Source organism: Somniosus microcephalus, chromosome 3, assembly GCF_052327205.1.
Source record: "Somniosus microcephalus isolate GS21.2 chromosome 3, FLI_Smic_1.0, whole genome shotgun sequence".
NCBI classification, from domain to species: Eukaryota; Metazoa; Chordata; class Chondrichthyes; order Squaliformes; family Somniosidae; genus Somniosus; species Somniosus microcephalus.
The window spans coordinates 215,208,050-215,275,479 of NC_140989.1; the positions used below are offsets into that span (position 1 = coordinate 215,208,050).

General features: G+C 49.3%; 1 protein-coding gene across 4 annotated transcripts; it reads left to right on the plus strand.

The window, feature by feature from the left end:
* Window positions 1-4,748: 4,748 nt before the first annotated feature.
* Window positions 4,749-60,529, plus strand: LOC147121716 (syntaxin-6-like). 4 transcript variants are annotated; one of them, XM_085982161.1, is made up of 7 exons: window positions 4,749-4,898; window positions 7,704-7,798; window positions 9,478-9,540; window positions 18,584-18,706; window positions 19,470-19,576; window positions 28,416-28,510; window positions 54,637-60,529. In XM_085982161.1, exons 3-7 carry the CDS (start codon window positions 9,481-9,483, stop codon window positions 54,711-54,713), a joined length of 462 nt encoding a protein of 153 aa, XP_085838287.1. In that variant the 5' UTR covers window positions 4,749-4,898; window positions 7,704-7,798; window positions 9,478-9,480; the 3' UTR covers window positions 54,714-60,529. The 4 variants fall into 4 exon arrangements, with proteins under 4 accessions (XP_085838287.1, XP_085838288.1, XP_085838289.1 ...); XM_085982162.1 differs by lacking the exon at window positions 54,637-60,529 and adding an exon at window positions 29,371-30,333; XM_085982163.1 differs by lacking the exon at window positions 4,749-4,898 and having other exon boundaries at window positions 28,390-28,510.
* The last annotated feature ends 6,901 nt before the right edge of the window (window positions 60,530-67,430 follow it).

A 67,430-nucleotide genomic window follows, 5' to 3' on the forward strand; every position in this document is an offset into this window, starting at 1 on the left:
GCGAGAGAACCGGGAGGGGGGGGGGGCGAGAGAACGGGAGGGGGGGGGGCGAGAGAACCGGGAGGGGGGGGGGGGCGAGAGAACCGGGAGGGGGGGGGGGGGCGAGAGAACCGGGAGGGGGGGGGGAGGGGGGGGGGGGCGAGAGAACCGGGAGGGGGGGGGAGGGGGTGAGAGAACGGGGATGAAGGTCACGATAGGAAAATTGTTGGCAGAATATAGAACGAATAAACAAAGATATTAAACACTGATAGAAGGGGGAGAGAAAAAAAGAGGGTAGGAGAACGAAATGAGAGTGAGAGATGAATAAATGAGAAAGAAGAGAGTAAAATGGAGAGAGAAGGGGAAAGTATGAGAGCTGGGAGAGTGAAAGTATGAGAGCTGGGAAAGCAAGAGACGGAAAGTATGAGAGCTGGAGAGCAAGAGAGGGAAAGTATGAGAGCTGGGGGAGTGAGAGAGGGAAAGTATGGGAACTGAGAGAGAAAGTATGAGAGCTGGGAAAGAGAGAGAGGGAAAGTATGAGAGCTGAGAAAGAGAGGGAAAGTATGAGAGCTGAGAAAGTGAGAGAGGGAAAGGATGGGAGCTGAGAAAGAGGGAGGCAAAGTATGGGAGCTGAGAAAGAGAGAGAGGGAAATTATGGGAGCTGAGAAAGAGAGGGAAAGTATGAGAGCTGGGAAAGAGGGGGAAAGTATGGGAGCTGAGAAAGAGAGAGGGAAAGTATGAGAGCTGGGAAAGAGGGAAAGTATGAGAGCTGGAAAGAGAGGGAGGGAAAGTATGGGAGCTGGAAAGAGAGAGTTGGAAAGTATGGGAGCTGGGAGAGAGGGAAAGTATGGGAGCTGGGAGAGAGAGAGGGAAAGTTTGGGAGCTGGGAAAGAGAGAAAGAGTAAGTATGAGATCGGGAAAGAGGGAAAGGGTAACTATGAGATTGGAAAGAAAGAAAGGGAAAGCATGAGAGCTGAGAAAGAGAGAGAGGGTAAGTGTGAAAGCTGGGGGAAAAAGAGAGAGGGAAAGTATGAGAGCTGGGAGAGAGGGCCAACTCTAACTGTAACTCATAGCAACCATCCAGCCTCTGACCCGGCAGTAGTTACTGTGGGTAAGGAAGGCAGGAATATGGCGGCGGTGGAAACGGACTGAAGAGACAGAAAAAAATATAGAGGCTGAGAAACAATCCGGGAGTGCCGCGGGGTCGCGCCTGCTGCCAGCGCCGGGCCCTGGTATGAGCGCAGCTTTTTTAAAGTGACCCATTCGCCGTCAACATGTCCGTGGAGGACCCCTTCTTCGTGGTTAAAGGGTAAGGAGCGGAATGGGATGGGAGGCCGGTCCGGTCCGGTCCATGAGGGCGCGGGCCCACAGTCAGCCTAAGGCGGAGGTGCTGCTGTCATTCTGAATAATGGCTTCGTCTCTATTAAGCAGGCCTCGGTATATAAACTTTCTCCCCTCTCACACTACCCTCCCTCTCACCCACCCCCACCCGCGCGCGCTCTCTCCCACCCCCGCGCGCGCTCTCCAATTCCAATTCCAATTAAAATGCTTTATTGGCATGAAAGTTTACAGAGAACCATATTGCCAAAGCTTACATAGCAAAAAGGTACAGTTTTCCACATTCTGTAGGTGTCAATCGATTTGACATTTGTTGGGTACATACAATATTACTTTTAAACAATATTAATTTTAAACAGTCTTTGTACTTCTCTCTCTCTCCCACCCCCATGCGCGCGCTCTCTCTCTCTCCCACCCCCATGCGCGCTCTCTCTCTCCCACCCCCACGCGCGCGCTCTCTCTCACCCCCACCCGCGCGCTCTCTCTCACCCCCACCCGCGCGCGCGCGTTCTCCCACCCCCGCGCGCGCTCTCTCTCTCTCCCACCCCCATGCGCGCGCTCTCTCTCTCCCACCCCACGCGCGCTCTCTCTCTCTCCCACCCCCATGCGCGCGCTCTCTCTCCCACCCCCCACGCGCGCTGCGCGCGCGTCTCTCTCCCACCCCCACGCGCGCTCTGTCTCTCTCCCACCCCCACGCGCGCTCCTCTCTCTCTCCCACCCCCACGCGCGCGCGCTCTCTCCTCCCACCCCCCACGCGCGCGCTCTCTCTCTCCCACCCCCACCCCGCGCGCTCTCTCTCCCACCAGCGCTCTCTCCCACCCCCTGCGCGCGCTCTCTCTCCCACCCCCGCGCGCGCTCTCTCCCACCCCCGCCGCGCGCTCTCTCCTCCCACCCCCTGCGCGCGCGCTCTCTCCCACCCCCATGCGCGCGCGCTCTCTCTCCCACCCCCCACGCGCGCTCTGTCTCTCTCCCACCCCCCACGCGCGCTCTGTCTCTCTCCCACCCCCACGCGCGCTCTCTCTCTCTCCCACCCCCACGCGCGCGCCGCTCTCTCTCTCCCACCCCCACCCGCGCGCTCTCTCTCCCACCAGCGCTCTCTCCACCCCCGCGCGCGCTCTCTCCCACCCCCGCGCGCGCTCTCTCTCCCACCCCCGCGCCGCGCTCTCTCCCACCCCCGCGCGCGCTCTCTCTCTCCTCCCACCCCCACGCGCGCTCTCTCTCTCTCCCACCCCCACGCGCGCGCGCTCTCTCTCCCACCCCCACGCGCGCGCTCTCTCTCCCACCCCCACCCGCGCGCTCTCTCTCCCACCAGCGCTCTCTCCCACCCCCGCGCGCGCTCTCTCCCACCCCCTGCGCGCGCTCTCTCCCACCCCCGCGCGCGCTCTCTCCCACCCCCGCGCGCGCTCTCTCCCACCCCCGCGCGCGCTCTCTCTCCACCCCCACGCGCGCTCTCTCTCTCTCCCACCCCCACGCGCGCTCTCTCTCTCTCCACCCGCACGCGCGCTCTCTCTCTCTCCCACCCCCACGCGCGCGCTCTCTCTCCACCCGCACGCGCGCTCTCTCTCTCTCCCACCCCCACGCGCGCGCTCTCTCTCCCACCCCCACGCGCGCGCTCTCTCTCCCACCCCCACGCGCGCCGCGCTCTCTCTCCCACCCCCCACGCGCGCTCTCTCTCTCCCCACCCCCCACGCGCGCTCTCTCTCTCCCACCCCCACGCGCGCGCTCTCCTCTCTCTCCCACCCCCACGCGCGCTCTCTCTCTCTCCCACCCCCACGCGCGCTCTCTCTCTCTCCCACCCCCACGCGCGCTCTCTCTCTCTCCCACCCCCACGCGCGCGCTCTCTCTCCCACCCCCACGCGCGCGCTCTCTCTCTCTCCCACCCCCACCCGCGCGCTCGCTCTCTCTCCCACCCGCGCGCGCTCTCTTCCCACCCGCGCTCTCTCCCACCCCCGCGCGTGCTCTCCCACCCCCGCGCGCGCTCTCTCTCCCACCCCCACGCGCGCGCTCTCTCTCCCACCCGCACGCGCGCTCTCTCTCTCTCCCACCCCCACGCGCGCGCTCTCTCTCCCACCCCCACGCGCGCGCTCTCTCTCCCACCCCCACGCGCGCGCGCTCTCTCTCCCACCCCCACGCGCGCTCTCTCTCTCCCACCCCCACGCGCGCTCTCTCTCTCCCACCCCCACGCGCGCGCTCTCTCTCTCTCCCACCCCCACGCGCGCTCTCTCTCTCTCCCACCCCCACGCGCTCTCTCTCTCTCCCACCCCCACGCGCGCTCTCTCTCTCTCCCACCCCCACGCGCGCGCTCTCTCTCCCACCCCCCACGCGCGCGCTCTCTCTCTCTCCCACCCCCACCCGCGCGCTCGCTCTCTCTCCCACCCGCGCGCAGCTCTCTCCCACCCGCGCTCTCTCCCACCCCCGCGCGTGCTCTCCCACCCCCGCGCGCGCTCTCTCTCCCACCCCCACGCGCGCTCTCTCTCCCCACCCCCACGTGCGCTCTCTCTCTCCCACCCCCACGCGCGCTCTCTCTCTCCCACCCCCACGCGCGCTCTCTCTCCCACCCCATGCGCGCTCGCTCTCTCTCCCACCCCCACGCGCGCGCGCTCTCCCACCCCCACGCGCGCTCTTTCTCCCACCCCTATGCGCGCGCTCTCTCTCTCTCTCCCCACCCCCACGCGCGCTCTCTCTCTCTCCCACCCCCACGCGCGCTCTCTCTCTCTCCCACCCCCCCACGCGCGCTCGCTCTCGCTCCCACCCCCCCACGCGCACTCGCTCTCTCTCCCACCCCCACGCGCGCTCTCTCTCTCTCCCACCCCACGCGCTCTCTCTCTCTCCCACCCCCACGCGCGCTCTCTCTCTCTCCCACCCCCACGCGCGCTCTCTCTCTCTCCCACCCCCACGCGCGCTCTCTCTCTCTCCCACCCCCACGCGCGCTCTCTCTCTCTCCCACCCCCCACGCGCGCTCTCTCTCTCTCCCACCCCCACGCGCGCTCTCTCTCTCCCACCCGCGCGCTCTCTCTCTCCCACCCCCACCCGCGCTCTCTCTCCCACCCCCACGCGCGCGCTCTCTCTCTCCCACCCCCACACACACTCTCTCTCCCACCCACCCTCTTTACGTCCACCTGATAGAGAAGATGGGGCTTTGGATTAATGTCTCCTCCGAAAGACCGTGCCTCCGACAGTGTATCACTCCCTCGGCGCTGCACTGAAGTGCCGGCCTGGTTAAGTGCTTAGGTATCTGGAGTAGGACTCTGACTCAGGCGAGCATGCTACACACTGAGCCACAGCTGACCCTAAGAAGGTACATGGTAGTGCACTAGTGAGGTTATGGGGGACATTACAGCTGTGTTTCAAGATCCGAACTGTAGCAGGAGCCAACGTGTAGGAGTTTAATGCAGTGTCCTTTCTTCCAGCGAAGTGCAGAAAGCAGTGAATACTTCTCAAGGACTGTAACCAGCGATGGACTGAGCTCCTGGTAGATCCCTCTTCGGCCAGCAAGGAGGAGTGTGACTGGACAACCAATGAGCTGAGGAACAGTCTCCGTAGTATCGAGTGGGATCTGGAGGACCTCGATGAAACTATTAATATCCTTTAATTACAGTTGTTCGAAGTGAAGGCAACACTGCACTGCCATGGTTCCTCCTCTTCCAACAGCATTGTGACGGTTTTGCCTTGTTGACGCTGCACGTGCTAATAACCGGTTGGAGTTTGCAGTCAAACTCGTGTCCAGTTTGGCAGGTACGCCCTAAGAGGTCATTTTGTCCATGAAGCCGGGATGCCACGGCCTGACGAAACCTCTAGAGATTCGAGGGTTACCGATGTAACCTTGTGCAAGGTTGCAAGAGACTTGCTTTGAGATTGACGCATTCACCATGTTGCATCCATTATTTGTAATGCACTTCAGGCCATGTGTTGTCCTGTATCTGAAGCCAGCTGCAGGTGAGATTCAGCATACATTGCTGTATTTGCAAGTTGCTACTTTCAAAGAAACTGAAAAAAATCACAAATATCAGCATTTCCAATGACTAATATTTGGGAGACTAGAACTAGACAACTTTCCCATTAAATTTGTATTGCAACAATACTTGTGCTTTACTAAGCAAAGTAGCAAATTGAGCTTCTCTATAGTACTGGAAAAAGCGAGTTACTATAGTCTACCATAGCTTGGGAGGAGAATGAGACTCTACCATGTTAGCACATGGGAAGATCAGTTGTTGGAACAAACTGTAATTATATATAATGGTGGACATAGGCAGAGGTGAAATTGGATTTGACATCTTTACAGTAAGCGGCTTGCACCAGCCGTGATGGTGGGGTGGCACCAACGGAGGTCATGCATTGCCCACAGGGATGGGAGATGCCAGGACGAGTAACCCTCTCGTGTGCCAACTAAAGGCAGGTCTTAAGAGGAGCAACTTGGGAGGTGGTCATCACTTGTATCCTTGGCTGGGAAGTTGCGTGGTGCGGAGAGAGGGAGGGAAAAAGGTGCAATGTTGAGCGATTCAGTGTTACGATCACATGCTTCCATAGAATAGAATGATCTGGCTGTGAATGAACTGAAAGAGAAAGCAAGAAGGGCTTTCTATGCCATTAAAAAATCAATCCAAATAGAAATCCCAATTAGCATTTGACTCAAAATGTTTTAATCAGTAATTGAACCAATTGCACTCTATGGCAGTGAGGTGTGGGGACCGCTAACACAACAAGAATTTGCAAAATGGGACAAACACCCAATTGAGATCCTACATGCAGAATTCTGTAAAAGTATCCTCTGGACTCAAAGGAAAACAGTAAACAATGCATGCAGGGCAGAACTAGGCCAATATCCATTAATAATCACTATCCAAAAAAGCCACCAAATTTTGGAAACACCTAAAAATGAGCAACCCCGAATGCTATCATTACGAAGCCCTGAAATGCCAAGAGCTGACTATAAAGAAGAATACCCTCAGTCAACTAGTCCTGGGACTCAGTGAAGTAACTATTAACACTACTAACAATAACCAGCCCCAGGACAGTGACAGCGTAACACAAAGAATTCGACCCAACACAATCGTCACTAAGCAAAAGGAAAAATATCTGTCATATTGGGCAGAAACAACAAAAACCCAAAACAAACTCAATTGCTACTTGGCCCTAAACAGACAATACAACATGGCTGATTACCTGACCATGGTAAAGGATAGCAAACTGAGAAAAACCTTGACAATGTACAGACTTAGTGAACATAGCCTGGCGATCGAAAAAGGTAGACACAGGCAGACCCGGCTACCAAGAGAGGACAGGATATGCTCTCACTGCAGTCAGGGAGCGGTGGAGACAGAGATGCACTTCCTCACAGCTTGTAGAAAATATCAAGGCATAAGGGAGAATTTCTACCCAAAATTCACAAAAATATGCCCGGAATTCAGAAATTTGAATGACGACCAAAAACTCCCATACCTACTAGGGGAAGAGAGAAATTGTGTAACCTTAGCGGCACACTATGTTACAGCTTGCCATAAACCGAGGGACAACCACTAAATATAAGAAAAGAGTATATACAAATTATACGAATGTATATTTATACACTCAGGGATATATCTGTTTATACACTGTATGGATATATCTGTGTTTATGTGTTCAGCCATAAATGTTTTTCGATGCTTTGGCAACATAAGATGTACCTTGTCATCATGCCAATAAAGCGATTTGAATTGAATTGAATTGATAGAGCTCTGAAGGAGGCCATTCGGCCCATTATGCCTGTGCTGACTCTTTGAAAAAGCTATCCAATTAGTCCAACACCCCCTGCTCTTGCCCCTGCAAATTTTTCCCCTTCAAGTATTTATCCAATTCTCTTATGAAATTTACTATTGAATCTGCTTCTACCACCCTTTCAAGCAATGCATTCCAGATCATCATAACTTGCTGCATAAAAAAATTCTCCCCATCTCCCCCTCTGGTTCTTTTGCCAATTACCTTAAATCTGTGTCCTCTGGTTAGCAACCCGCCTGCCAGTGGAAACGATTTCTCCTCATTTTACTCTCTCATGATTTTGAATACCCCTATTAAATCCCCCCTTAAACTTCTCTACTCTAAGAAGAACACCCTCAGCTTCTCTAGTGTTTCCATTCGGCTGTGCCAGGGCCATCATTGCAGTAAGTGGCTTGCACCAGCCATGATGGTGGGGTGGCACCAAACAGTGCAGAATCTTTTCTGGATTGTAAAGCTGTAAAACGTGCCGCAGTTATCTGAGTAATTATTTTTCGTTAGGTCTGATTATGCTCCTGTGAAGCGTCTTGGGATGTTTTACTACATTAAAGGCGCTATATCAATGCAAGTTGTTGAGTATAAAACTACCATTCTGCTGTGCACGCATCAGTCAATTTGCCTTAAACGCAGTGTATGTATCGTGGAGACGAACCCGCGGAAGTTTAACCTCGATCCAGCGGAACTGAGCAAAAGGAAGGCATTCATCACCAGTACAAAACAAATCGTAAAGGTAGGTCCTGTCGACATGTTACAGACAGATGAGAAAGTGTGAGCTTTATATGAGTTCTGATAGCAGTGATCCAGAGGGGCTGGGCTGTAGGAAGGTCGGGTTATGGCTCCTCCACTGCTGGGGATGGGGAAATTGGGACCTGGAGGTTTCTGTGGAGCGGCAGAAGACAAAGTGCTATTGTCCTCTCACTTGTACCACCATTACTTTATTATTCAAAACAGAGACATTTGTGCCAGGAGTTTCTTCAGAGTGGTTATTTTGCTAGACTAGTAATTCACAGGCTGGACTAATCCAGTAAAAATGACCATGAAGCTGTTGGATTATCATTAAAAATCCAACTGGTTCACTAATGTCCTTCAGGGAAGGGGACCTGCTGTCCTTACCCAATCCGGCCTACATGTGACTCCAGTCCCACGTCAACATGGTTGACTCTTAACTTCACTCTGGCTTGCTCGGCCATGTCATTCAGTCATCAGGACAACTAGGGATGGGCAATAAATGGGGAGCGGGCAGGGAAGTGGCTTTGAGCCCAAGGTCAGTCATGATCTTATTGAATGGCGGAGCAGGCTCGAGGGGCCAAGTGGCTTATTCCTTATGTTCTAAATACCAGCCATAGCCAAGAATGGATTTTTTGTAAAGTTGAAAGATCTGGTTATCTGAAGCTGTATGGGGGTCTTCATAAACACCATATTCTTAGTCATGATATTGCTGATATGAGAGATGGACACAGCTAGGACAAAAAGCACTGGAGCAGATGCAATATCTGCTGCAGTGGGGTTTTCATGGACCATATATGTTATTTGCTGAGCGCCACATACCGCTAGCGTGTGGTTTTGTAGCCATAATTTAGCCCTACAATGTGAGGGCAGTCATTCAGACAGCAAAGCGATGATCAGAGAGCTGGGAAAATCAGAGGGCGAACCACTAAGGTCCTGGCTCAATGCCGTCTGGGACTTGGCATGGAGAGGTCGAAAGCGCATTGGCATCCTAATAGACATGGGAACCATACCACAAGACGACTGGCGTGGTAAGTGCAAAAATGTCTCACTAATGCAGTAGGGGTATTGTTCTGCAGCACGTTGCTGAAAAAGTGTAGAGGGAGCTTTACTCTGTATCTAACCCGTGCTGTACCTGCCCTGGGAGTGTTTGATGGGACAGTGTAGAGGGAGCTTTATTCTGTATCTAACCCGTGCTGTACCTGCCCTGGGAGTGTTTGATGGGACAGTGTAGAGGGAGCTTTACTCTGTATCTAACCCGTGCTGTACCTGCCCTGGGAGTGTTTGATGGGACAGTGTAGAGGGAGCTTTACTCTGTATCTAACACCATGCTGTATCTGCCCTGGGAGTGTTTGATGGGACAGTGTAGAGGGAGCTTTACTCTGTATCTAACCCGTGCTGTACCTGCCCTGGGAGTGTTTGACGGGACAGTGTTTGATTTCCCCAGCCCTTGATCTGCATGATATTGGAAAAAAAGGAAAGTAAAAAGGGAGAATGATGCATTTTAAAATCGGGGCTGAAGGGTGAGGTGTTTGGTTCGGCTGAACTCAAGACGCTGATGCACCAATGTAAAGCCATGACCCAAGAGAGAGGCTGTCTCACTGCTATGGTTAATGCTCCTTTCTGATGAGTTTTGCAGTTATCTGCTATAGTGAATACCAATCTTTTTGGTTGTGTTTACAGGAAATGAAAGATCACATGTCCAGTTCCTCGGTGCAGGCATTGGTGGAACAGAAGAACAGACAGGTGAGTACCTTGCGTTTGACCCTCGCTTATTACTGACAGCACTGTGTTATGACTCGGCATGCTATGAAACCTCATGAGTAATGATCACCAGAGCTGGGATTTCTTGCTGCTCTTTGGATAACACCCAAATATCCGAGTGCAATGAACAGGCCACAGCCTCCCAGTAGGTTTCCTGGGTAGGATGTTCATGGATAGTGTCAACATTGTATTCAATATTACGCAGATTAGCCAAGAACTCCATTTCCCGAGTTCGGAATCACTTGTCTGGAAAATTAAAGGCATTTCGCAATGAGTTGAAGAGTCTGAAGAAAGGGCAATCCTCCCCATATTGAAACACGGGTAGACAGGCAGACTGCGATTTCATTAAAATAACCCGAACTAATTCTTAGCTCCACTCTGGTTTTGCTTCAAAAGGCACTTTTATTTGAAAAGCTCCACTGATTGTCCAGCATGGGCTGGTGTGGTACCAAGGTGCCCAGGCCAAGGTTGCAGGCTCCATCCCTTGGGCTGAGTCAACCGATTTCAGCTGGGGTGGCTGTTGGGTGCTCCAGTTGACCTCAGTGCCCCCTGGGGAAGAAACCGCGGCAGGTTTTTCTGCTGCCGATCGTTGCCTGGATGGCCCAGCTGAAAATCGCATGTCACAGAAATCTAGTGAGCCTCGACCGTTCAGTCCCTGAATTCTGCTGGTGTGCTGGGCAACATCAAACCAGTACCACCAAAACCAGGTCAGTTGGACATTAAGGTGTCAGCTTGGCTCAGTGGGTAGCACTCTAGCCTCAGAGTCAGAAGGTCATAGGTTCAAGTCTCACTCCAGAGACTTCAGTACATAACCCAGGGCTGACACTCAGTGCAGTTCTGAAGGAGTGCTGCACTGTCAGAGGTGTTGTCTTTCGAATGAGACGTTAAACCAAGGCCCCATCTGCCCCCTTGGGTCGACTTAAAAGATCCCATGGCACTACTTAAAGACGAGCTGGGGAGTTCTCCCCGGTGTCCTGGCCAAAATTTGTCCCTCAGCCAACATCACTGAAACAGATTATCTGGTCATTATCACAATGCTGTTTGTGGGACCTTGCTGCTGCATTTCCTACATTGCAACAGTGATGACACTTCAAGCAACAACAACTTGCATTTGTATAGCACCTTTAACGTAGTAAAGCGCCCCAATCCGTTTCACAGGAACATTATCAAACAAAATTTGACACCAAGCCACATGAGATATTAGGGCAGATGACCAAAAGCTTGGTCAAAGAGGTAGGTTTTAAGGAGTGTCTTAAATGATGTAGTGAGGCAGAGAGGTTTAGGGATGGGACGGTAGCATAGTGGTAATGTCACTGGGCTAGTAATCCAGAGGCCTGGACTCATGATCCAGAGACGTGAATTCAAATCCCACCACGGCAGCTGGAAAATTTAAATTCAGTTCATTAAATAAATCTGGAATAAAAAGCTAGTATCAGTGGTAACTATCGGATTGTCTTAAAACCTATCTGGTTCACAAATGTCCTTTAGGGAAGGAAATCTGCCATCTTTACCTGGTCTGGCCTATATGTGACTCCAGACCCACAGCAACGTGGTTGACTCTTAACTGCCCTCTGAAATGGCCGAGCAAGCCACTCAGTTGTAACAAACCGCTACGAAACACAAGAAGAAGAATGAAACCAGACAAACCACCCGGCATCGACCACGGCACACCCAGCCCAGGCGACCCTGCAAGGTCCTCCTCACCAACATCTGGGGACTTGTGCCAAAATTGGGAGAGCTGTCGCACAGACTAGTCAAGTGACAGTCATACTCACAGAATCATACCTTTCAGCCAATGTCCCAAACTCCTCCATCACAATGTCCTGTCCCACCATCAGGACAGACCCACCACTGCGGGTGGTGGCGCAGTGGTATACAGTCGGGACGGAGTTACCCTGGGAGTCCTCAACATTGACTCCGGCCCCCATGAAGTCTCATGGCTTCAGGTCAAGCATGGGCAAGGAAACCTCCTGCTGATTAACACCTACTGCCCTCCCTCAGCTGGAAGAAACACTGAGAGTAGCAAGGGCACAGAATGTAATCTGGGCGGGGGACTTCAATGTCCATCACTGGCCTAGTCCTGAAGGACCTAGCTGCCAGTCTGGGCCTGCCACAGGTGGTGAGAGAACCAACACGAGGGGAAAAACCTACTTGACCTCGTCCTCACCAATCTACCTGTTGCAGATGCATCTGTCCATGACAGCATTGGTAGCAGTGACCACCGCACAGTCATTGTGGAGACAAAGTCCCAACTTCACACTGAGGACACCCTCCATTGTGTTGTGTGGCACTACCACCATGCTAAATGGGATAGATTCAGAACAGATCTAGCAGCTCAAAACTGGGCATCCATGAGGCGCTATGGGCCAGCAGCAGAATTTTATTTCACCGTAATCTGTAACCTCATGACCTGGCATATCCCTCGCTCTACCATTTCCATTAAGCCAGGGGACCAAACCTGGTTCAATAAGGAATGCAGAAGAGCATGCCAGGAGCAGCACCAGGCATACTTAAAAATGAGGTGCCAACCTGCGGAAGCTGCCACGCAGGACTACATTCATGCTAAAAAGTGGACACAGCATGCTGTAGACAGGGCTAAGCGATTCCCACAATCAACGGATCAGATCAAAGCTCTGCAGTCCTGCCACATCCAGTCATGAATGATGGTGGTCCATTAAACAACTAACAGTAGGAGGAGGCTCCATGAATATCCCCATCCTCAATGATGGTGGAGCCCAGCACGTGAGTGCAAAAGACAAGGCTGAAGCGTTTGCAACCATGTTCAGCCAGAAGTGCCAAGTGGGATGACTCATATCGGCCTACTCCTGAGGTCGCTCCATCCCAGAAGCCGGTCTTCAGCCAATTCGATTCATTTCACGTGATATCAAGAAACGGCTGAGCGCACTGGATACAGCAAAGGCTATGGACCCTGATAACATCCCGGCTATCATGCTGAAGACTTGTGCTCCAGAACTAGCCGTGCCTCTAGCCAAGCTGTTCCAGTACAGCTACAACACGGGCATCTATCCGACAATGTGGAAAACTACCCAGGTATGTCCTTTCCACAAAAAGCAGGACAAATCCAATCCGGCCAATTACCGCCCCATCAGTCTTCTCTGAATCATCAGCAAAGTGATGGAAGGTGTCATCAACAGTGCTATCAAGCAGCACGTACTCACCAATAACCTGCTCACTGATGCCCAGTTTGGGTTCCGCCAAGATCACTCAGCTCCCGACCTCATTACAGCCTTGGTCCAAACATGGACAAGGAGCTGAATTCCAGAGGTGAGGTGAGAGTGACTGCCCTTGACATCCGAGGCGTGGGTAGGTCTCAGAGCGGCAGCGGCGGGAATCCGAGCAGCAGCGACCTATAAAAGGTAAGCCCGAGGCGCGGGTAGGCCTCAGAGCGTACTAATCTCCAATCTCAGGGAGAGAAGTAAAAAGTAATCGAGGTGTGACGTCACCACAAAGCAGGTAAGTGATTGGTTGGGAGTATTTCTCTTTTTTTAAAACTTTAACGCTGTAGTTTATAGTTTTTAAGGTCTCTGTGGTGTAGCGGGGACAGTTTGTAAACCAGGGCCCTTAAATATATCTGTATTGAATGGGGGGTATGGCCACTAGGAGGACAGCCCGGTGCACTGGTACCTGCTCTCTGCGCTCTGGACTGGACACTGCCTGTTGTCAGCACCGTTCCCTCTGCTGCCTGTGCCACCTTTACCTGCGGTGTGACCAACTGATAAACGGTGCTATTCACGACGTCCTCAGCATCGCGAATGGTCCAGTATGTATCCAAGCGCTGCTCCAGCGATTGGATACATACTGGACCATTCGCGATGCTGAGGACGTCGTGAATAGCACGTTTAATCAGTTGGTCACACCGCAGGTAAAGGTGGCACAGGCAGAGAGGGAACGGGTGACCAACAGGCAGAGTAGTAGGCGCAGGCAGGTAGTGCAGGGGTCCTCTGTGGCCATCCCCCCCTCAAACAGATATACCGCTTTGGATACTGATGGGGTGGCTTACCAGGGGAAGGTAGCAGCAGCCAACTTCCTGGCACCAGGGGTGGTTCTGCTGCACAGGATGGGAGGAAAAAGACTGGGAGAGCTATAGTGATAGGGGATTCTATTGTAAGGGGAATAGATAGGCGTTTCTGCGGCCGCAAACAAGACTCCAGGATGGTGTGTTGCCTCCCTGGTGCAAGGGTCAAGGATGTCTCGGAGCGGCTGCAGAACATTTTGGAAGGGGAGGGTGAACAGCCAGTTGTCGTGGTGCATATAGGTACCAACGATATAGGTAAAAACCGGGATGAGGTCCTAAAAGCTGAATATAGGGAGTTAGGAGGTAAATTAAAAAATAGGACCTCAAAGGTAGTAATCTCAGGATTGCTACCAGAGTAGAAATAGAAAGATATTTCAGATGAATACGTGGCTAGAGGAATGGTGCAATTTCTGGGACTTTGGAACCGGTTCTGGGGGAGGTGGGACTAGTACAAAACGGATGGTTTGCACCTGGGCAGGGCCGGGACCGATGTCCTAGGGGGAGTGTTTGCTAATGCTCTGGAGGAGGGTTTAAACTAAAATGGCAGGGGGTTGGGAACCTGAGTGGAGAGACAGGAAAGGGAAACAAGGATAAAAGCAAAAGACAGGAAGGAAAAAAATAAATAAAGTGGCAGGCAGAGAAATCAAGGGTTTAAATCAAACATGGCCACAGTAAATAATAATTCTAAAAGATCTAAGAGCGTTAAAAAAACAAGTCTGAAGGCTTTGTGTCTTAATGCAAGGAGCATTCGTAATAAGGTGGATGAATTAGCTGCGCAAATAGAGGTAAACGAATATGATATGATTGGGATTACGGAAACATGGCTCCAGGGTGGCCAAAGCTGGGAACTCAATATCCCGGGGTATTCAATATTCAGGAAAGATAGGCAAAAAGGAAAAGGACGTGGGGTAGCATTGCTGGTTAAAGAGGGGATTAACACAATTGAAAGGAAGGATATTAGCTCTGATGATGTGGAATCTGTATGGGTAGAACTGAAAAATACCAAGGGGCAGAAAACGTTAGTGGGAGTGGTATATAGACCTCCAAACTGTAATGCGGAGGTTGGGGATGGCATTAAACGGGAAATTAGAGAAGCGTGCAATAAAGGCACCGCAGTTATCATGGGTGACTTTAATCTACATATAGATTGGGCTAACCAAATTAGTAACAATACTGTGGAGGAGGATTTCCTGGAGTGTATACGGGATGGTTTCCTGGACCAATATGTCGAGGAACCAACTAGCGATCAGGCCATCATAGACTGGGTATTATGTAATGAGAAAGGATTAATTAGCAATCTTGTTGTGCGAGGCCCCTTGGGTCAGAGCGATCATAATATGATAGAATTCTTCATTAAGATGGAGAGTGAAATAGTTGACTCAGAGACTAGGGTCCTGAATTTAAATAAAGGAGACTACGATAGTATGAGGTGCGAGTTGGGTAGGATTGATTGGGGAATGACACTCAAAGGGTTGACGGTGGATGGGCAATGGCAAACATTCAAAGATCACATGGATGAACTACAGAATTTGTTCATCCCAATTTGGCATAAAAATAAAACAGAAAAGGTGACTCAACCGTGGCTAACAAGGGAAATTAGGGATAGCATAAGATCCAAGGAGAGGACATATAAATTGGCCAGAAAAAGCAGTAAACCTGAGGACTGGGAGCAGTTTAGGATCCAACAAAGGAGGACAAAGGGATTAATTAAGAGGGGGAAAATAGAGTATGAGAGTAAGCTTGCAGGGAACATAAAAACTGACTAAAAGCTTTTATAGATATGTGAAGAGAAAAAGATTGGTGAAGTCAAGCGTAGGTCCCTTGCAGTCAGAATCAGGGGAATTTATAATGGGGAACAAAGAAATGGCTGACCAATTAAATACATACTTTGGTTCTTTCTTCACAAAGGAGGACACAAATAACCTCCCAAAGATGTCGGGGAACATAGGGTCTAATGACAGGGAGGAACTGAAAGAAATCAGTATTTGTAGAGAAATGGTGTTAGGGAAATTGATGGGATTGAGGGCTGACAAATCCCCAGGGCCTGATAATCTACATCCTAGGGTACTTAAGGAAGTGGCCCGAGAAATAGTAGATGCATTGCGGGTCATCTTCCAAAATTCGATAGACTCTGGAACAGTACCCATGGATTGCCGGGTAGCTAATGTTATCCCACTGTTCAAAAAGGGTGGTAGAGATAAAACGGGGAATTACAGACCAGTAAGCCTGACATCGGTAGTGGGGAAAATGCTAGAGTCCATTATAAAGGATGTAATAGCAGAGCACTTGGGGGAAAAAAGTGATCGGATCGGACAAAGTCAACATGGATTTACAAAAGGTAAATCGTGCTTGACTAATCTACTGGAATTTTTTGAGGCTGTAACTGGTAAAATAGATAAGGGAGAACCAGTGGATGTGGTGTATTTGGATTTTCCAAAGGCTTTCGATAAGGTCCCGCATAAGAGATTAGCGTGTAATATTAAGGCACATGGGATTGGGGGCAAGGTATTGACTTGGATAGAGAACTGGTTGGCAGACAGAAAGCAAAGAGTTGGAATAAACGGCTCTTTTTCCGAGTGGCAGGCAGTGACTAGTGGGGTACCGCAAGGATCGGTCCTTGGACCCCAGCTATTCACAATATATTTTAACGATCTGGATGAGGGAACTAGATGTAATATCTCCAAATTTGCAGACAACATAAAGCTGGGTGGGCGTGTGTGCTGTGAGGAGGATACCGAGAAACTCCAGTATGATTTGGACAGGTTGGGTGATTGGGCAGAAGCATGGCAGATGCAATATAATGTGGATAAATGCGAGGTTATCCACTTTGGTGGCAAAAACAGGAAGGCAGATTATTATCTGAATGGCAATAGATTGGGAGAAGGGGAAGTGCAACGAGACCTGGGCGTCCTTGTGCACCAGTCGCTGAAAGTAAGCATGCAGGTGCAGCAGGCGGTTAAGAAGGCAAATGGCATGTTGGCCTTCGTAGTGAGAGGGTTTGAGTACAGGAACAAGGATGTCTTGCTGCAGTTGTACAGGGCCTTGGTATTGTGTGCAGTTTTGGTCGCCTTATCTGAGGAAGGATGTTCTTGCCATGGAAGGAGTGCAGCGAAGATTCACCAGGCTGATACCTGGGATGGCAGGAATGACGTATGAGGAGAGATTGGGTCGATTGGGCTTGTACTCGCTGGAGTTTAGAAGAATGAGAGGGGATCTCACTGAAACTTATAAAATTCTAACAGGACTAGACAGACTAGATGCTGGAAGGATGTTCCCAATGGTCGGGGAGTCCAGAACCAGGGGTCACAGTCTAAGGATAAGGGGTAAGCCATTTAGGATAGAGATGAGGAGGAATTTCTTCACCCAGAGAGTGGTGAACCTGTGGAATTCTCTTCCAAAGAAGGCAGTAGAGGCCAATTCATTAAATATATTCAAGAAGGAGTTGGATATATTTCTTAAGGCTAGGGGGAATCAAGGGATATGGAGAGAAGGCAGGAACAGGGTACTGAGTTTGGATGATCAGCCATGATCTCATTGAATGGCGGAGCAAGCTCGAGGGGCCGAATGACCTACTCCTGCTCCTATCTTCTATGTTTCTATTTGACCAAGTGTGGCATCAAGGAGCCCTAGTAAAACTGAACTCGATGGGAATCGGGGGGGGGGGGGGAAACTCTACACTGGCTGGAGTCATACCTAGCACAAAGTAAGATGGTTGTGGTGATTGAAGGTCACAGCCCCAGGACATGGCTGCAGGAGTTCCTCAGGGCCGTGTCCCAGGCCCAACCATCTTCAGCTGCTTCATCAATGACCTTCCAACATAAGGTCAGAAATGGGGATGTTCGCTGATGACTGCACAGTGTTCAGCACCATTCGCAACTCCTCAGATAATGAAGCAGTCCATGTCCACATGCAACAAGACCTGGACAACATTCAGGCTTGGGCTGATAAATGGCAGGTAACATTCGTGCCACACAAGTGCCGGGCAATGACTACCTCCAACAGCGAGACTCTAAGCACCGCCCCTTAACATTCAACGGCATTACCATCGCCGAATCCCCCACCATCAACATTCTGGGGGTCACCATTGACCAGAAACTTAACTGGACCAGCCACATAAATACTGTGGCAACAAGAGCAGGTCAGAGGCTAGGTATTCTGCGACGAGTGTCTCACCTCCTGACTCCCAAAGCCTTTCCACCATCTACAAGGCACAAGTCAGGAGTATAATTGAATACTCACCACACAGACTGCAGCAGTTCAAGAAGGCGGATCACCACCACCTTCTGAAGGGCAATTAGGGATGGGCAATAAATGCTGGCTTTGCCAGCGACGCCAAGATCCCATAAACGAATAAAGAAAAAAATTCCAGAGCTTAGGCCTTTGGCAACTGAAGGCACGGCCGCCAATGGTGAAGCGATTTAAATTGGGGATGCGCAAGAGGCCAGAATTAGAGGAGTGCAGAGATCTTGGAGGGCTTGTAAGGCTGGAGGAGATTACAGAGATGCGGGGGGGCGAGGCCATGGAGGGATTTGAAAACAAGGATGAGAATTTTAAAACTGAGGCGTTGCTTAGCCGAGAGCCAGTGTAGGTCAGCAAGCACAGGAGAGATGGGTGAACGGGACATGGTGCGAGTTAGAACACAGGCAACAGAGTTTTGGATGAACTCAAGTTTACAGAGGGTAGAACTGGGGAGGCCAGCCAGGTTTGCATTGGAATAGTCAAGTCTAGAGGTAACAAAGTACCTCATGGGCTGTAAAAGTGCTTTGGGACATCCTGAGGTCGTGAAAGGCACTATATAAATGCAAGTGTTTCTTTTCTGTCTTTGTGGAAAATGACCGCTGCAAGTCACTTCACTCTATAGTGATTCACCGTGTGTGAAGTGCCTTGAGACATTTCTGTGAGACATACAGTGGTTTATTCCTGTCGGTGAAATACAAGACCCATGTTGTCCATTGATTGGCCTTAATTTTTTTTGCTGTCTGTGTGCAGGCACTGCTAAACTCCAGGGGAAGCCAGGGACCGAGCTCCACTTCAGATAAATACAGCCGGCTGGATCAAGAGCTGCAGGCGGTGAATTCACAGTTCATCGAGAGCCAACACGTCCAACAGCAGGTATCCGGGCAGGGAGTGAGCGGTGTGTCTGCAGGCTGAGAGAGTGGGGCAGGAGACGAGAGTGGAGGCTAATATGTCAGGGTATCTTTTAGCATGCTTGATTGGGGGGGATAGGCTTTGGATTGTGGTTTCAGAAGGGCTTGGGGGCAGGGGGGGGTGCGGGACAAGTAGGTAGGCAAAGACACCATCTATCCTACACTGTCTTCACACTTGCAGATTTGATTCCAGAGCTGTGCTGAGCGCACTGATCTCAGCAGTAGGACAGTTAAACTGGCCTCCGCGCCCAGGGGCAGCAGGTGCAGGAGGGGGCTGGGGGTGAAATCAGCCCGGGTTCCTGCTCCTGATAGACCTCCAGTACTGTGTTCTGCTGTGAGCATGTTTATGGACACCGGCTGAGTGCAGAGCCAGGCTGTGATGCCCCTCACGGTCGAAAAGCCTGCTGCCACTCACTGGGCTGGCGGGCAGCCAGTTGCATGAGGTGCTGGCGAGAATGTATAGGCCCACAGAACCATACGCAGCAACAAACAGTCAGCGCTTGGGTGAGGAAGGGAGAAGGACTGGAAAAGGAAAACCTGCCGTTTAAGGCCTGATCACTGCCAGAAAGTAGTTTTGGACCACGGGAAGAGGCCAGCGCAGGTAATTGGAGTGGAGGGGGTGGTGGGGGTGGCGACAGTCTGCTGAGGTGAGGCCCTGTGTAGCTAATGAGGGGTGACCCCTGCTCTTGGATCTTGTCGTTATTTTCTGTGTCTCCCATTCCGTTCAGTTGATCACAGAGCAGCAGGACGATCAGCTGGAGCTGGTGTCGGGCAGTATTGGAGTTTTGAAGAACATGTCGCAGAAGATTGGCAATGAGCTGGACGAGCAAGCAGTGTGAGTGTCATTTCAGTCGCTCAATCACTAAGTTTCATTCTTTCTCCCACCCTCTGTGGCCCAGAAATTCAGGTCGGAGGCTTCCCGCGGGTGCAAGCCTCCGACCTACACTTACCTAGCGCGCCGGCCATTGAGCTGTGGGCCCACGTGGGATTCTGATCCTGGGCCTGCTCCAACTGCCGGCGCGCAGTGCTTGCGTATCCCAGGGACGCAGTTATTTCGATGCGTCCCCTGGGATCACGTGGGCCATGGAGAGCCAATGGTAGCAGGGAATGCTTCATTCATAAAATTGACAAGAAGAGCTGTCAAAACTATAAATACTATAAGCCCCAAAACATCACTAAAACTTCAAATAAATTTTTTTTTAAATCAAATTTTTAAAATAACTATAAATTACATAAAATAACTTTTAAACAATTTAAATTTTTGAAAAAATTAATTATATTTTCTAACAGGGCTAAAAATAAACTTACCTTTCTTTAAAGTAATTAAAAATAATATACCTGTGGAAAAAATGTTTTAATTTGAATGAATTCACCACTTACCTTGTTAAAAGCAGGCCTTGTGCCTGCTTTTTACACGTGTAACTCCTGGAGACTTACCCACCCGGAGAAACCTGCAAAAAAAACGTAAGGTCCATGCGCACGCGCTGTCCCTCCGGCGTACGCGTTCGACCTCTGAACCCCTTCCTTTAAGGGAACGGAAGTTTCGGTTTCCCGTGCATGCACGAAACCGGCACTTCCGTTGGGCCTATGGGTGAGTACCCCGTGCGCACTCACCCGTGGAGACCCGAATTTCTGGGCCAATGTTTAATGCTGACGAAATGGGTTTTGCTCTGAGTGAAAATCGTTCCTCCCCAACCCCCAGTTTCCTCCCCTCTTTGCCTGAAGTCACTGACTGACTTGTGCTGGAGTGTAGTTCCACAACTCCCGGCTGTCTTTTACCAAGTGCCCTCTCTCCATGTTCCAGTCTGGACAGCAAGTGTCGGCAGGTTATTCGACCAGGAAGAGTTCGACAGCCCAGCGTTACCCTATTCTCGCTCGGTACACACAGACACACACACACACAGACACACCACACACAACACACCACAACACACCACAACACACACACACACACACACACACACACACACACACACACACACACACACACACACACACACACACCACACACACACCACACACCACACACACAGACACACAACACACCACAACACACACACAGAGACACACCACACACACCACACCACACCACACACACACACAGACACACCACACACACCACACCACAGACACACCACACACACACACACACACACACACACACAGACACACCACACCACACCACACCACACACACACACACACACACACACACACACACACATTCCAGTGGAGATTTGTGGATGCCACCTTTAATGTAAAGAGATGTCCCAAGGTGCTTTACAGATATGTACAAGGAACTGGCTGGCGAGTTGGGTAGGGAGAGGTTAGGAGGAATGACTGAAAAGTTTTGAGTAGGTTTTTGGAAGTGGAGTGCACAAGTTCCAGGGAGTGGGCCCAAGGCTGGCTGAAGGATCTGCCTCCCGTGATGGCCTGAAGGGACAGCGGGGATATGTAGTACGCCAGAGATGCAGAGCATTTGGGAGAGGATTTAGGGCTGCACGAGATTCCAGAGATGGAGTGGGGCACGGTTATGACTTGTAGATGAGGATTTTACATGTACAAGAAACTTTCTGGTATCCGGCACTGACGGGACCGAGCTGGTGCCGTACCATCAAAACTGCCGTAGAAACCAGCGCTAATGTTAAAACATACGGAGCTTTTGAGCTCCGTGTGAATCAACAAACCCTGTTGCTTAGCAACAGCTTCAAAACAGTCGGCCGCAGCTTAAAAGCATCTCTGTAGCTAAGCAACAGCTTCAGCTAGACCTTGCAGAGCCTGACTTGGGGGGAAAAAAAAGCAATGAGAAGTAAAAAAACTTACAGGAAACAGCTCCTGAATTTTGCCGGTAGATAGAGCTTTCCGGACATTTAACCTCCGGTTAAACGAAAGTTTCCTGTAATACATTAGGAATGGGGAGGCAGTGTAGGTCAGTGAGAATGGGGGTAATGGGCGAGCAGGACCTCATGTGAGACTGGATACGGATGGCGGGGTTTTGGAAATGTTGGTATTTTTATGAGGGTGAAAGTTGTGAGGCCAGCAGGAAGAGCGTTGGTGTAGTCAAATGTGAGGTGATAGAGATATGGATGAGGGTTTCAGTGACAGAAATAGGATGAAGGCAGGCTATATTCTTCACACAGGTGGGAAACACTTCTCCACAGAAAGGGTAGTGGAAATCTGGAACTCTTTCCCCCGCCCCCCAAATGCTGTTGATGCAGGGGGTCAATAGAAAATGTCAAAACTGAGAATGTTAGATTTTTGTTAGGCAAGGGTATTAAGGGTTACGGAACCAAGGCGGGTAGATGGAGTGAAGATACAGATCAGCCATGATCTAATTGAATGGCAGAATAGGCTCGAGGGGCTGATTGGCCTCCTCCTGTTCTTATGACCTTATGAAGGTGGAAGTAAATGCTATTGGTGACAGAGAGGATGTTGGGTTTCAAGTTTGGCTCGGGGTCGTATGCTAAGTTTGCAAACAGTCCTGAGGGAGAGGAGGGGATGGAGTGGAGTTTGTGGTGGGGGCTGAAGACAATGGCTAGAGAAAGTTGTGACACATCCAAACTGGATGTCAGCCTTGATGCATGGAAACGGTGGAAGGGTGGAGCAAGGTGGTGGAGAGGTAGAGCTGAGTATTGTCGGCGTGTGTGGGAAAGCTGAGTCTCATCCTGTGGATGATGTCACAGAAGAGCAGCTTGTGGATAGGAAAGAGGATAGGTCCTTGGGGTCTCCAGAGGTGATGGGTGTGGGGAAGGGAAGAAACTTTGTTGCTGGACAGGTACAGGTTGTGCTCAGATAGGTATGAATGGAACTGTGCAAGGAGGCTTGGCTGGGTTACATCTTCCCCTTGCTGCCTGATGCCCATTGTAGTCCCTTGCTGAGCATAGAAAACAGCGATAGCAAAATACTGCAGATGTTGGAAATCCGAAATAACAACAGAAAATGCTGGAAAAACTCAGCAGGTCAGGCAACATCCGTGGAGAGAAATTTGAGTTGACGTTTCGGGTTTGACCCTTCTTCAAAAACAGCGAGTTGTGTTACTAACTGAGCACAGAGTGCAAATTAAACCTGGGACCTTCTGGTCTCTCGAGCTGACAGTGCCTTTACGCAAGCCATTGGGAGTGAGTGACACTGGGTTGTCTCTGACCTCTCACCTGAATGGCGATGTTCTCCCCTGCTTAACCACTTGCCTTGAGCCAAAACAAATACATTGATTACTAATGCTTATTGGATTCACTGGCCCTCCCAGTGCTCCTATTTTCACCTATTAGGGGGTGATGCCGTCAATCATTTAGGTGACGCAACAAGTAGGAATAGTCATAGAGTCATAACGGCACAGAAGGAGGCCATTCGGTCCATCGAGTCCGTGCCGACTCTCCAGAGCAATCCAGTCAGTCCCATTCCCCCGCTCTATCCCCGTAGCCCTGGAAGTTTATTTCCCTCAAATGCCTATCCAGTCTCCCTTTGAAAACATTGAGTGTCTCTGTTTCCACCACTTCCATCGGCAGCGAGTTCCAAGTCCTCACCACTCGCTGCGTAAAGTTTTTCCTCACATACCCCCTGTATCTCTTGCCCAAAACCTTAAATCTGTGTCCCCTAGTCCTTGTACCATCAACTAGTGGGAACAGCCTTTCTCAGTCTAGCCTATCCAAACCCATCATAATCTTGTACACCTCTTTCAAATCATCCCTCAACCTCCTTTGCTCTAATGAAAACAAATCCAGCTTCTCCATCCTGTCCTTGTAGCTAAGGTCCCCCATCCCTGGAACCATTGTGGTAAATCTCCTCTACATCCTTCCTAAAGTGTGGTGACCAGAACTGGACACAATACTCCAGTTGTGGCCTAACCAGCGCTTTATAAAGGTTCAGCATAACCTCTCTACTTTTGTACTCAAACCTCTATTTATGAAGCCCAAGATCCCATCTGCTTCGTTAACCACTCTCTCAATATGTCCTGCCACCTTCAGGGACCTATGCACATTAACTCCCAGGTCCTTCTGTCCCTGCACACTCTTTAAAACTGTGCCATTAAATGTATATTGCCTCTCCCTGTTCCTTCTGCCAAAATGCATCACCTCACACTTCTCTGTATTAAATTCCATCTGCCCATTCTGCTAGCCTTTCTATGTCCTGCTGCAGTTGATTGGTATCATCCTCATTGTTTACCACACCCCCAAGTTTGGTGTCATTGGCAAATTTAGAAATTCTACTCTGTATTCCAATATCCAGGTCATAAAAAGCAGTGGCCCCAGCACTGACCCTTGAGGAACACCACTGTCTACCATCCTCCAGTCTGAAAAATAGCCATTTACCACAACTCGCTGTTTTCTATCTTTAAGCCAACTCCTTATCCAAGCTGCCACTGACCCACCTATTCCATGAGCCTCAATTTTGTTAACCAGCCTTCTACGTGGTACTTTGTCAAACGCCTTCCTAAAATCCATGTAGACAACATCCATTGCATTCCCTTCATCAATCCTCCCTGTTACTTCATCAAAAAATTCAATTAGATTAGTCAAACAACGATCTGCCTTTTACAAATCCGTGTTGGTTCTTTTTAGTTAGCTTAAACCTCTCCAAGTGCCTGTTAATTTTTTTCCTTGATTATTATTTCTAAAACTTTACCCACCACTGATGATAAACTGACCGGCCTGTGGTTACTAGGATTGTTCTTGCATCCTTTCTTGAACAATGGTGTCACATTTGCCACTTTCCAATCCTCGGGCATCTCCCCCTCATCTAGGGAAGATTGAAAAATTATGGCAAGCGCTTCCACTATCTCCTCTCTCAATTCCCTTAGCAACCTGGGATACAAGCTATCTGGACCAGACGACTTATCCACTCTAAGCATACCCAGCCTTTTTAGTACATCCTGTCTTATCAATTTTCACCCCTTCCATTGCTTCTACCTTTTCCACTTCTTGTGATATTTTGTCAGCATCCACCTCCTTAGTAAACACTGATACAAAGTACTCATTGGGTATTCTAGCCTTGCCCTGCACCTCTAAGCATATATCACCTTCTTTGTCCCTAATAGGCCCCACCCCGTCTCTTACTACCTGCTCACTGTTTACATGCCAGTAGAAAATTTTTGGGTTCCCTTTTATGTTAACTGCCATTCTACTCTCATATTCTCTTTGCCAATCTTATTTTAATCTTCACTTCCCCTCTCAACTTACTGTATTTGGTCTGGTTCTCCCTTGAAGAATTCACCTGACATGCATCATACACCCTCTTTTTTTGTTTCATCATCTTCTCTATCTCCCTCGTCATCCAAGGAGCCCTTGCTTTGGTTCCCTTACCCTTCCCTCTTGTTGGAATGTACCTAGCCTGTACTTGGAACATCTCCTTAAAGATCACCCATTGTTCTGTTACAGTTTTTCTTGTCAGTCTTTGGTTCCATTTTACCTTGGCTAGATCCTTTCGCATCCCATTGAAGTTAGCCCTCTTCCAGTTTAGAAGTTCCACTCTAGATTGTTCCTTGCTCCTCTCCATTGCTAATCTAAATCTTATGATACGATGATCACTCGTACCCAAGTGTTCTCCCACAGACAATTGGTCAATCTGGCCCACCTCATTCCCCAGCACCAGATCCAGCAATGCCTCCTTCCTAGTTGGGCCAAGAACATACTGGTCAAGGAAATTTTCCTGAACACATTTCAGAAATTCCTCCCCTCCTTTCCCTTTACCCTAGCATTATCCCAATTGATATTTGGGTAATTAAAGTCCCCCAATATCACCACTCTATAGCTCTTGCATATCTCTGCGATTTCCCTGCAGATTTGCTCCTCTACCTCCCTCTCACTATTCGGAGGCCTATAGAATACCCCCAATAGCGTGATCATACCCTTTTTGCTCCTCAACTCTAATCAAATGGATTCTGTCCTTGTCCCCTCAAGAACATCTTCCCTTTCGAACACTACAATGTCTTCCTTATAAGCACTGCCACCCGACCTTCCTTTTTTCCTTCCCTACCTTTTCTGAACACCTTGTACCCTTGAATATTAAGTGCCCAGTCCTCACCGTTTTTAAGCCACGTTTCCGTTATTGCCACAACATCATATTGCCACACAGCTGATTGTGCTTGTAGCTCACCAACCTTATTCACCAATATCAGACCTGAGGGAGAACGGCAAATCGGACCTGGGACTCGGGCTTTCATTGTGGCAAAACAGAGGCAAATATAGACAGTAGCATATACATACAGGATTGATGGAGGGGAGTCTTGTATCAGCATCATTCAAAACAGGAACTTCAGAGCATCAGCATGGTGGGTGGGGAAGGGGAGGGTATATGTTTGTGTGTTTAGAGGGAAAGGGGTTCTGTGTGTATGTTTGGAGGGGAATGTGTGTGTGTGTTTGGAGGGCAGGAGGCCGTCGTGTGTGTGTGTTTTGGAGGGGAGGGTGTGTGAGAGTGTGTGTGTGTGTGTGTGTGTGTGTGTGTATTTGGAGGGCAGGAGGCCTTCGTGTGTGTGTGTTTTGGAGGGGAGGGTGTGTGTGAGTGTGTGTGTGTGTGTGTATTTGGAGGGCAGGAGGCCTTCGTGTGTGTGTGTTTTGGAGGGGAGGGTGTGTGAGTGTGTGTGTGTGTGTGTGTGTGTGTGTGTGTATTTGGAGGGCAGGAGGCCTTTGTGTGTGTGTGTTTTGGAGGGGAAGGTTTGTGTGTGTGTGTGTGTATTTGGAGGGGAGGGTGTGTGTGTGTGTGTATTTGGAGGGGAGGGTGTGTGTGTGTGTGTTTTGGAGGGGAAGGTTTGTGTGTGTGTATTTGGAGGGGAGGGTGTGTGTGTGTGTGTATTTGGAGGGGAGGGTGTGTGTGTGTGTGTATTTGGAGGGGAGGGTGTGTGTGTATTTGGAGGGGAGGGTGTGTGTGTGTGTGTGTGTATTTGGAGGGGAGGGTGTGTGTGTGTGTGTGTGTGTGTGTATTTGGAGGGGAGGGTGTGTGTGTGTGTGTGTGTATTTGGAGGGGAGGGTGTGTGTGTGTGTGTGTGTGTATTTGGAGGGGAGGGTGTGTGTGTGTGTGTGTGTATTTGGAGGGGAGGGTGTGTGTGTATTTGGAGGGGAGGGTGTGTGTGTGTGTGTGTGTGTGTGTGTGTGTGTATTTGGAGGGGAGGGTGTGTGTGTGTGTATTTGGAGGGGAGGGTGTGTGTGTGTATGTTTTGGAGGGGAAGGTTTGTGTGTGAGAGTGTGTGTGTGTGTATTTGGAGGGCAGGAGGCCTTTGTGTGTGTGTGTTTTGGAGGGGAAGGTTTGTGTGTGTGTGTGTGTGTATTTGGAGGGCAGGAGGCCTTTGTGTGTGTGTGTTTTGGAGGGGAAGGTTTGTGTGTGTGTGTGTGTGTGTATTTGGAGGGCAGGAGGCCTTTGTGTGTGTGTGTTTTGGAGGGGAAGGTTTGTGTGTGTGTGTGTGTGTGTATTTGGAGGGGAGGGTGTGTGTGTGTGTGTATTTGGAGGGGAGGGTGTGTGTGTGTATGTTTTGGAGGGGAGGGTGTGTGTGTGTGTATTTGGAGGGGAGGGTGTGTGTGTGTGTGTATTTGGAGGGGAGGGTGTGTGTGTGTGTGTATTTGGAGGGGAGGGTGTGTGTGTGTGTGTATTTGGAGGGGAGGGTGTGTGTGTGTGTATTTGGAGGGGAGGGTGTGTGTGTGTATGTTTTGGAGGGGAAGGTTTGTGTGTGAGAGTGTGTGTGTGTGTGTGTATTTGGAGGGCAGGAGGCCTTTGTGTGTGTGTATGTTTTGGAGGGGAAGGTTTGTGTGTGTGTGTGTGTATTTGGAGGGGAGGGTGTGTGTGTGTGTGTATTTGGAGGGGAGGGTGTGTGTGTGTGTATTTGGAGGGGAGGGTGTGTGTGTGTGTGTATTTGGAGGGGAGGGTGTGTGTGTGTGTGTTTTGGAGGGGAAGGTTTGTGTGTGTGTGTATTTGGAGGGGAGGGTGTGTGTGTGTGTGTGTGTGTGTGTATTTGGAGGGGAGGGTGTGTGTGTGTATTTGGAGGGGAGGGTGTGTGTGTGTGTGTGTGTATTTGGAGGGGAGGGTGTGTGTGTGTGTGTGTGTATTTGGAGGGGAGGGTGTGTGTGTGTGTGTGTGTGTGTGTATTTGGAGGGGAGGGTGTGTGTGTGTATGTTTTGGAGGGGAAGGTTTGTGTGTGTGTATTTGGAGGGGAGGGTGTGTGTGTGTGTATTTGGAGGGGAGGGTGTGTGTGTGTGTGTGTATTTGGAGGGGAGGGTGTGTGTGTGTGTATTTGGAGGGGAGGGTGTGTGTGTGTGTATTTGGAGGGGAGGGTGTGTGTGTGTGTGTGTATTTGGAGGGGAGGGTGTGTGTGTGTGTGTGTGTGTGTGTGTGTATTTGGAGGGGAGTGTGTGTGTGTGTGTGTGTGTGTGTATTTGGAGGGGAGGGTGTGTGTGTGTGTGTGTATTTGGAGGGGAGGGTGTGTGTGTGTGTGTGTGTGTGTATTTGGAGGGCAGGAGGCCTTCGTGTGTGTGTGTTTTGGAGGGGAGGGAGCCTCAATAGCTTTGTTGCTAGAGTAGCCTTGTCAGAAGCGTAGTAACTGGGTTCCTGACATGAGAGAGAGGAGGAAAATGAAATATGAAGCAGAGTCGAGAATAAGTTCTATAAATAATTCAGTGCATGTAGAGGGTGAAATCGGAGCCCACTCCTCCGTTTTATGTTTCAGCTTGTGTATCCTCTGCTCTCCCACAGTATGCTTGATGAGTTCTCCTACGAGTTGGATAGCACACAGTCGCGGCTGGATAACATAATGAAGAAGCTGGCCAAGGTGTCCCACATGACCAGCGGTAAGTCAGAGGGGGCTGAGCCTTCATTGTAGGCTGTTTTACCATGCAGCATGCATGTAATTTACACAACTGATCCCAAAATTTAAGAGAATAATGTAGGAAAGTTTGTCTTCCCTAGCTCTTTTCCTTCTTGAAAAGAGAAGACTGAGAGGGGATATGATAGAAGTGTTAAAAATCATGAAAGGTTTTGACAAATTGCTTCCAAGTAAGCTTTTCTACCGTGTACAGAATTTAAGCACAAGGGGTCATGTTCACAATCTAAGGCCAATGAAAGAAAATCGGGTGGTAAGTATGCGGCAAAATACTGCAGATGCTGGAAATCTGAAATAAAAACAGCAAATGCTGGAAATACTCAGCAGATCAGGTGTAGGGGGTTTCTCTTGCTCGTTCTGGTCTCCTGCCAGGCTTTGTGCAATAATTACCCTTGAGTGGTTCGACCCACTCTCCCCTACGGTTCTAGACCTTGGACTTAGATGCAGAGAACTGTAGTGCAGAGAAAGGACTCAATAGACCAGGTTGAATAGCACGAAATGGATGCTTTTATTTTTAAACAGTTTGAAGCATTACAAAATACATGTCATAGGCACAGATTAAAGTAACTACAATCATGCACAAATTTATGAACTTGACTCTATGAAAATGGGGAACACACGGCACGTCGTAAAAGGGGAAACACATTACAATTTAACCTTACTCCCTCCCCTAAATACCTAAACTAAGTTTCGACTTGAGGAACTCGGGATCATGCTCACCACTATCAGAATCGCAAAAGGAGGGGTTCGCAGCCTTTCTGGCACAGCTTTCCGTCGTCACGTGGATTTGGAAACTTCTGGCGCAGCTTGTTTTTCTCTCTCTCTCAGGCGATGAGGCAGTGGACACAGCCTCGATGAGCGCTCGTCATGGCTGAAATCCACCAAGTCTGTTGTGGATTTGGGTTCATGGAACAGTCCCTGCCACCAATGTGATATTGAAGAAATGGATGCACGTGTCGAGGCCTTGCCTGGCTAGGCTCGGAATGTCCTTTTTATCCGACCTGGATCGTCGGTTTTTCCCGAGGGTGTCTTCTCCTTCGGCCTGGGTCGTCGATGATCTCCCGACAACAGCACCCGGGCCACCCTCGTCGTCTTCCCGTCGTGGCCGAGCCTTGTCTGGCTGAACACCGACCACGTTGTCTTTTTCCCGAAGTTGTCCGTCTGAAGCGTCTTTATCGATTCCGAAGCTACCGAGGTGGAAGAGAGGGCAGGGCAGGCCAGGCTGATGGACTTTTCAAAATCCATATTTATACCCTTTTGGGCCAGCCTTATCTCCCGCCAGATCATAGTCCAGTCTTTGTAATATTTTGGCGGGCAGAAATCTCTGCAGGGGCGCTTTGTCTTGTAACGGGAGCCGGTGATAACTTAACTGGCCTTCCTGGCCGATAATGTCTTTTAATGTCTTTTACATTGTCACCGTGACTCGGTTCGCATGTTGATCGGTCTGGAGATTTCCCTTGATGGCTGTTAAACGGTTTCTCCTTTGTACATTAAATGGGTATAAGTGTTCATGCATTGTCCGCCCATATCTTGATGGGCCCCATCCTGTTTGCCTGAAACCGTCCTGTACTTAGAATCCATTGAATATGTATGCTGTTTCCCTGAGTTTCGGTTTCCCGATACTGGCTTTCGCGGGCTTACTGTTTTCAATCCACAAGCCTGTCTGGCTTGCAGTAACAGAAATCAAATGGTCCAGAAACTGATCACGAGGCCCGGCGGCCATTTTGTATGCCCTTTTATCAAAGGTTTTTCTGTGCAAGCTTACTTTGGTCAATAAACGGTCTTATTTTATCCTGTTTTCTTGCGTGATTATTGCTGAAAATTTCGAATCTTACAGGCCCCCCTGTGATACTGATAGCTTGCTAGAGGTATCAATGATCCTTGGTGAGCAAATTTTCCCTGATTCCCCACATCCAAACATTCCTGGCACTTAACTATCTATGACCCTCACGACACATGCAGTTCCCATTTCTGAAAAAACGAAAATTACCTTGTGCACATTTGGACAATCATAGGCAGCACTTCTTAAACTATAACACATTCATCTGTCAGATGTGCAGGGGTTGATACCCTCTTGCACCACCTGCATACACCTTTTATTAATCCAAAAACTTAAGAACGACTAATAACATAACAATATTCATATACTTAAAACAAAAACGCGCAAATGGCCAAAATCTAAAAATGGAGGGACGCCTAACCTTCAATACTAGCAACTTAAAGTGGGGTGTCTTCTTCCCCCATTCGCACATAGCGTTCTCTCCATTCTCCTGTGTTCTCGTGCCTCTGGAGGCGTTTGCCTCTTTTGCAATGCACGAATAGCAAAAATATCACAATTAAAACCTGACACACTACTAGGATGTGGGATGCTATTCTAATCCAGGCCGGGACCTCTATGTTAGTGAACAAGTCCCACCATGGTGGGATGACTATGTCCAATATGTCTTTTCCTATCTCTAAAGTCTTCTGCTCCAGTGTGTAAAAATGTTTCTGTGAAACTATAACGGCTTTTAAAATCTTGGTGAGGTGTTCGGGAAGAGGGGGAATGACATAACCAAAATGCGCGACGAATCGTTGCAAGTCCGTGAAATTCTCTTTGACAGTGAGGTGAACGGTGGAGGGTGCAGGAATGGGGACAATTCGTTGTTGTGCCACTTGAACCTCGGCCCTGGGTTTGAAACAGAAACTGTTATCACTGATCGAACACCACTCGTGTTGTCCGTAGCGGTAGTGAGGCGCTGCAGTGGTGACGCAGTATGTCCCACCCCCGATATATGCTACCTGCGGGGGCACATGGTCCTCTGCCATTGCCTCCATGGTGCAATTTATCGGCTTCGCGCTAGCGGTTCTGAACCCGCACTGTGGTTTCAAAAAGGCATTCAAGTGCTGGGGACACAGGATGATGTGTGCTCCCCGGCTCCGACACCCCGAGAGGTCGGTGCCTGTCATCGTACGCTCCCATCTGATGACGTAAGGCGGGACCACTGCGTAACGAATGTGTGCGCCCCCCTGAATGACTCCAATGTTCTCCACCCTGTATACCGGGGCGGGCTTTGCTGCGGGACCCAACACCGGCATTCTTACCACTATTCCCATGATAGTATGATTCGAACGTCCGCAGTCCACTGGGACTGGGTACGCTTCTGCAGCTAGTCTGAGCTGGCACGGACTTAATGCATTCTCAAAAGGGTGGAGCGCTTGCAAGTGCTTGTTGCTGATCCAGGACGGGACCAAACCCTGTTTTAAATCCTCAAGATTACTGCGGCCCTCGCCCAGTAACCACGCCCTGTATAGCACACAGGCCTCGTTTTGCGCAGCTTGATCGGACGCATTCCGATCCTCCTTAATGAGCGCATTTACCGTTCTCGCGTGTTTCTCCAGCTCAGCTATTATTTCCTTAAAGTGTAGTGTCATGGCCTGGTCTTCATGTAACTCAGAACCCACTACCTTATTTTCGTCTGTCAGTATGTTCCTTAACTGGGCTTTTAAACCGTTGATCTGTGTCTGCAGCTCCACGTTATCTAGAGCGTTGACGACAGATGTCCCGGTATTAAAAGCAGTGAATATGTCATTTACTGTACCCCTTCTTTGCCTCCCGACTCGATCCAAAACTTCTGGTGGTGTGGTGTATAATTTGTCTTTGTCGATTTCGGCAAAGTCAAACTCGTAAAACTGTCTAAACATTCGGGTTAACAGGACCTGGTATAATTGTTCCGTTTCTTTGGGACACCACTCCGGCAATCGTACCTCAGTGAGGTTTAAAATCACTGAGGCCACCGCATAGTGTACCCCTTGGTACAGCACCTGACCGGTGGGTACCAATACTAAACCGTTCCCAGGTCCCTTGGTGGTGGTTGGGCACCCTTCTTTCTGGGCTAGTGCTACCGGAAGCGTGGGCAGGGGCTTGCGTGGGCGGGTGATGAGTTCAGTGGCGTTTACCGGAATAGGGGAGTATGGGGCTCCGCACGCTCGAGTGCTGACATCCCATCTCGTCCCCTTTCCTTCATCCTGCCACTGCCTCTGGAAGAAGATGGATACGCCCTTGGGGCAAACGCGTTTTGAACCCCACATACAGACATATATTCCTTCATCTGCTTCCCACCATTTGTCCCAACACACACGTAATTGTCCGTGAGTCCCCGTAATAGTCCGATGGGTATTATTACCCAGTCGCTCCCACTCGACCGTAGAGTTCTTCATGTCCTTTCCCAGCTTTCGCAGCCACCACCATCGCCTTAGTGGTACGTTCCCATTACACACCAGACAGATCCTCTTTCCCACGGTAACGCTGACTCTGGGTGCAAGGATCCTCACCCGAGGGCACGTTAACGAAGTCTCTTGGTAGGCAAAACCGAAATTGCTGGAGTATTCCGTAGAATTCGTCCCCAGCCAACCTGGCCATCTCCCCTGGTGGAAGTAGGTGGCGGTTTCCTCAACCTCTCGCTCCCCTGTCCCATCCGTTGCGATGGGGGCCGTGTCCCCGGAACACCCGAAGATGATGACGTCCTTGGTGCGGCCTCGGTAGGCCCACCCGCACCCGATCGCCACGAACACGATGAGAATCTTTTTCATCATATCCCAGGTTTCTGTAACCAATAAAATGATGTAGCCAGGCTCCCAATATGTGCTGGCCTAATTAAATGGACGCGCGGGTTCCTGGACCCCGCTCCCAAACAAGCACACATACCGGGCAGACTTCAAAATTGTACTCTTAACATTTCTTAGCACCGTAAACTTTATATTCCTTAAACTATCATCATAATTACCTAACTTAACTTATGTACAGCGCCGCCCTCCGCCGGGCGGCCTACTGAATTCCTGTGAGGGCTGCAGCGTGCCACACCCTGTGGTGGGGCTGCACTGGCCTTCGGCTTTGATCCCCCGCAGCCTGTCGCTGTTGAACGGGAACCATGCCTTTCTGGGGCTGCTCTTAACCGAGGTTGGGAAGGATGGGGAGAATCTGGCCAAAACTTTCTGGGCTGGGGCGCTCGAGTCGACCTACGAGGGGCTGCTTTGGGTGAGGCTCCCGGGGCTGATGGACCGGGGGTTGGGACTGTCACCGTCACAGCCTGTGGTTCCACCACAGCTGCCGGCTCCAGCTCCCCTCCCTCAGGCTCCGCCCCCCCGGGGCCGGGATTTGTGGCATCCGACTCCACCTCACCTGTCCCTACAGGTAGTGAGTCTCTCCCCCCATTCCCTACCTCCCCCAAGCTTGAGTCGAGGGCGGGATCGTCGTCCTCTGACTCTTCCTCCTCCGTGATTGGGTCTAAGGCGAGGTCGAGCTGTTTGGGCTCTTCCTCGTCCGAATCCCAAATTAAAGGGGAGACCTCCCACTCCGATGGGGTGGCCCCTCCCTTCACGCAGGCTACTGTTCCAGCCTGTGTGGTCTGTGACTCTGTTACAGGCTGAGGATTTTTGTTCTCAGACCTGGTCCCTTTTGTTGGCCCTTGTGCACCCGATTTAAACAGTTTACACTGGTTAATGTAAAACCATTTGGTACGTCGGGGCACCTTCACTGCATAAACCATGGGGCTGGCCTTGTCTACAATGCTGTAAGGCCCCATGTACAATGGTTCAAAACTCCCTACCCTGGCGTAGTTTCGGACCATGACCTGGTCTCCGACTACCCACTCTTGTTGCTTACGAGGTTCCAGTAACAGTCGATTTCCCTGGTGCTGTCTTCCCATGTTCCCAGCCGCCTGCCCATAAATCTGTTTCAGGCGCTCCAAAAGGGTTTGGATGAATTTGTCTCGCTTCACCTCTCGGAGCTGGCCCTCAGTGAGCACCGGGGCTAGTACATGGGTGGGTGTTCGCATGATCCTTCCAGTCATTAATTCATGCGGGGAATACCCCGTACTTTTGGACTGGCTGGCTCGGATCCCCATGAGGACTAAAGGCAGGACCTCCGCCCATTTCTGGGGCGAGCCCATTGTCTCTTTCCTCAGCTTTTCCTTGAGGGTCCGATTCATGCGTTCAACAATCCCGGATGACTGGGGATTGTATGCTACGTGCCACTTCCCCTCAATGCCCAAGAGCATGAGGGCGTTCTGCATTACTTGACCGGTGAACTGACTCCCCTGGTCGGACTCTACAAAACGGGGGAGTCCCCACCGTGAGAACACTTCCCGAATCAAGATCTTAGCAGTGCCCAGTGCCGTAGCTGTTCTGCACGGGAAAGCTTCTACCCATTTGGTGAACACATCTACCAGGACCAGGCAGTACTTATATCCTCCCTGGGCGGCGGGCAGGGGCCCTATGTAGTCGACCTGAATCGACTGCCATGGTCCCTCTACCCTCCTGATGTGCCCCATGGGCACCTTCCTTTTGTGGGGGTCTGGGTTGTTTGCAGCGCACACAAGACAGCTTGTGCAGAATTCGCGGACATCATCCCGAAGTCCCGGCCACCATCCCGCCTGCTCTACCCGCTGCCAGGTAACCTCAGGCCCGGGGTGTCCCGCCCCTGGACCCTCGTGGGCCAGTTGCAGGAATTCCCTCCGGTGCTGCTGCGGCACAACCCACTGCTCCTCTCGGAACAGCATGCCTTCTTTGACTGAGAGGGCTGCCGTACTGTACGGACCCTCTACCTGCTTGCCTTCTGTGATGGCTTTTAGGACTGTTTTTAGGGCGGGATCCAGGGTTTGGACGGTCTTTAGGTCTGGGGGCGGTGTCACCCCTGTGTTCCCTGGAATTCCCTCCCTGCCTTGGATCGCCGCCACGGGTCCGGGTCCATAGGGGTCCCAGAGAATGCCGTTGCGGGCACCCTCCCTGGCTAGCGCATCCGCCTGCTGGTTGCCCTGACTGCGGGGTTCTGTGGTGGAATGAGCCTTCACCTTATGGATGAACACCTCCCCTTCCTCTCCCACAGCTGCCAGGATCTTTTCCAGCAAGGGCTTAACTGTTAAAGGCCGCCCGTCCGCGGAGGTATATCCGCGGCGGGACCAGATGGCGAGGTACTCCGTACACGAATTGCATGTGAACATGCTGTCTGAGCAAATCGTGTATGGGGTCGGGAAGATTTCGGGGTGGGTGACCACGTACGCCACCGCGGACAGTTCAGCTTGCTGTGCGCTCATCGTGCTGGGGAGCTTAATTGCCAGGGCAATGTTTGCCGCAGGGTCATAAACTCCACACCCTGTGAGTCGTTCGCCAGCAGATACAGTGCTAGAGCCGTCTACGTAGATTTCGCGGCCTGTGGGGTGTATCCCGGCCCGTAAACCTATGTTGACCTCCCATACCCCTTCTACGGAACACCGATGGGCTGTTCCGGGATATACCATGTTGGCTGCCGAGCTTTGGCTCGCAGAGGCCTTTAACTTTGAGATCCATCTGGGAAAGGAGGAGGGTCCAGCGCGCAATCCGAGCGCTGCTTACGGTCCCATCCTTAATCCTTCCATCCAGAAGCATCTTTGTGGGGGTGTGATGGGTGAGGAGCGTGATGGGAGAGGTTCCTGTGAAGATCACTGATCTGTTCACAGCCCAATGCGTGGCCAGGAGATGCCGTTCGCAATTGGAGAAACTCCTCTCTACATCCGTGAGCACCCTGGAGGAATAAACTACCGGTCTCAGCTTGCCGTGCCGCTCCTGGAGCAACACGGCGCTCAGGCTGTCCCCACTAGCGGCTACCTCCAGGAAGAACTCCTCTCCCCCATCTATGGCCCCTAGGGCTGGCACGGTCTGCAGATCTCTTTTCAACTTCTCGAATGCTGCCTGGCACCCAACATCCCAAGACCACTCGACTCCCTTGTGTAAGAGTCGGAGTAGCGGGGCTGCTGTGGCAGCATAGTCCTCAATGAAATCTCTGCAGTACCCGGTCAATCCCAAAAAGGACCTTACACCCGTTACCGTGTTGGGGATCGGCAGATCTTGTACTGATTCCCTTCTGGCCTTATCTATGGCTCTTTCTCCAGCGCGGATGGCCAGACCCAGGAATTTGACTTCCTGGTGGCCGATCTGTGCTTTCTTTGGGTTTACTTTGAAACCCTTCCTTTCTAACAGTTCCAATAATTCGGCTAATAGTGGGCCGTGCTCCTCCCTTGTGTCCGTGAACAGGAGTAGGTCGTCCACATACTGTACTATCTGGTTGGGCTGGCTAAACTCTTTTAAACTCCCCGCCATGCATTGATGGAAAATGCTGGGGCTGTTGTGAAAACCCTGTGGCAAGCAGTTCCAAGTGTACTGTTGCCCTTGGAAAGTAAAGGCAAACTTGTACTGATCCTCCCGCCGCAGCGGAATGGACCAGAAACCGTTCGAGATGTCCAGCACCGTGAACGTGGTCGCCGATGCTGGAATACTCCCTATTAGGTCTGCAACTGCTGCTACCGTGGGCGCGCAGGCTGGGATGTTACTATTGAGGACTCTGTAGTCCACCGTGGCTCTCCACGAATTGTCCGGCTTCTTTACCGGCCATAAGGGGGAGTTCACGTGAGTGGCTATTGGTCTCAATACGTCCTGCTGCACCAATGAAGATATTGCGGTCTCCATGTCGGGTTCTGCCTCCTTGGGGAAATTATACTGCTTTTGGGGTCGGATCATGGGGTCCCCGTCTATGCTGACTTCAAACCCAGTGACTCTCCCACAGTCGTGCTTGTGGGTGGCAAACGCGGTCAGATTTTCCGACACACACGCCTGCAAGTCCGTTGGGACGTTCGCTACCATGAGCTCGAGATCGTAACCTCCTGACGGCTTCATGGTGCACAGGGCCCCCTTTTCTTCCCTCCCTGGGATTACGACTGCCTTACCTAAACCGCCCTCGGCTCCCCAGAGACAGTGATTTCTCAGGTCCACGAGGATCCCGTGTTCCACCAAGAAATCAGCCCCGAGGATGCCTTTTCCACCCCCCTCACTCCACTTCAATAGGATACACGTCCATGTGGTGTGGAGTGCTCCCAAATGAATGGAGAGCGGGATGGAGTACGCGCCAGCCTGTTCTCTGCCTGTGAAACCCGCTACTAAGAATGGAGCCTGGGTGGACAGAGGTGAGGCAAAAGGTCTAGCTGTGTGGATCACGGTACACGAAGCTCCCGTATCCAACAGGTAACTACCCTTTTCCCTTTCCACCTCCATTTCCACCACAGGTCTTCTCCAGGCGTCATAGCGGAACGGACACAAGTAGACGGGCTGCGCAGGCGTCAGTCATTTAGGTGCTTCGGTTGGGGTCTCGGGAGCGATAGGCCTGTTGGCGACCGCTACCTTCCCCTGCGAGGTCATCAGAGACCGCATAGTCTCCAAGATTGACTCAATCGTAGCGGGATCCACAACCGCACCACCTCCTGTTGTTGGGGCAGGGGCTACGGTTGGGTTCTGGGCTGGTGCTGGGGCAGCGGTCTGGGCTTGGGCTTGGACTGGTGCTGGGGCAACGGTCTGGGCTTGGGCTCGGGCTTGGGCTGCGGCGAATATTCTCTCTCTCTTATCCTTCCATGGATTTCTACAGTCCTTGCGCCAATGACCCTCCTTCCCACACCCGTAACAACTGCTTTTGGCTTGGGGAGGGCGATTCCCCTCCTGATGCCATTCCTTTTTAGCAGAAGCTGCGGGCCTTGCATCATGTACCTTTCCTTTTAAAACAGGCGTTTTCCTACCCTTGTTGTTCCTGTAACTGATCGTGAGCTGATCAAGTACTAGTTCCTCCGTGGAGCGGGCGTTAGTGGGGTCAAACCATGCTTTGGCCTGCTCCCTCACTATTGGCAAGCAACCTGCTACCAGGCACCGGAGCCAATGAGCCCTTTGTTCATCATTTAGCGCGTTCCGTTCCGGTCCTCCCGGGCAGCTGCGCCGATACACGGGCCACAACCTTCCGGTGAAAACCCGTGGGGGTTCTCCCTCTAGCTGCACTGTCTTTTCTAAACGGAGGAACGGAGTTCCGTCACCCTCTCCTATAATCTCCAGGATCTCGTCCCGTAACAACTCATATTCCCTGTGCCCTCTCTTGCTCTCGTCAGGGAGACACTGGAGGAGCGAGCTGTCCAGGGAGAACAGCAGCATCTTAGACTGTTCAGCCCCGTCGCAGTCATTAACTGCTGCGGTCTGCTCCACGTCCCTAAAATGGGCGGAGGGATCTCCTGACTCGGAGAGTTTTGGGATGTGACTTATCATTGCCCTCAGCTGTTGTGCGCTGTGGGGCATTATGATCTGACTCACAAGGGGTCCGTCCTCGCCATTGTCTTCATTCGGACCGAGCCTCCGGTGTCGAGTTGGACACATCGGCGCCGGCCCCGACTACTATCTGGTGTTGCTCTACCTCAAGAATCTCTTCATCTACCGTCTCCGTTTCCTTCCCCGGAGTCCAAGACTCATCATAAGCAGGAGGCGCAGAGGGTTCGGGGGTTGGTTCCTGAACTATCTCTTGTGGAATCGGTCTTTTGGATTCCTTGGCTATCAATAGCTGGCTCACTGGTGGGTTTATGAGACACACCAACCCGTTTGCCTTGGCTAGGGCCGTTCTCAGATCCTCTTGCTCCCGGCGGCAAGCGCTGTGGTCGGTGCTCTCAGATCTATCCTCCATGGCCATCTTATATGCTGCCCTGGCTCCCAGAAGTTTTTCCTCTTGGGTCTCTATTTGCTTAGCTGGACGGAAACACCTCTCTCTCATTCTACCTTCACAGGCCTTGGCTTCAATGACCTGACATTTTAAATACTCTACCCAGGTTTCGTGGCAGCGAGTTGTGGAGTGGCGTTCCTGATTCAGCGCGTTAAGCGATTCAATCAGTTTTTGACCTCCCGCAACCTTTTCCTCTACGTCTGTAAGCAACCCTTTGATCTGGGCTGTTTGTGCTGCAACGACTTGGTCCAAAAGCTGGACTTGCTTCTTGTAGCACATCAGCCAGACCGCCCTTTCTACAGACTTCTTATGCTCTTTACCCTCTGTCCACTTGATGGCTGCGTCTAGCGGGCGCCTATCCCTTAATAGGTCAGATATCCATTGTTTTGTGAGGTTGACTTTTCCAAAAACATAATCCGCTATTCTTTCATCCATCACATTTCGTTTATTCAGACCTTGATCTAACACACTACTTTCCTGCTGCCAAGGTCCTGCCGCGGTCGCCATTTCTGTAGGGGGTTTCTCGTGCTCGTTCTGGTCTCCTGCCAGGCTTTGTGCAATAATTACCCTTGAGTGGTTCGACCCACTCTCCCCTACGGTTCTAGACCTTGGACTTAGATGCAGAGAACTGTAGTGCAGAGAAAGGACTCAATAGACCAGGTTGAATAGCACGAAATGGATGCTTTTATTTTTAAACAGTTTGAAGCATTACAAAATACATGTCATAGGCACAGATTAAAGTAACTACAATCATGCACAAATTTATGAACTTGACTATGGAAATGGGGAACACACGGCACGTCGTAAAAGGGGAAACACATTACGATTTAACCTTACTCCCTCCCCTAAATACCTAAACTAAGTTTCGACTTGAGGAACTCGGGATCATGCTCACCACTATCAGAATCGCAAAAGGAGGGGTTCGCAGCCTTTCTGGCACAGCTTTCCGTCGTCACTTGGATTTGGAAACTTCTGGCGCAGCTTGTTTTTCTCTCTCTCTCAGGTGATGAGGCAGTGGACACAGCCTCGATGAGCGCTCGTCATGGCTGAAATCCACCAAGTCTGTTGTGGATTTGGGTTCATGGAACAGTCCCTGCCACCAATGTGATATTGAAGAAATGGATGCACGTGTCGAGGCCTTGCCTGGCTAGGCTCGGAATGTCCTTTTTATCCGACCTGGATCGTCGGTTTTTCCCGAGGGTGTCTTCTCCTTCGGCCTGGGTCGTCGATGATCTCCCGACAACAGCACCCGGGCCACCCTCGTCGTCTTCCCGTCGTGGCCGAGCCTTGTCTGGCTGAACACCGACCACGTTGTCTTTTTCCCGAAGTTGTCCGTCTGAAGCGTCTTTATCGATTCCGAAGCTACCGAGGTGGAAGAGAGGGCAGGGCAGGCCAGGCTGATGGACTTTTCAAAATCCATATTTATACCCTTTTGGGCCAGCCTTATCTCCCGCCAGATCATAGTCCAGTCTTTGTAATATTTTGGCGGGCAGAAATCTCTGCAGGGGCGCTTTGTCTTGTAACGGGAGCCGGTGATAACTTAACTGGCCTTCCTGGCCGATAATGTCTTTTAATGTCTTTTACATTGTCACCGTGACTCGGTTCGCATGTTGATCGGTCTGGAGATTTCCCTTGATGGCTGTTAAACGGTTTCTCCTTTGTACATTAAATGGGTATAAGTGTTCATGCATTGTCCGCCCATATCTTGATGGGCCCCATCCTGTTTGCCTGAAACCGTCCTGTACTTAGAATCCATTGAATATGTATGCTGTTTCCCTGAGTTTTGGTTTCCCGATACTGGCTTTCGCGGGCTTACTGTTTTCAATCCACAAGCCTGTCTGGCTTGCAGTAACAGAAATCAAATGGTCCAGAAACTGATCACGAGGCCCGGCGGCCATTTTGTATGCCCTTTTATCAAAGGTTTTTCTGTGCAAGCTTACTTTGGTCAATAAACGGTCTTATTTTATCCTGTTTTCTTGCGTGATTATTGCTGAAAATTTCGAATCTTACACAGGCAGCATCTGTGGAGAGAGAAACAGAGTTAACGTTTCAGATAGAATCGTGCTGTGCACAGGAGGCGGCCATTCGGCCCATCGTGCCTGTGCCAGCTCTATCCAGTTAGTCACACTCCCCTGCTTGTTCCCCATAGCCCTGCAAATTTTTCCTGTTCAAGTATATATCCAATTCCCTTTTGAAAGTTACTATTAAACCTGATTCCACCACCCTTTTAGGGAGTGCATTCCAGATCATTATAGACTGCATAAAAAAAAAAATCTCAACTCCCCTCTGGTTATTGACCATCCTGCCAGTGGAAACAGTTTCTCCTTATGTACCCTATCAAAACCCTTCGAAATGTGAATCACCTTTAAGGAGAACAATTCCAGCTGCTTCTGTCTCTTCACAAAACTGATGTCCCTCATCCTTGGTATCAGTCTAGTAAATCTCCACTGCTCCCTCTTTTAAGGGCTTGACATCTTTCCTGAAGTGTGGTGCCCAGAATTGGCCACAATACTCCAGCTCAGGCCTGAACCAGTGATTTATAAAGAAAAACAGAAAATGTTGGGAATATTCAGCAGGCCAGGCAGTATCTGTGGAGAGAGAAATAAAGTTAACTTTTTAGATCAATGACCTTTCATCAGAACTTGAGAAGTAACAGATTTTTAGCAAGTACAAAGGCATGTAAAGGGGTGGGGGGGAGAGGGGAAGATAGAACAAAAGGGATAGGGTGGAAGGCAGGAGAGATTAAATTACAAAAGGGATGATGGTGCAAGGCAAAAGGAGTGGTAATGTGACAAGTAAAGAAACAAAAGATGGGCCTAGAGGAGGTATAGATGGCAATGGCAGAATCATTACCAACAGCTGCTGCCTGGAAAAAATGGGAGCAGTGGTTATGATCTGAAGGTTATAAAGGTTTAGTTTAATTTCCTTGCTTTTGTACTCTTGGCCTCTATTCATAAAGCCACTGATCACATATGTTTTTATTAACAGCCTTATCAACTCGTCCTGCCACCTTTAAAGATTTGTGTATGTGAATCCTCAGGTCTCTATGTTCCTGTACCCATTTTAAAATTGTACTGTTTAGTTTATATTGCCTCTCCTTATTCTTCCTTCCAAAATGCAACAGTCGATGACCTTTCATCAGAACTGCAAGATGTTAGAAATGAACAGCTTTTTAGCAAACGTAAGGGCAGGGAAAGTAGGGGAGGGGCAGGGAAAGGACAGAAAGGAGAGGCCTGTGATGGGGTCAAGGGCAGGAGTGATTAAATGACAAAAGAGATGATGGTGCAAGGCAAAAGGAGGTGATAATGAGACAAGTATAGAAACAATAGATGGGTCCAGAGGAGGTATAAATGGTTATAGCAGTAAGTATGTGGAACAACACGGGTGGTGGAAAAAAAATTAGACAGGTTCTTGTCAACAAATAGGATTCGGGGTTATTAGAAATGCACCAAGGAAATACAGTGGACAGATGGACCTAAGATCTTCTCATGCCTGACACATACTATGAATTTAGCCGCAGTGAATTACCTTTGAATTTATCTTGTTAACACGATCCTTAAAACTGCAAAGCGAGCATTACCCAGAGTCCAGCCATGAAGGCTGAATCTGTTGGTTTACGTCGCTGCCAATATGCAGTTAAGGAAACTCTTAAGGTGTCTCATTTGTAAAAACCAGTGCAAGTTCCTCCGATGGCTGAGTTGGCAGGCTCACTGCTCCCTGTCAAGCTGAGCTGTACAGATTTTTTTCCCCTAGGGTTTCTTGAAAGTGTTGCCTCTTTGCTGCAGCCCAGTTTTACGGGCATCAAGTGCCCTCGGGTACCTCTTGCACTTGGCCGGTCTTTATTTTTGTTTCTAGATAGTGAGTGTTGGCAGGTTGTTTACCAAAGCACACCCTAGCCCTGTCCTCCGTCAGCATCAGCACACTCACATTTTCAGCAGGGGTCTTTGGGCAGCATTCAGGGGAAAGCTCTGGCTGGGTTTAAGAGCCCTTCCCAAGTCCAAGGACACGGAGGCCACTGACAAAGCCCTTCAGCACCACCCTGACTGAGCCCAGTCAACACAGCTAGGGCTCAAGCATGCAACATTCTCGTGTGGTGCAGTATCACGCCAACCGGGCAGGCTCAATTGGTTCAAAGGAAAGTGTTTGCAGCCATTAGCAGCACTTTGTTAAATTTATTCAGTGGCTGTGCTCTGCCATTGTTAAACGGGGAAAGGGGAACAATTGGGCCTGGTTATTGCTAAGTAGCATAAAGGACAAGCATTTATTAACCAATGCTGATCTTGTACATCAACCCAGTAAATAGAAACTGTACACAGAGTGCCAAACCAACTAATGATATTTCTATAGAAGTTTCTGAGGAGGGTGGGGGGAGAACATGGTCGCAGGGGTAGGATTAGACAACTAAAAGTTGCAGAGAGAGAAATAAGCTCAAAGCTAAATAGTGCGGATGCTGAAAATCTGGACATCACTGAGAGGGTGCAGAACATTTTGTGTGGGGGGGTGGGGGGTGGAGAGGAACAGCCAGAAATCGTGGTCCATGTGGGAACCAATGACATAGGAAGGAAAAGAGTGGAGGTCCTGCAGTCAGAGTTTCAGGAGCTGTGGAGGAAGTTTAAAAAGTAGGACCTCAAAGATAGTAATCTCTGGATTACTCCCAGTAGCATGCGCTAGTGGGTATAGGAAAAGTAGGATAAAACAGGTTAGTGCATGGGTGAAGAAATGGTGCAGGAGGGATGCTTCAGATTCCAGGGGCATTGGGACTAGTTCTAGGACAGGAGGGACATGTTCAAGATGGACGGGTTGCACCTCAACAGAGCTGGGACCAATGTCCTCTTTGGAAGGTTAACTGGTACTGTGGGGGAGGGTTTAAACTAATTTGGCAGGGGGATGGGCACCAGGATGAAACATTAGAAAGGAGAAACAAGGTGCACAGAGGACTGGGAGAGGCAAATAGCACTAGAGTAGTGAATAGTTCAGAAATGGGAGGGTTCAGACATTGGGAAAAGGTAAAGCGTTTAACGTCTCATCTGAAAGATGGTACCTGCAACAGTGCAGCACTGCAGTGGAGTGTCAGCCTAGATTGTGCTCAAGAGGAGCAGATCTGGAGGCAAATTACAGAAAGATGAAAGAACTACAGAGTAGTGATAATGGGGGACTTCAATTATCCAAATAGACAAGGATAGTACCAGTGTAAAGGGCAAAGAGGAGGATGAATTCCTGAAATGTGTACAGGAGAACTTTCTTGATCAGTGTGTTTCCAGCCCAATGAAGAAGGAAACAGTGCTGGATCTAGTTCTGCGCAATGAAGTGGAGCATGCTTCAGTGGGAGAACATAACATAAGAATTAGGAGTAGGCCATACAGCACCTCGAGCCTGCTCCGCCATTCAATAAGTTCATGGCTAATCTTTGACCTCAATTCCACTTTCCCACTCGATTCCCCATCTCCCTTGATTCCCCATGAGTCCAAAAATCTATCTCGGCCTTGAATATACTCAACAATTCAGCATCCACAGCCTTTTGGGGTAGAGAATTCCAAAGATTCACAACCCTTTGCATGAAGAAATTCCTCCTCATCTCAGTCTTAAATGGCCGACCCCTTATCCTGAGACCATGTCCCCTAGTTCTAGACTCTCCAGCCAGGCGAAACAATCTCTTAGCATCTACCCTGTCAATCCTCCTCAGAATCTTGTATGTTTTACTGAGATTGCCTCTCATTCTTCTAAAATGTCAGCTGTGGCTCAGTGGGTAACTGTCGCCTGAGTCAGAAGTTTGTGGGTTCAAGTCCCACTCCAGATACTTGAGCACAAAAATCTAGGCTGACACTCCAGTGCAGTGCTGAGGGAGTGCTGCACTGTCGGAGGTGCCGTCTTTCGGATGAGACGTTAAACTGAGGCCCCGTCTGCTCTCTCAGATGGACATAAAAGATCCCATGGCACTATTTCGAAGAAGAGCAGGGGAGTTATCCCTGGTGTTCTGGCCAATATTTATCCCTCAATCAACATCACTAAAACAGATTAGCTGGTCATTATCACATTGTCCCACGCTGTTTGTGGGAGCTTGCTGTGGGCAAATTGGCTGCCGCGTTACCGACATTACAACAGTGACTACACTTCAAAAGTACTTTATTGGCTGTAAAGCGTTTTGGGATGTCCGGTGGTCGTGAATGGCGCTATATAAATGCAAGTCTTCTTTCTTTCTTAAACTCCAGAGAGTATAGGCTCAATCTCTCCTCATAGGACAGCCCTCTCATCCCAGGAATCAATCCCAGGAGAGCATTTGGCGAACAATGATCATAATATCACCAGGTTTAGAATAGTTACATAAAAGGACAAGGTACAATCAAGCATAAAAATACTCAACTGGAGGCTAACTTTAGTGAGTTGAAAAGGGATCTGGCCAAGGCGGATTGGAATCAAAAATTGTTCGGCAAAACAGTAATTGAACAATGGGACACCTTCAAAGAGGAAATGGTTCGAGTACGGAGTAGACACATTCCCACGAGGTGGTAAGAAAGGGCATCCAAAGCTAGTGCTCCCTGCCCACAATCTTCTAATCCTCCTTGGATATGGGGTTGGTGCCAGAGGACTGGATGATTGCAAATGTTACATCCCTGTTTAAAAAAGGGGAGAGCGATAAATCCAGCATCTTCAGGCCAGTCAGCCTAACGTCGGTGGTGGGGAAACTTTTAGTGACAATCCGGGACAAAATGTATTTGCATGTGGAGAAGTATGGGTTAATAAATGAAAGTCAGCATGGATTTATTAAAGGCAAATCGTGTTTGACTAACTTGATCGAGTTCTTTGAAGTAACGGAGGGAGTTGGTGAGGGTAGTGCAGTTGATGTGTATATGGACTTCCAAAAGGCGTTTGACAAAGTACCACCTAATAGACTTGTTAGTAAAATTAAAGCCCTTGGGATTAAAGAGACAGTAGCAGCATGGATATGAAATTGGCTAAGTAACAGAAAGCAGAGACTTTAGAACATGGGCAGACACATGGCAGATGAAATTTAACACAGAAGTGTGAAGTGATACATTTTGGTAGGAAGAATGAGAAGAGGCAATATGAACTACAGGAAACTTTGCAATATACGGGACCGGCGTGATGCTGATCTATGAAAACTTCCGGACACACCAGCGCTAATGTTGAAGGATACGGAAGTTTTCATCTCCGTATCTGACAACAAACACTGTTGCTTAGCAACAGCTTGTAAACAGTCGGCCCGTACCTTGGAAGCGTCTCTGTAGCTTAGCAACAGCTTCAGAGAGGCTTTCCAGAGACTGACTGTTTAAAAAAAAAGGCTAGGAGAAGAAAAAAAAAGAAAGAAAACCTAACAAAACGACTGCTGATTTCTGCCGTTAGATCGAGGTTTCCGGACATACAACCTCCGGATAAACCAAAGTTTCCTGTAAATGGTACAATTTTAAAGGAGATGCAGGAACAGAGACACCTTTGAAGGTGGCAGGCCCAGTTGAGAAGGTTATTTAAAAAAGCATATGGGATGCTTGGCTTTATTAATCGAGGAATAGAGTACAAAAGCAAGGAAGTTATACTAAATTTTTTTATAAAATACTGGTTAGGCCTCAACAGGAGTATGGTGTTCAATTCAAGGCACCACACTTTAGGAAGGATGTCAAGGTCTTAGAGAGTGTGCAGAAGAAATTTACTAGAACATAGGAACAGGAGTAGGTCATTCACCCCCTCGAGCCTGTTCCGCCATTCAATGAGATCATGGCTGATCTGCAACCTAACTCCATTTACTCGACTTTGGCCCATTATCCCTTAATACCTTTGGTTAACAAAAAGCTATCAATCTCTGATTTAAATTTAACAATTGATCGAGCATCAATTGCTGTTTGCAGAAGAGAGTTCCAAACTTCTACCACCCTTTGTGTGTAGAAGTGTTTCCTAATTTAATTCCTGAAAGGTCTGGCTCTAATTTTTAGACTATGCCCCCAGAATCCCTAACCAACGGAAATAGTTTCTCTCTATCTACCCTATCTGTTCCCCTTAATATCTTGAAAACTTCAATCAGATCACCCCTTAACCGTCTAAATTCTAGGGAATACGGCCCTAACTTAACCCTTGAAGTCCGGCTATCATTCTGGTAAACCTAGGCTGCACTCCCTCCAAGGCCAATATATCCTTCCTAAGGTGTGGTGCCCAGACTGCTCACAGTACTCCAGGTGTGGTCTAACCAGGGTTTTGTATAGCTGCAGCATAACTTCTACCCCCTTGTCATCCTCCAGATATAAAGGCCAGCATTCCATTAGCCTTTTTGATTATGCCTGTTCACGACATTTTAATGCCCTATGTACCTGGATCCCCAAGTCTCTTTGGACATCCACTGTTTTTAGCTTTTCACCATTTAGAAAGTACCCTGTTCTATCCTTTTTTAGGTCCAAAGTGGATGACCTCACATTTGCCTACATTGAAATCCATTTGCCACAGTTTTGCCCATTCACTTAAAATTACAAAGGGATATCGATAGATTATGTTTTCATCTACACGGTATGGGAACGGTAGCATAGTGGTAATGTCACTGAGCTAGTAATCCAGAGGCCTGGTCTAATGACCCAGAGATGTGATTTCACGGCAGCTGGGGAATTTAAATTCAGTTCATTAAATAAATCTGGAATAAAAAGCTAGTATCAGTAATGGTAACCATGAAACTATTGGATGTCGTAAAAACCCATCTGGTCTGGCATATGTGACTCCAGACCCACAGCAATGTGGTTGACTCTTAATTGCCCCCTGAAATGGCCTAGCAAGCCACTCAGTTGTAACAAACCGCTGTGAAACAAAATAATAAAAATGAAAGCGGACGGACCACCCGGCATCGACCTTGGTACTGGGGACCTGTGTCAAAATTGGGAGAGCTGTCCCACAGACTAATCAAGCAACAGCCTGACATAGTCATACTCACAGAATCATACCTTTCAGCCAATGTCCCAAACTCCTCCATTACCATCCCTTGGTATGTCCTGTCCCACCGGCAGGACAGATCCACCAGGGGTGGCGGCACAGTGGTATACAGTCGGGAAGGAGTGGCCCTGGGAATCCTCAACATTGACTCCGGACCCCATGAAGTCTCATGGCTTCAAGCATGGGCAAGGAAACCTCCTGCTGATTACCACCTACCCCCCTCCCTCAGCTGATGAATCAGTATTCCGCCATGTTGAACACCACTGGAAGAAGCACTGAAGGGCACAGAATACTCTGGGTGGGGGACTTCAATGTCCATCACCAAGAGTGGCTCGGTATCACCGCTACTGGCCGAGTCCTGAAGGACCTAGCTGCCAGTCTGGGCCTGCGACAGGTGGTGAGAGAACCAACACGAGGGGAAAAACCTACTTGGCCTCGTCCTCACCAATCTACCTGTGGGAGATGCATCTGTTCATGACAGTATTGGTAGCAGTGACCACCGCACAGTCATTGTGGAGACAAGGTCCTGTCTTCACACTGAGGACACCCTCGATTGTGTTGTGTGGCACTACCACCGTGCTAAATGGGATAGATTCAGAACAGATTTAGCAGCTCAAAACTATGCATGAGGCGCTGTGGGCCATCAGCAGCAGCAGAATTGTATTCCACCACAATCTGTAACCTCATGACCTGGCATATCCCTCACTCTACCATTTTGATTAAGCCAGGGGACTAACCCCGGTTCAACAATGAGTGTAGAAGAGCAAGCCAGGAGCAGCACCAGGCGTACCTAAAAATTAGGTGCCAACCTGGGGAAGCTGCAACACAGGACTACATGCATGCTAAAAAACGGGAGCAGGGCTAAGCGATCCCACAATCAACGGATCAGATCAAAGCTCTGCAGTCCTGCCACATCCAGTTGTGAATGGTGATGGACTATTAAACAACTAACGGGAGGAGGAAGCTCCATGAATATCCCCATCCTCAATGATGGTGGAGCCCAGCACATGAGTGCAAAAGACAAGGCTGAAGCGTTTGCAACCATCTTCAGCCAGGAGTGCCGAGTGGCTGATCCATATCGGCCTCCTCCTGAGGTCCCCACCATCACAGAAGCCAGTCTTCAGCCAATTCAATTCACTCCACGTGATATCAAGAAACGGCTGAGCGCACTGGATACAGCAAAGTCTATGGGCCCTGACAACATCCCGGCTGTTGTGCTGAAGACTTGTGCTCCAGAACTAGCTGCGTCTCTAGCCAAGCTGTTCCAGTACAGCTACAATACTGGCATCTATCCGACAATGTGGAAAACTGCCCAGGTATGTCCTTTCCACAAAAAGCAGGACAAATCCAATCTGGCCAATTACCGCCACATCAGCCTTCTCTGAATCATCAGCAAAGTGATGGAAGGTGTCATCGACAGTGCTATCAAGCGGCACTCTCTCACCAATAACCTGTTCACTGATGCCCAGTTTGGGTTCCACCAAGACCACTCGTCTCCCGACCTCATTACAGCCTTGGTCCAAACATGGACAAAGGAGCTGAATTCCAGGGGTGAGGTGAGAGTGACTGCCCCTGACATCAAGGCAGCATTTGACCGAGTGCGGCATCAAGGAGCCCGAATAAAACTGAAGTCAATGGGAATCGGGGTGGGGGGGGGACTCTCCGTAGGCTGGAGTCATACCTAGCACAAAGGAAGATGGTTGTGGTGATTGATGGTCAATCACCACAGCCCCAGCACATCGCTACAGGAGTTCCTCAGGGCAGTGTCCTAGGCCCAACCATCTTCAGCTGCTTCATCAATGACCTTCCCTCCAACATAAGGTCAGAAATGTGGATGTTCGCCGAATACTGCACAGTGTTCAGCGCCATTCACAACTTCTCAGATAATGAAGCAATCCATGCCCGCATGCAACAAGACCTGAATGACGTTCAAGCTTGTGCTGATAAGTGGCAGGTAACATTCGCGCCACAGAAATACCAAGCAATGACTATCTCCAACAAGAAAGAGTCTAACCACCACCCCTTGACATTCAATGGCATTACCATAGCCGAATCCCCCACCATCAACATCCTGGGGGGTCACCATTGACCAGAAACTTAACTGGACCAACCACATAAATACTGTGGCAACAAGAGCAGGTCAGAGGTTAGGTATTCTGTGGCGTGTGTGTCTCCTCCTGACTCCCCAAAGCCTTTCTACCATCTACAAAGCACAAGTAAGGAGTGTGATGGAATACTCTCCACTTGCCTGGCTGAGTGCAGCTCCAACAACACTCAAGAAGCTCGACACCATCCAGGACAAAGCAGCCCGCTTGATTGGCACCCCATCTACCACCTTCAACATTTACTCCCTCCAGCACCGGCATACCGTGGCTGCAGTGTGTACCATCTACAAGATGCACTGCAGCAACTCGCCAAGGCTTCTTCGGCAGCACCTCCCAAACCTGCGACCTCTTCCACCTAGAAGGACAAGGACAGCAGACCCATGGGAACACCACCACCTCCCAAGTTCCCCTCCAAGTCACACACCATCCTGACTTAGAAATATATCACCGATCCTTCATCGTCGCTGGGTTAAAATCCTGGAACTCCCTCACTAACAGCACTGTGTGAGTACATTCACCACACGGACTGCAGCGGTTCAAGACAGCAGCTCACCACCACCTTCTCGAGGGCAATTAGGGATGGGCAATAAATGCTGGCCCTGCCAGGGACGCCCACATCCCATAAACTATTTTTTTTTAAAGCACTGCCTACAATGTACCAGGGATGAGGGACTTCAGTTATCTGGAGAATCTGGAGTTGGTCTCCTTGGAGCAGAGAAGGTTAAGAGAAGATTTGATAGAGGTGTTCAAAATCATGAAAGGTTTTGTTAGAGTAAAGAAGGAGAAACTGTTTCTCATGGCAGAAGGGTCAGTAACCAGAGAACACAGTTTTAAGGTGATTAGCAAAAGAACCAGAGGTGACATCAGGAAACTTTTTTTTACACAGCAAGTTCTTGTGATCTGGAACACACTGCCTCAAAGGGTGGTGGAAGCAGATTCAATAGTAACATTCAAAAGGGAATTGGATAAATACATGAAGGATAAAAAAAATTACAGGGCTGTGGGGAAAGAGCAGGGGAGTGGGATTAATTGGATAGCTCTACCAAAGAGCTGGCGCAGGCACGATGGGGCGAATGGCCTCCTGTGCTGTATCATTCTGATCTGAAATTAAAACAGAAAATGCTTGAAATATTCAGCAGGTCAGGCAGCATCTGTGAGAGCTAACGTTTCAGGTCGATGACCTTTCATCAGAACTGGAAGAAGTTGGAGAAATAAGCCTGTAATGTCCTGATAATACCAAACTGTTTTTCACCAGTCACAATCTAACGCATAATCGCTCCGATTATAACGAGCCTGCGGAATGTTGACAATCAACATCACGATTTATTTAAAGCTCTGGCATTTCCAAATACATATTTATAATTTTAGACCCAGCTGTGCTTTCCCCAATCGATGTAGTGCTAATGGCGTATTGGTGCTGCTCTGAGAGTGTGTTGAGTCGTGCTCTGCGTGGGGGTTTTGAGGCTCGGTTGAGAAAGTAAATTGTGTTTAAAACTTGCTACATTCATAACTCTTATTAAACCAAACCAGAAATCGGAGTACTAAAATAAAAACAGAAAAAACTGGAATTACTCAGCAGGTTAGGCAGTATCTGTGGAGAGAGAACCAGAGTTAACGTTTCAGATGGTTGACCTTTCGTCAGAACTGGAAAAAGTTAGAGATGTCACAAGTTTAGAAGCTAGTACAGAGGCATGGCAAGGGGAGAGGAGGAAAGAACAAAAGGGAAGGTCTGTGATAGGGTGGAAGGCAGGAGAGATTCAATGACAAAAGGGATGATGGGGCAAGGCGAAAGGGGGTTGTAATGGGACAAGTAAAGAAACAAAAGATGGGTTTAGAAGAGGTGTAAATGGCAACAGCAGAACCATTACCAGCACGCATTGTCTGAAAAATTGGGAGCAGTGCTTATTATCTGAAGTTATTGAAATCAGTGTTGTGTCTGGAATTCGTACCTAATCGAAAGATGAGGTGCTATTTCTTGAGCTTCCGTTGAGCTTCACTGGAACAGTGTAGGAGGCTGAGGACAAGAGTGGGAGTGGCATGATGCCATTTTAGTTCTCGGTCCCACTCCCGCTCTGACCTCTCTCACCGGTGAGCTAAGGAAGGCCTGCTGGTCTCTCTGGAGCTGATGCCTTCAGGAGAGCTGGGAAGCAAATCAAAATGGAGAAATAAAATCCTAGCATGAGTGTTGGTTATTACTGAGAAAGAAGTAGCAGTGCCCTCCAATTAAAACTACTTCTTAAACCAGTAATTTATGCAGTGTTCGTTAGCCAGGTATGTTAACGAACTGCTGTATTTAAACTTACTGAGTGGGGAAAAACGCAAACTGATTTGCTTGTTGTTTTTGAGAACCCATGTCCATGAGATTGACTGTCAAATGGTTCACATTAATGTGGTTTTTCTGTTCATCAGGGCTGGTTCAGGCTTCTGATAGTGGAGTGTTGCTACACAGTGTCCGCTCAGACACCAGGAATGTGTAGGCAGCTGGTTAGAAATCCCCTAATATGGTACTGGTTTTGATTCAGAGAACTGAACCGCAGCCGGCAGGAAGTTGTGGAATGGAACAGGAAGTGTGAAGGGGGAACTTGCCAGGAAGTGACACCGGGGCGTATGTGGTTTGTTTTCTGGCTGGTCACTGACTCACTCACAGTTAAATCTCTGTCTGAGAAACTTGCACCAAGTGGTGATATAACTGCAAAATGTGCCAAATGACAGTATAAACACAGGCTCTGTGGTGCTAGACCCTTATGACAAAGATTGATCAAGAATTAGGATTACGTTGCTCTGTTTTTTCTTTTAAATGTATTGCTTGAATGATGGGTCTCAAAGGCAGCAAGTGGTGTCTGTACCACACCAGGTGGTGCAGTCACTCTTAAAGTAACTGAGAGAGCCTGGTTATGTCTGTGTGTCTGTCTGTCGCGGCTCAGACGTGAAGAATCGCCACCTGGCGAGGTAAAGGATGGTGGCCAAAGCCCTTGGAACTGTCACTTGTATGAGGCATCACTTTGAGGCCAGAAATAGGATAAATCGTGACTGTATTGGATAGTGCAGTGTGTCATAGGATGAAAGGGCACAAGCAGCTACCTGTGACTTCCTGCACAGCAAGATTCCAATCCCAGCCTTGCTCCATGATAGCACAGGCCAGAATGGAGCAATACCCGGGAGGGAAGCAATTTTCTAATTCGGATTTTAGTGAAACTTGGTGGTGCGGGTGCCCGTTATTGCCCGATGTGTAAAGTACTTGCTTCATTTGTCTTTTGCTTTGTTTTTTTTGAATTTATTTTTGTTTCTCGCTCTTATCATCCTTTGTCTTCCTCCTGCGACCTCTCCAGTTTGAGAGGCAGTCACTTTTACATCAATGTTTATTCCACCCTCCTTTGGCAAAACTGAGACCAGTGCAGGTTATAAAGAAAGAACTTGCCTTTATATAGCTCCTTTCGTGACGTCAGGACATCCAAGCACTTTACAGTCAATGGATTACTTTTGATGTAATGTAGGAAATGCAGCAGCCAATTTGCACACAGCAAGATCCCACAAACAGCAGTGCAATAGTGACCAGATAATCAATCTCTTTTTTTTAAGGTGTTGGTTGAGGGCTAAATATTAGCCCAGAAAACTGGGGATAATTCTCCTGCTCTTCTTCAAAATACTGTGGGATCGTTTACGTCCACCTGAGAGGACAGACGGAGTTTCGGTTTAATATCTGAACTGAAAGGTGGAACCTCACAGTGCAGCACTTCTTCAGTACTGCACTGGAGTGTCAGCCTGGATTCTGTGCTCAAGTCCCTGGAGTGGGACTTGAACCCACAATCTTCTGACTCTGAGGCGAGAGTGCTGCCCACTGAGCCCCAGTTGACACTGTCGTAGAACAGCTTCACTCTTGCAGAGGACTATTTGGTAAGCTGGATCGCCATTAGAGCTAACCTGACTCCTTCAGCCTGCAGTAAAAGTGCACCACCAGTGAAGTGTCAACTGAGGGCAAAGTCGTCCACTGCATGCAAAGCCTTAACAAGCCTCCTGACAGATATGGAGGGCTGCTTTCGTGCTTGCCCTGCAGTTGGCAGTGTCGCCGCAGGCCTGTGCTCTTATCTGTAGACGCTGAAGGGCACAATAGAAGCTTCTGTGTGCAAAGAGGGAGGGGAAAATGAGGTTACGAGCAGGGAAAGACCAGCTGGTCCATTAATCCTGCCCCCTCACACCATGATGGCTGGAGCAGCGTGACTAAACACATCCCACCCCTACCTGCAGTCATCTAATCTGGGAGAGGCAAAAAAGCCAAAAAAAAATCCCAGGGCCAATAAGGGAAAAAATATTCTGGAAAATCACCCCTCAGGTGATCAAAACCAGTCCAGGCAATCACACGGACCAAGTGTTCTCTGTAAAGGCACTTAACTTTCATATGATGCAATCTCTGCCCCAGTCAAAAACCAGTCCAGTTCCCTGCAGACATGCAGAGAGGTTATCAAGAACATCAATAATGTGTTCTTTTCTTAATTTGTTTTTTAAATTACATTTTGTTTCCTCCCTCAGATCGGCGACAGTGGTGTGGAATTGTCATTCTACTGATTATCCTGATTGTGGTGCTGATATTACTCTTCACTATCTAAATCAATAGAATTGGATCTGTACTGTTTGTGTCAGAGAGAGGAAGAAAGGAGGAGGGGGCGGAGAACGAAAAAATGAAAGAACAGCCTTCCATTCTGTGGTGTATGCTTTCCATGGGTCAGCCGTCCAGGCCAGGCCATGGGCTTTCTGTTGCCGAGTGTGAAGAGTTTCTCCAGCGAACACGTCCTCCTAGCTCTGACCATTGCATTTTCCAACTGCAGAGTTACCGCAGAATTTCTGTTTTTTTAAAAAAATCATTCATTCATAGAAACGGTTAAATGTTAAAGTAGGGCCACGCGAGCAGCAGAGGTCGAAGGTCACACACAGAGAGCTGCGCCTCACAGGGTGGAGGAATGTCTCGTTCATCTAGGACTTGAGGAAGAGGGTTTCTGTCTTTTTAAACCGTTCAATTTTCTCCTGTACCGCTCTCTTGATGGGGTGGGTGGGTAAAGGAAGCTGCCCGGTAGGCTGCTGGGCCGTTCAGACCAGAAGGTCCCCAGCTTCCATCCCTGGTCTGCCCCGATTCAGTTGATCGCAGTCAGCGCTGCAGTTGAGGCCCTTATAATTATTCCTAGGGCTGAGCAAAGGGGAAGCTATCAGGACCGGGCCCCTGCTCCTGATCGCTGTGTGTGTGGATATCAGGTGCAGACGGGATTAGACTAAGCTGTAGTGCCTTCCACAGTCAAATAACCTAGCGGCATTCGCACCTGGCAAGGTACCCGGGGGCTACCTTCTGTGGAACAGTAACCACCCCACCTGCCCTCCCTGGCACCTTCAGCAGAGGGGAGGAAGCCATAATTGGGTTTAAAACAGTCTCCATTCTAACAGGCTCAGGGTGACGTGGTGCATTGCAAAGTCCAGTTTATTCACGGAGGGGAGATTGACGGTGAAGAATGCGCATTCCCTGCAACCCCCTAACTTCAACCACTCCCCTTGGGAAGGGAACCTATTGCAAATTATCCCCCAAAACCTATTTTACAAATTATATATTTTTTAAAAAGGATGCATTGTAGATCAACCTTTTTTAGTGCCTTACTGGTGCCTTGAGGTAATAAAACACATAATTCCCCTTTTTAGCTCTCTGGTAGCCGGTGAGGGCTGTCTGTCTGACCAGTACGGTATAGCCTGTTAACGTTTGGATTCATCCAATCAGAAGTGAGCAGCTTTGGCTGTTTCTGGTTACACGGCTGACGAGCTGATCTCACGCTAGCACCCAGCCTGACCTGTTCCCACTTGTGCTCGCCAGGCGCAGGCTGAGAAGGTAATGAGCACCAGCAGCGGAAAACTGAGGAACGAACTCAGGCTTGGTATGACTGCGTTTAAGGGTCCCACCAAAACACTTTTTGATGGCCTCGGGCTTCTGTACATTTTGAAAGCCTGTTACATACAGAGGGCGGCTTTCTTCATCTGCGTTGGCACGAGCTGATATACTCCTCCCCACCCCCCGTTAAAGAGCAGCAATAAGATTCTGATGTGGCATGGCCCTTTAAAAGCAGAGGTGGGATGAGCTGGAGGGGGCAAGTAATATTGGGGGGGGGGCGGGATTCCCAAAATGTGCCGGTGGAATATTCTGTGGTCATTGCATTTCAAGTAAAAACAGGAGCAGCGTGTTAATTTTCAAATGGTTCTTACCATTCTCAACCAACGCTCTTTATATTTGTTCTCTCTTCTCCCCCCCACCAGAAACTCCTCTTCCACCTGAGTAAAGTTAGACCTCGTGTTTCTAATGTAACGTTTCCCTTTTAAATCAGCTCCTCCCCAGTCCTTCAGATTACAAAGGGGATAACACAGAATATTTCCAAGGGAGTGAACCTTGACAACATACAACAAACTCTACACTGCAGTTGTCACTATCAAGATGTCCTTGCTGTTATATTTTAGTCTGTGTGTATGTGTGTCACCTGCAGTTTGTACCTCATTTTGCACTGACAGTAATGCGGCACTGTATTTTACTGCCGTCTTTGTTCCTTTCCGAGATGGGGTCACACTGTGCCGCAGTCTCCCTTTTTTCCTGCGGGGAATTAACAGCCGAAGTAATTGCACTGCCAGCGAATGCCACTTGAAGAACCCTTACTTTCCTTATCGGGTCCAGTTCGTGTCTGGCGGCCCATCGGGTTCCTTTTCCTGTCACTCGCAGTCTGCACGATCTGCACTCAAATTCTGACCGCCACTCCCCCTCCCCTCCCCCTCCAAACCCCAGTGGCTCCCAGTGCGTAACTGAACCCTGCAGACGACCAAGTTCCCAGGTTCAATCTCAGTGCAGCAGTAGGGATGCTGAAATTTGCCTCAGCGCCCCTGGGCTCTAGGGGAAGAGATGGGGGTGGGGGGGGGGCAAACGAAGCCGGCCAGGCTGCCCACTCTGATCGCTAGCCAGTGGCACCCGCTGCAAAGTGTGCCTGTGTGGACTTTGGGTGTGAGCAGGACTGGGCTTGGCTGTAAACCCCCCTCGGCTGAATGGCCTTTCAACACTCTGGGCCTGGGCTCACCCATTGAACAATAGTCACGGGCTAGGAGCCTGGAGCTGCACCCAGCATCTCCAGAGAAGGGGCAATATGGGAGTTTTGATTGGGGGGGGGGGTGGGAATTTGTGGGGGTAATTAATTAGAGGGAGATTAAGGGGTGATCTAATTGAAGTGTTTAAGATGATTAAAGGGATTGATTTGATAAGGTAGAGAGAGAGAAACTCTCCTCTGGTGGGAGAGTCCAGAACAAGGGGGCATAACATTAAAATTAGAGCTAGGCCGTTCAGGGGTGATGTCAGGAAGCACTTCTTCACACAAAGCCAAGTGGAAATCTGGAACTCCCTTCCCCCAGCCTCAGCAGCTTTTTGGGGAGTCAATTGAAAATTTCAAAACAGATTGATAGATTTTTGTTCGGATGGCGTATTAAGGGTTACAGAACTAAGACGGGTAGATGGAATTAAGATACTGAATGGTGGAGTTGGCCAACTCCTGTACCTATGGTTTTTCCCTTTTTACCAAGTGAAATGTTTTAATTTTTCCAATACAGTATCAGCAAGGGATATATTCAGGTGTTTAATTAAAACAATAAATGATATTAGGGCAGTTGCAATACAGGTAGCTGGAAAATTTAAATCATCTAGAAATATTTTACTCTGGTCCAAAAACCCATGACAGATGTGATGTTTGGAAGTTCCAGTTATCTTCGGGTCAGAGGGCTGTAGTTGGGCCTTGAGGGTGATCGCGCAGAGTCCTGCAGTTCAGTAATTGCTGAAAGCTTCGTGGGTATGAAGCACTGACGAGTAGCACCTGCTGTCCCGAGATTCCTGCAGCCAATTGGATCTTTGATGGCTGGATTTTTGGCGGGGAAGAGTGAGGGAGCAGCAGCAGATTCTCGCAGACTTTCCCCGTAGGGAGTTTGGCTGGGGTCACAGCTTCGAGAACGCCGCCTGCCGTTCTTAATACTTGTGCTTTTTAACCCTGGCCAAAACTCACCCTCAATCAATTGCTCTTTTCGGGAGGATCCTAGTATTAACAGTTCTCAAGCAATCATCCTCCGCTCAGCCTTGACTAATTTTCACACGCTGGCCTTTTATGTTACATAGGTGTCAGCCGTGGCTCATAGAAACAGAGAAACATAGAAGATAGGAGCAGGAGTAGGCCATTCAGCCCCTCGAGCCTGCTCCGCCATTCAATGAGATCATGGCTGATCATCCAAATTCAGTACCCGGTCCCTGCTTTCTCCCCATACCCCTTGATCTCTTTAGCCTTAAGAAATATATCCAACTCCTTCTTGAATATATTTAATGAATTGGTCTCTACTGCCTTCTGTGGTAGAGAATTCCACAGGTTCACCACTCTCTGAGTGAAGAAATTCCTCCTCATTTCTGTCCTAAATGGTTTACCCTTTATCCTTAGACTGTGACCCCTGGTTCTGGACTCCCTGACCATCGGGAACATCCTTCCTGCATCTAATCTGTCCAGTCCTGTCAGAATTTTATAAGTTTCAATGAGATCCCCTCTCATTCTTCTAAACTCCAGCGAGTACAAGCCCAATCGACCCAATCTCTCCTCATACGTCATTCCTGCCATCCCAGGTATCAGCCTGGTGAATCTTTGCTGAACTCCTTCCATGGCAAGAACATCCTTCCTCCGATAAGGCGACCAAAACTGCACACAATACTCAAGATGTGGTCTCACCAAGGCCCTGTATAACTGCAGCAAGACATCCTTGCTCCTGTACGCAAACCCTCTCGCTACGAAGGCCAACATGCCATTTGCCTTCTTAACCGCCCGCTGCACCTGCATGCTTAGCTTCAGCGACTGGTGCACAAGGACACCCAGGTCTCGTTGCACTTCCCCTTCTCCCAATCTATTGCCATTCAGATAATAATCTGCCTTCCTGTTTTTGCCATCAAAGTGGATAACCTTACATTTATCCACGTTATATTGCATTTGCCATGCTTTTGCCCAATCACCCAACCTGCCCAAATCATCCTGGAGTTTCTCGACATCCTCCTCACAGCCCACCCAGCTTTGTGTCGTCTGCAAATTTGGAGATATTACATCTAGTTCCCTTGTCTAGATCATTAATATATATTGTGAATAGCTGGGGTCCAAGGACCGATCCCTGCGGTACCTCACTAGTCACTGCCTGCCACTTGGAAAAAGACCCGTTTATTCCAACTCTTTGCTTTCTGTCTGCCAACCAGTTCTCTATCCAAGTCAATACCTTGCCCCCAATCCCATGTGCCTTAATTTTACACGCTAATCTCTTATGCGGGACCTTATCGAAAGCCTTCTGAAAGTCCAAATACACCACATCCACTGGTTCTCCCTTATCTATTTTACCAGTTACATCCTCAAAAAATTCCAGTAGATTAGTCAAGCACGATTTACCTTTTGTAAATCCATGTTGACTTTGTCTTATCCTGTCACTGTTTTCCAAGTGCTCTGCTATTACATCTTTTATTATGGACTCTAGCATTTTCCCCACTACCGATGTCAGGCTTACCGGTCTGTAATTCCCTGTTTTCTCTCTACCACCTTTTTTGAATAGTGGGGTAACATTAACTACCCTCCAATCCATGGGTACTGTTCCAGATTCCATCGAATGCTGGAAGATGATCAGCAAAGCATCAACTATTTCTAGCGCCACTTCCTTAAGTACCCTAGGATGTAGATTATCAGGCCCTGGGGATTTATCGGCCTTCAATCCTATCAATTTCCCTAACACCATTTCCCTACAAATACTGATTTCTTTCAGTTCCTCCCTGTCATCAGACCCTATGTTCCCCGACATCTCTGGGAGGTTATTTGTGTCCTCCTTTGTGAAGACAGAACCAAAATATGTATTTAATGGGTAGCACTCTCGCCTCTGAGTCAGAAGGTTGTGGGTTCAAGTCCCACTCCAGAGACTTGAGCCCATAACCCAGGCTGACACTCCCAGTGCAGTACTGAGCGAGTGCTGCACTGTCAAGATGCCGTCTTGTGGATGAGATGTTAAATCGAGGTCCTTTCTGCCCTCTCAGGTGGACATAAAAGATCCCACAGCACTATTTTGAAGAGCAAGGGAATTATCTCCAGTCCTGGCCAATATTTATCTCTCAACCATCATCACTAAAAAACAGGTTGGTCATTATCACATTGCTGTTTGTGGGATCTGACTGTGCACAAATTGGCTGCCACGTTTCTTACATTACTACAGTGTCTACACTTCAAAAGTACTTAATTGGCTGTAAAACGCTTTGGGATGTTGAGACCGAAAGGTGCTAAATAAATGCAAGTCTTTATAGGGTTACTTTGTGTCTTCTGATCATGTTCACAATCTGGTGTGTAAATAAATGATGTAGATTATACCCTTCTGCCTTCTCTCCTGGCTGTTCATACATGCACTTTAAAAAAAAACTCTAAGGAGTGAGGAGCAAGTACTGTAAGATGCATTGTTTACACCTGGCATCTGGGTTTGAGTCCAGCCTCCCAAGGCATGAAAGTCTCCAGTTTGCTGGCTGTATAAATCTGGTGCAACACATCACTGGGCATGATTCGACACAAGATGGCAATCTTACAGACCACGTGGTCACTGTAGGAAATGGGAAAATGCTTCACTCATGGTTGGAGTGGGAGGTGCTCTACAGGTGTTGTGGCACATTATTGGAAAAGTGTAAAGGAAGCTTTACTCTGTATCTAACCCATACTGTACCTGCTCTGGGAGTGTTTGATCGGACAGTGCAGAGGGAGCTTTACTCTGTATCTAACCCGTACTGTACCTGCCCTGGGAGTGTGTGATGGGACAGTGTAGAGGGCGCTTTACTCTGTATCTAACCCGTGCGGTACCTGCCCTGGGAGTGTGTGATGGGACAGTGTACATAGAAACATATAAAAATAGGAGCAGTAGTAGGCCATTTGGCCCTTCGAGCCTGCTCCGCCATTCAATATGATCATGGCTGATCCTCTACCTCAATACCATATTCCCACTCTCTCCCCATACCCCCTGAGGCCTTTTGTGTCTAGAAATCTTATCTCCTCCTTAAATATATTCAGTGACTTGGCCTCCACAGCCTTCTGTGGTAGAGAATTCCACAGGTTCACCACCTGAGTGAAGAAATTTCTTCTCATCTCAGTCCTAAATGCCCTACCACGGTGCCGTAGTCAGTTTGCTTGTCCTCCCCGCAGTCCCCGCACTGGTCCACAAGGGTTGCAAGAACCTTGAATCTATTGAACAAGTGCAGGGACTGAGGCTGCTGCAATACTACCTCCTGGATCCCCGTACCTGCCTCACTTGCAGTCACACCCTCCTGTCCCTGACCATGTGTCAATTCTAAAGTACTTAATTAAGCGGTGTCGCTGCCTCCTGGAGCAAAAGGTCCAGGTAACTTTCTCCCTTCCTGATGTCTCGCAATGTCTGCAGCTCGGACTCCAGCTCCTCAACTCGGAGCTGAAGTTTCTCGAGCCGCAGACACTTACCGCAGATGTAGTCCTGGACAAAAATGTCCACAAGCTCCCACATATTGCAGCAGCAACACATCTCCTGTTCTCCCATTACTTTATTTGTTTAATTAATTTGTTTAGTATTAATCAAATTATTCACCTCATTTAGTTTATTAAAATAAGTTTAGTTTTTAAAATTTAGTTATATGTTAACTTAAGATAGTGTCTGTGGGCTAAGTTTTAACACTTAACCCACAGTCACTACCAATCACTTATCTGCAATGTCACACTGCCATTTTCTCTTGTTGATGCTGGTCTGTTGCTGCTTTTATCCCCACTCTCTGGCCTCGGACTGCTCCCACTCAGGTCCGCCGTCGGTCTGTGGGAGAAGTTAAGAAAAGCAAGCACCTCCTTCCCCCACTTCACCAAACTCCCATACTTGCCAAACTCACAGTTGTTCACTCTGTGCTGCTGGTGCACTCACAGGAGTCACCACTGCTCTGCTACTGTTTAATCCAGTTAGCTAATTAACTAACTGCAGCAGCTCTCCAGCAGGAGATCTTGCTTGTTTGTCCCTGCATAAGCCTGAAGAAACTTAAAAATTTAAAGTTTAAATTTTAACTTAAACAGCTGATCTTACTTAAGAGCTACCAGCAATTAACACTAGATTTAAAAAGAGATGGGGGGGGAAAATTAAGTATCGCCCCGTTTGGGGCGCGATTATCGGCTGTGCGCAAAGTTTAGCGCCTGGCGCTAATTATCGCCTCCGACTGCAAACTTGGCTTTTATCACCCCTGGAGTTGATTGGAGCGCTAAATCAGGCGCTACACACCTCTCTTAAGGTGCAAAGGCCAAGGAGCGAGGCGCTACCTCAGAGCGCTGGCGAAGCTCGTGATGTCAGTCAGCAATAGAACACAGACACACTGACGCCGGCCAGTTCTTAAAGGGGAGGGTTGATCTTGCTCTCCATCCACATCCTGCTCATTGCAGCCTTGAATCTCGGCCTGCAGAGACCTGTACATCCAATCTGCTGGAAAGAACAATGGAGAGGCCCATGGCAGGAACTCAGGGTGCAGCCCCCATAGTCTCTTCTAAATCAATGCAAGTCAGATCAAATCAAAATGAACCTGCAAAGTGCTGCTCAGTACCCAAAACTCTCGCACAGCGTTGAATTTCTCCAGAAGTCTCTCTCTCTCTCTCTCAGAATGCATGGTGCAAAAATGTCGCCAACAAAAAAAGGCAGGGAGCGGTCGCCTTTTAATAGTGCTCCCCCAGTCCCTTCCTGACTGCAAAACGCTCCCCTCAACCTGTCGTTGCTAGCGGCAGGCGGTAAGGCAGGGGGAGCCATTCAATGTCCGGGGCGCTACGGGGGCGTTGCACACTCGACCAACGTCACGATCTGCCGGCACAGGAGATCACGGCGGTAGTGTTTAGCACCGCCGCAAAATGTCTAGTTAATTTCGCGAGCAGCACAAACATCGCCGTTCACAGGCGCTAGTTGCTTTGCACCCTCTTAAGGCGCTAATGGGAGGTGCAAACCAACTGAATTTTTCCCCCACTAACCCTTAAAACTCCCACACTTACAGTCGTTCACTCTGTGCTGCTGGTGCACTCACAGGCCCCTCTATACTGTTTGTGACTCAGATGAGTCACCACTGTTTCTGGAACCAGTTTAATCCAGTTAGCTAATTAACTAACTAGAGCAGTTCTCCAGCAGGAGATCTTGCTTGTTTGTCTCTGCTTAAGCCTGAAGAAACTTAAAGTTTAAATTTTAACTTAAACAGTTGATCTTACTTAAAGAGCTACGAGCAAATAACACTACATTTTAAAAGAGATTGGGCTAGATTTTCAGTTGCTTGCGCCAGCAGTTAGCGCCTTAAGAGAAGTGATTTTTGGGCGCAATGCGTGTAGCGCCCGGGCGCAGCGCAGTTTGCGCCCCGCCCCAAATTAAGTTGCCCGTTAGCGCCGGCGCAAAGTTTAGCGGCCGCCCGGATGCGCGCGCAGAAAATGACGTCACATCCTCGTGCAACGCCCTTTGGCCGCCCCGAATCCAAACTTCAGTCGGACTGCCCCATTGTGCGGCTGGCGTCCAGAGCGTTTGTAAAATGGAACGCAGCACACCCTGGGGAGCGCAAATTAAAGGGCACTCCTCCTGCATTATAAAAGGCAGTCTGCATGTGTTGTGTGGAAGGATCCAGTGTGTTGTTGTGAATGGTGTATTTATATTTCCGGCCACCACCACCACCACCACCACCACCTCCTCCTCCTCCTCCTCCTCCTCCTCCTGTTTTCCCCCCAGACCCTGCCTTTGAAAAAAACACATACACCCTTCCCCTTTAAGAGCTCACTGGCACCAGAGTGTCTGCCGTGCGCTGCGCCCGAGCTCGGGTGTTGCGCTCTGCACCGCCGGCTTAGCGCCTAAAGATAGTAGTGGAACGCCTCTTTTAGCGCTCCACCAACCTCTTAGGGCGAAGCCACTGAATTTCCGGCAACGGGGCGCTACTTTGGGGCGGGCGCTAACTTCGGCCGGGCGCTAAGGTTAGCGCCCCAAAACTGTCTATACTGAAAATCTAGCCCATTAACTCTTATAGCTCCCACACTTACCAAACTTGCAGTTGTTCACTCTGTGCTGCTGCACTCAGGGAGCTTTACTCTGTATCTAACCCGTGCTGTACCTGCCCTGGGAGTGTTTGATGGGACAGTGTAGAGGGAGCTTTACTCTGTATCTAACCCGTGCTGTACCTGCCCTGGGAGTGTTTGATGAGACAGTGTAGAGGGAGCTTTACTCTGTATCTAACCCATGCTGTACCTGCCCTGGGAGTGTTTGATGGGACAGTGTAGAGGGAGCTTTACTCTGTATCGAACCTGTGCTGTACCTGGGAGTGTTTGATTGAACAGTGTAGAGGGAGCTTTAATCTGTATCTACCCCGTACTGTTTCTGCCCTGGGAGTGTTTGATGAGACAGTGTAGTGTAGAAGGAGCTTTACTCTGTATCTAACCTGTACTGTTTCTGCCCTGGTAGTCATGGTGTGGAGATGCCGGAGTTGGACTGGGGTGGACAAATGTAAGAAGTCACACAACACCAGGTTATAGTCCAACAGCTTTATTTGAAATCACAAGCTTTCGGAGCGCTGCTCCTTCTTCAGGTGAAGTGGAGAAATGCATAAAGACACAGCTTATATAGTCAGAGAATCATGTCAGATGTTTACAGGTAACCTTTCCAACTGCCATTTATCACACCTCGGCAGAGAGATAATCACAGCAGTCAAAGGTGTGAATGGTGTCCAAACAGGTCAGTCAGGGAAACATTACATCAAAGAACAATGAGGTGGGGTCACAAGGGGTCAAATATTGCAGATGCTGGGGTCTGTATGAAAAACAAAAAAACAGACAAAAAACATTTTTTTTGGCTGGAAATCACAGCAGGTCCGGCCGTAGAGAGAACAAGCCAATGTCGACTCGAGTCTGGATGACCCTGCATCAGGTGGGGTTACATGTAGCGTGACATGAACCCAAGATCTCGGTTGAGGCCGTCCTCATGGGTGCGGAACTTGGCTATCAGTTTCTGCTCGACGATTTTGCGTTGTCGTGTGTCTCGAAGGCCACCTTGGAGAATGCTTACCCGAAGATCGGAGGCTGAATGTCCTTGACTGCTGAAGTGTTCCCCGACTGGGAGGGAACACTCCTGCCTGGTGATTGTTGCGCGGTGTCCGTTCATCCGTTGTCGCAGTGTCTGCATGGTCTCGCCGATGTACCATGCTCCGGGGCATCCTTTCCTGCAACGTATGAGGTAGACAACGTTGGCTGAGTCACATGAGTATGTACCATGTACCTGGTGGGTGGTGTCCTCACGTGTGATGATGGTATCTGTGTTGATGATCTGGCATGTCTTGCAGAGGTTGCTGTGGCAGGGTTGTGTGGTGTCGTGGTCGCTGTTCTCCTGAAAGCTGGGTAATTTGCTGCGAACGATGGCCTGTTTGAGGTTAGGCGGCTGTTTGAAAGCGAGTAGTGGAGGCGTGGGGATGGCCTTAGCGAGGTGTTCGTCGTCATCGATGACATGTTGAAGGCTGCGAAGAACATGGCGTAGTTTCTCCGCTCCGGGGAAGTACTGGACGACGAAGGGTACTCTGTTGGTTGTGTCCCGTGTTTGTCTTCTGAGGAGGTCTATGCGATTTTTCACTGTGGCCCGTCGGAATTGTCGATCGACGAGTCGAGCGTCATATCCCGTTCTTACAAGGGCGTCTTTCAGTGTCTGTAGGTGTCCATCGCGTTCCTCCTCGTCTGAGAAGATCCTGTGTATTCGCAGGGCTTGTCCATAGGGGATGGCTTCTTTAACGTGGTTAGGGTGGAAGCTGGAGAAGTGAAGCATCGTGAGGTTGTCCGTGGGCTTGCGGTAGAGTGAAGTGCTGAGGTGTCCGTCTTTGATGGAGATTCGTGTGTCCAGGAATGAGACTGATTCTGAGGAGTAGTCCATGGTGAGTTTGATGGTGGGATGGAACTTGTTGATGTTATCGTGTAGTCTTTTCAGTGATTCTTCGCCGTGGGTCCATAGGAAGAAAATGTCGTCGATGTATCTGGTGTATAGCGTTGGTTGGAGATCCTGTGCAGCGAAGAAGTCTTGCTCGAACTTGTGCATGAAGATGTTTGCGTATTGGGGTGCGAATTTGGTCCCCATGGCTGTTCCGTGTGTTTGGGTAAAGAACTGGTTGTCGAAGGTGAAGACATTGTGGTCAAGGATGAAGCGGATGAGTTGTAGGATGGCGTCTGGAGATTGGCTGTTGTTGGTGTTGAGTACTGAGGCTGTCGCAGCGATGCCGTCATCGTGGGGGATACTGGTGTAGAGTGCCGAGACGTCCATCGTGGCGAGGAGTGTTCCTGGTTCAACTGGTCCGTGGGTGCTGAGCTTCTGTAAGAAGTCTGTAGTGTCGCGACAGAAGCTGGGGGTTCCCTGTACGATGGGTTTCAGGATGCCCTCGACATATCCAGAGAGGTTCTCACACAGGGTTCCGTTGCCTGATGCGATAGGACGTCCAGGTGTGTTGGCTTTGTGTATCTTTGGGAGGCAGTAGAAGTCTCGCACGCGGGGAGTACGTGGGATGAGAGCATGTAGGATGCTTTGAAGGTCTGGATCGAAGGTTTTGATCAGTCTGTTGAGTTGGCGGGTGTGTTCTTTGGTCCCTCCCAGTCGGGGAACACTTCAGCAGTCAAGGACATTCAGCCTCCGATCTTCGGGTAAGCATTCTCCAAGGTGGCCTTCGAGACACACGACAACGCAAAATCGTCGAGCAGAAACTGATAGCCAAGTTCCGCACCCATGAGGACGGCCTCAACCGAGATCTTGGGTTCATGTCACACTACATGTAACCCCACCTGATGCAGGGTCATCCAGACTCGAGTCGACATTGGCTTGTTCTCTCTACACAGATGCGGCCGGACCTGCTGTGATTTCCAGCCAAAAAAAATGTTTTTTGTCTTTTTTTGTTTTTCATACAGACCCCAGCATCTGCAATATTTGACCCCTTGTGACCCCACCTCATTGTTCTTTGATGTAATGTTTCCCTGACTGACCTGTTTGGACACCATTCACACCTTTGACTGCTGTGATTATCTCTCTGCCGAGGTGTGATAAATGGCAGTTGGAAAGGTTACCTGTAAACATCTGACATGATTCTCTGACTATATAAGCTGTGTCTTTATGCATTTCTCCACTTCACCTGAAGAAGGAGCAGCACTCCGAAAGCTTGTGATTTCAAATAAAGCTGTTGGACTATAACCTGGTGTTGTGTGACTTCTTACATTTGCCCTGGTAGTGTGTAATGAGACAGTGTA

Excerpts from the sequence above, each read along its gene's own strand:
- LOC147121716 (XM_085982161.1), top strand. The coding sequence starts at position 9,481 with ATGAAAGATCACATGTCCAGTTCCTCGGTGCAGGCATTGGTGGAACAG. Across the intron at positions 9,541-18,583 it reads TGGAACAGAAGAACAGACAG|GCACTGCTAAACTCCAGGGG; the intron begins GTGAGTACCTTG and ends GTCTGTGTGCAG. Across the intron at positions 28,511-54,636 it reads GGTGTCCCACATGACCAGCG|ATCGGCGACAGTGGTGTGGA; the intron begins GTAAGTCAGAGG and ends TTCCTCCCTCAG.